Genomic DNA, 71615 nt, shown 5'->3' on the forward strand with positions numbered 1-71615 from the left:
GCAAACCCATTATCAACGGTGGGGCCCCTTTGGAATAACATGGGTGGTCCTCAATTTATGACCACAATTGAACCCATCGCTTCTGTCCCTAAGCAAGACAGTTTTTAAGTGGGTTTTGCCTGATTTTATGACCGTTCTTGCCACAGTTCTTAAGTGAATAACATGGAAATCACACTGGACACAGTCCGCAATGCTTTTACGTAATTAACTTGGTGTGGGTGTGGCTATTGTTTTGGAGAGCAGTTAAAACCAAGGAACCATGCAGCTAGTCCTCATGCATGCACCTTTTCAGCGATCACTTGTCTTGTTCGGTAGGTTTTTTCCCCCCCTTTTCCAGTTTTAAAAAAATCACTTCGCTGTCTGTTTTCCAACGACAAGATAGTTCTCAATTTACGACCACAACTGAGCCCAAAGTTTCCATTGTTAAACAAAACACTTGTTCAGTGAGTTTCTCCCCATTTTATGACCTTTCCTGCCACAGTTGTTAAGTGAATCCCTGAGTCTTTTAAATTAGCCATTCTGTTGTTAAGTGAATCTGCCTTCTCCCTTTGACTTTGCTTGTTAGAAGGTCGCAAAAGAGGACGCTGCGACTGTCATAAACACGAATCAGTTTTGCCAAGTATCTGGATTTTGATCACGTGACCCATGGGGGAGGCTGCAACGGTCCTAAGTGTGAAAAACGGTCCTAAGTCCCTTTTTTTTCAGTGCTGTTGTACATTCAAACGGTCACTAAGCAAACTGCTGTAAGTCAAGGACTAGCTGTATTATGTAGGCAAAACATAATGGCTGAAACTGAGGATCTGGGTTCACATTTCCAATCCTGATGTAGGTGGCTTAAGCTCTGAATTCAGGTTTCATGCGTAGCACATGTAAGACTCCTCCCAACAAATATAGGTATATTGACTTACGACAATTCATTTAGTGACCACTCAGTGTTACAACGGCACTAAAAAAATAACTTATGACCATTTTTCACACTTACGACTGTTGCAAGACAGTCACAGCGTCAAAATTCAGACGCTCAGCCACAGGCTCATATTTCCGACCTTGTAATAATGGGGAAGCCAGACTCACTTCACAACTGTATTGCTCACTTAACAACCTCCAGTGATCCACCTAATGACGCTGGCAAAAAAGGTCGTAAAATGGGGCGAAAGCCCTCGACAACTGTCTTGCTTAGCGACAGAAACTTTGGGCTCCATTGTAGTTATAAGTCGGAGACTACCTGTATTATATCAAAGACACTCAGCTGTCACTCGTAGATTCATGCACAAAGCTTGAAAAGCAAAAAAAACTGAATTGCAAAACGTGGGGGACGCTAAGCAGCATCTTTTTTGGGGGGGTGTTTGTGTGCCCCTAAAATAGCAGCCACGCTGCTTTTTCCCAGGAAAATCCAGTTGCAAAGTTGTTTAAAAGGCGAAGGGAAAATAATAAAGATCAGATGAAGGGAATTCGTCTCGCTTGTCCATCCGTGGTAGCAACGTTTGCACAAAAACCGGACGGTGCATACCTCAGACAAAGTCAAGTTGCAAATTCTTTAGCAACCCTAGCCCGGCTCCTGAGTTTATTCATAAGAGACCAAAATATTTGGGCATATTTTATACACATCATGAAAAGAAAAAAAAAAAAAAAAGAAGCTTGCCGAGAATAAAATTTCCTTCTAATGGACATCAGTTCCTGCTGACACAGGGGTTTATACAGAAAGTCCTCAATTTACCACTACAACAGTTCTTGGTGGTAAGTCAGATGTTGAGTGAGTTTTGCCCCATTTTACAATCTTACTTGCCCCGGTTGTTAAGTGAATCACTGCAGTTGTTAAGTCAGTAACACAGTTATTAAATGAATCTGACTCCCCCATTCTCGGAAGGTTGCAGAAAAGGATCGCGTGACCTCAGGACACTGCAACCGTCGTAAATATGAATTGGTTCCCTGGTGTCTGAATTTTAAGCACGTGGAGATACAGGTAGTCCTTGAGTTATAACCACAACTGAGCTCAACATTTCTGTTGCTAAGAGAGTCATTTTTTTAAGTGAGTTGTGCCCCATTTTAGGAGTTTTCTGGCCAGAGTTGTTAAGCAAATCACTGCACTTGTTAAATTAGTAACAGGGTTATTAAGTGAATCTCGCTTCCCCATCGACTTTCTTTGTCAAAAGGTTGCAAACAAGGGATCACATGATCGCAGGGCACTGTGACCGTCGTAACTATGAGTCAGATGCCAAGCCTCCGAATTCGGATCACGTGACCATGTGTGGGTGGGGAATGCTGAAATGTTTGGAAGCGCATTTTTCAAAATTTTGCAAAAAAAAAAAAAAAAAAAGTCCCCTTTTCACCGCTGTTGTAACGATGAACAGTCACTAAACGAATGGAAAGTCGAGAACTTTTGTTTTATTTTTTTATAAAAATAAAATCGGCTGTCCAATGGCATTTTTGCAGAAAAGGCCGTTCGCCAGTCCGAGCACCCCAAAAATGAACAACTGTCCTTGCTAGAGGCTTGAGAGAAAGAAAAAACACACACACGATTTTCATCCGTGTAGAAGACGGAAATGATTGGCGCTGTTTTATTGGCAGTGGGGCTGACGATGTTATTCCGGATTGCTTTTTGTTATTGTTATTCCCGTTTTATTTTGGTTTTGCTTTTTTTTTTTAGGAACAAACTCCGTCTCTTTCCAAACTTCTGGCTGCTTAAAGCCCGATTTTTTTTTTTTTTTTTTTTTTGCTGCCAAGCTCCTGTCTTCAAGCCATTTCAACCCAGCCAACTATTAAATTATCAACGATGTTCATTTGCAAAAGGACATCGCAGCGATGAAAGCCGGAGAAATATTATCCGGCTTGAATTTCACCCATTAAAAAAAAAAAAAATGGCTTGCCGGATCTATGTTGAGCTACAGAAAAGCTCTTTACTGATCATTTGACTGTAGGTGTTTTGTTTTTTTTTAAAATTATATCTTATCAGACAGTGTGTCTTCTTTGTTTACAAAAATTAGATTCAACCTTTTTGAAAGTCTCCGGAGATCTTGTAAATGGCAAAAAAAGCCAACAACGCGTGACTCCATTTTCTTTGCTGTTGGAGCCAAACTGGATCTGAAAATAAGTAAACCCGAGAATAGCTCGGTAGATAAAATATTTCTTTTTATTTATTTATTATTCCATTTGAAGGAAGTCCTCAACTTACAACCACAACTGAAAGCAAAATTTATTTTGCTAAGTGAGACATTCCCTAAGTGAGTTTTTTACGACCTCCCTTGCCACAGTTGTTAAGTGAATCACGGCGGATATTAAGTTAGTAAAAATGGTTTTTAAGGGAATCTAGCTTCCCCCATTGACTCTGCTTGTCGGAAGGTCGCAAAAATGGGATTGTGTGAACCCGGGACACTGCAACTGTCATAAGTACGAGTCAGTTGCCAAGCGTCTCTAACCTGAACTCCTGGAGGTTTCTGAGAAGAGACTGGACAAACATTTGTTTGAAATGGTATAGAGTTCCTGTCTGAGCAGGGGGTTGGACTAGATGACCTCCAAAGTCCCTTCCATCTCTGTTTTTCCATGATTCTGTAAGGGCCTTCTGCTTGAGCAGATGGTTGGACTAGATGACCTCCATCATCATCATCATCATCATCATCATCATTAGTATTGTTGTTGTTGTTGTGCATTGTTGTAACCTTGAACAGTCACTAAATGTACTGTTGTAAGTAGAGGACAATTCATTAGAACAGAGAAAGGAGAATAGAACAGAACAGAACAGAACAGAATAGAATAGAGCTGGAAGGGACCTTGGAGGTCTTCTAGTCCAGCCCCCTGCTCAAGCAGGAGAACCTACACCAGCGGTTCTCAACCTGTGGGTCGGGACCCCATTTGGGGTCGAACGACCATTTCACGGGGGTCGCCAAACAACGCAGTCCGCCATTTTTTTCCCCTATTCCTTAGCTGTGTTCCTCCCTTTTATTCGACTGGCTTTTGAAACCCAATAGAAGAGACTCTCTTGAATAGAGTCTAATTCTATTGGCTTTCCAAAGCCGATAGGAATTGTCCAGGCTGTCTCTGCCCTGCTGAGCCCACCAAAAGTCCCATTCTGCAAACGGTGCTGCAAGTTGTCCGCAGCGCAGGCGAGCTGTCTGGAAGCTTCCACCCCTCCCTGCTGAGCAACTACTAAAAATGTAAGGAAAAGAGGGCCAGGGGTGGGAGGTGGGAGGCCGGTGGGCGCAGGGAGGGTTGCTGGTGCGCGTGGGGCCCGGCTGGTGCCTCACCTCCCTTGGGCTGGGCCAGCTGGTGACCCAGCCGGTGGTCGCCCTGCGCCGTCTCTGCTGCTTGCCAGCTACGCCTCGGCTGGCGCAGGGGGCGGTACCACGCATGTGTGGTGCTCCCGGGCAGGGAAAGTCCTTGACTTACAACCAGTTGGGTAGTCCTCGACTTACGACCGGTTGGATAGTCCTCGACTTATGACCAGTTGGGGGTCGCGGCATTAAAAAGGTTGAGAACCACTGACCTACACCATCTCAGACAAGTGACTGCCCAGCCTCTTCTTAAAAACCTCCAAGTGATGGAGCGCCCATGATTTCTGGAGGCAACTTCTGTTCCACTGGTTAATTGTCCTCACTGTGTAGAAGTTTCTCCTTAATTCCAGGTTGCTTCTCTCTTTTTGGTCAGTTTCCAACTATTGATTCTTGTCCTGCCTTCGGGGGCTTTGGAGAATAGCTTGACTCCCTCTTCTTTGGGGCAGCCCCTGAGATACTGGAACATTGCTATCATGTCTCCTCTATTTCTTCTTTTCTTTAAATGAGCCAAACACAAGTCCCACAGCCGTTCTTCCTATGTTTTGGTCTCCAGGCCTTGGATCATCTTAGTTGCTCTTCTCTGGATTTTTCCTAAACTATCAACGTCTTTCTTGTGGTATGGTGACCATTCCTTCCCTGAATTTAGCAGCTGCCCTCCAAACCTCAAGGGTCTCCTGAGCTTAGGTTGACGGAGGAGAAGAGAAATTGAGGACTAGAACCTCAGCTTCTCCAGCTCTGTGGCCACCTTGGCCCCTTCTCAGCCTGCTCCCCCCCAAAAGACCTCTCCCTTTGGCACAAGAAGCAATGTCCTGCCGGCTGGCACTGAGCTCCTTACGGGCATGGTGGACGTGCCATTTGAGAGTCCAACACGGCAGGTTTATCCGGGAGGGGCCAAGGGCTGTTTGCAAAAACTGATCAGGGCTGCCAGTTCACAGCGGCATGTCCTGTACTTTTTGGCCCAAAAGATGCCCGACACTTGGCGGAAACCCAAAGGATGGCACCCACCGTGTCTTAAGATGGTGTGGCCATTTTTAGTAGAAAAAAACACCTCGCTTCTCCCAGGGAGAGACAATAATGACAGATAAATAAAAAAAAACAATCTTTTTTTTAAAATAGTATTTGAATGTTCTTTTCTTCATATTGATTTCCTTTACTTCAGATAGTGGCTGACCACATTTTCCACTGTCATTAAACCTCCCCGGTGGGGGGGGGGGAAATAGATCCAGGAAAACATATTTCACAAACAGAATAAAAGCCCTAAGCCACTGTGTTCCTTTTTCTTTTTTTTTGAAATCAATATCTCGTATTTCTCTTTTGCTTATATAAAACAGAGATCTGTTTTCGCAAAAAAAGAAAAAAGAAAAAAAAAGGTCATATCCACAAGTGGACAAAGAAGGACGGAAGCTGCACAATGTATGCTCAGTGTAATATTAATAAAAGATAAACCAGATCAGCCCAGGAAAAATGACTCATTTCCATGGTTTAAAAAAGGTATAAATTCTGTAGCTTAATAAGAAAGTCTCTGCTATGTTATTATAATTATTGATGGAGCAGGCGGGGCAGGGGGAGAGGAAGGAAGGAAAGAAGGGATGAGGAAAGGAGGGAAGAAGGAAGGGAGAAAGAAAGAAAAAAGAAAAGGTGGGAGGGAGGAAGGGAGGGAGGGAGAAAAAAAGGAGAGGGAGGGAGGGAGGAAAGAAAAGGAAAGAAAGAAAGAAAGAAAGAAAGAAAGAAAGAGAAAAAGGAAGGCAGGAAGGAGGAAGGGAAGGAAGGAAGGGGAAAGAAAGAGAAAGGAAGGAAGGAAAGAGAAAGAAAGAGAAAGGAAGGAAGGGGAAAGAAAGGAAGGAAAGAAAGAAGGAAGGAGGGAGGAAGGGAGGAAGAAAAAGAAAAGGAGAGGGAGGGAGGGCGGAAAGGAAAGAAAGAAAGAGAAAAAGGAACAAAGGAAGAAAGGAAGGAAGAAAAGAAGGAAGGAAGGAAGGAGGAAGGGAAGGAACGAGAAAGAAAGAGAAAGGAAGGAAGGGGAAGGAAAGAAGGAAGGAGGGAGGAAGGGAGGAAGAAAAAGAAAAGGAGAGGAAGGGAGGGAGGAAAAAAGGAAAGAAAGAAAGAAAGAGAAAAAGGAACAAAAGAAGAAAGGAAGGAAGGAAGGAAGGAGGAAGGGAAGGAAGGAGAAAGAAAGAGAAAGGGAAAGAAAGGAAGGAAAGAAAGAAGGAAGGAGGGAGGAAGGGAGGAAGAAAAAGAAAAGGAAGGAAGGGTGGGAGGAAAGAAACGGAAAGAAAAGGAAAGGAGGGAGGGAGGAAGGAAAGATGCAGAACGAAAGAAAGAGAAAAAGAAAGAGAAAAAAGAAAAAGAAATGGAACAAGTTTAGTTTTCTTTGCAGAAAATATAAGTTCATTTACAAAATGATCTCTTATTCTATATTCTATAAAGACAGAAAAAAGCTCTTTTCTATTATCCATTTTTTTTCTAATCCTCAAACTCCCGAATTGCAAATAAATTTTGTTCCATCGCTGTCAAAGGTTCCCTGCCAATCATTAATATAAGCATTGTTTTTTTTCTTTAATAAAAAAGTCAATTTAGCCATCTCCACATGTTCCATCATCTTCACCAGCCGTCCCTCCATTCTGGGTCGTGTCTGACCTTTTAAGCAAATAATAAACTCACGACATGTTTGCAATTGTTTTCCAGGAGAAGTAGAATACTTTATTTCCCTGATTTACCCAGGGTGGGACATGTGGGGGAAGGAAAGAAGGAAGGGGAAAGAAAGAGGAAGAAAGGAAGGAGAAAGAAAAAGAAAGGAAGGAAGGGGAAAGAAAGGAAGAAAAGGAAGGAAGGAGGGAGGGTGGAAGGCAAGGAAGGAAGAGTGTGAGGGAGGGAGGAAAGAAGGAAGGAAGGAGAAAGAAAGAAGAAGTAAGGAAAGAAGGAGGAAGGAAGGGTGTGAGGAAAGGAGGGAGGGAACCAAGGAATGAGGGAAGAAAGGAAGAAGAAAGAAAAAAAGGAAGGAAGGAAGAAATGAAAGAAGGAAGGTGGGTAGGTAGGAGGCAAGGAAGGGAGAGAGGGAGGGAGGAAGGAAGGAAAAGAGGGAAGGAGGGAGGGAGGGAGGGAGGGAGGGAAGGAAGGAAGGAAGGAAGGAAGGAAGGAAGGAAGGAAGGAAGGAAGGAAGGAAGGAGGAATTGCAATTTGTTCCTTGAGGACTACTTCAAACCTCACAAAGATGGCAGGATATAATTTCTAGATCAGTGGTTCTCAACCTTTCTAATGCCGCAACCCATAATACAGTTCCCCATGTTGTGGTGACCCCCAACCACTTATACATCACCGAGTGCCAGGGGCCTGGCCAAAGAAAAGGGGAAAAAAATGGCGGACAGCCTTGTTTGGCGACCCCCGTGAAATGGTCGTTCAACCCCAAATGGGGTCCCGACCCAAAGGGTGGGAACCACTGTTCTAGATAGAAGAGAAGATTTAAAGTTTATCTCATTTTTTATGGTTATTTTAACCCGGCGGAAGAATGTACAATCACAATTTCTGAGCAAGAAATTGCGACAGTGAGAAAAATGTGCTGATTGTGCAAATTCTAAGCGGATTGCAAAAAATTAAGCTCCACCTGCCATCTGGATTCTGGAGTGTCCCAATTAACTGCTTGTACTTAATTACTTTCCAGTAATTTCTTGAAATGGTATCCTGGCTCCTTGTTAATTTAATAGTGAGACACTTTACTTAACAATAGCGGAGTCTTTTTATTTCAATATTTTTTATCATCAGCCTGTCAAGATTTCCAACAACATTTAAAGCAGCATTTCTCAAATATGGCCCCTTTAACATGTGTGGACTTCAACTCCCAGAATCCCCCAGTCAGTATGGGGGTTTGCTGGGGGATTCTGGGAGCTGAAGTCCACACATCTTAATGTGGCCACATTTGAAAAAAAAAGGCAAAAGTTTTTAGGATATTGTTACTGAATTTGGTCTATCAAAGAATCATAGAACATCTGACCTGAAGGAATGGCTGAGATCATCTAGTCTAACCCCCTGATCAGTGCCATCACCCATTTACCCAATCTACAGTGGCTTAGCCAAACTGAAAACAAGGCCTAAATTAGATTGGTGTCTCCTAGCAGGAATTTATGTAGCTGGAGTTTCCAGGAATCAGCTTCGCAACGCAGGGATATCAGTTACGATTTTGATTGTGACTTCAGAATGATACATAGATTATAGATAACTGGATGGATAGATAGATAGATATAGGTAGGTAGATAGGTAGGTAGATAGATAGAGGCAGAAAAGCCTCTTTAAAATGCCCAGTTTCTCTTAATAGCCCCAAGTCTCCCTCCCCCAAGCAGAAAACAGCTCTGTAGAAATGCAGATGTAAATAATCCATTCAGGAAGGTTGGAGGCCTCCAGCTAGAAGGAAGACAAAGATACCCAAAATCTACATACCCCACTCAAACTCTAAGACAGGACATAATAGGATTAACCCACAGATGCCAAAGGGGCACACCCAGACTCAGGTCAGAATACATGACACAGGAAATACAAAGCCTCAAACAGGAACAGGAAACAACTCCAAACAAAAGCCCAAGAGGGTATAAAAACCCACTCCCTGCATGTGCTGTCTCTCTCTTTTCTTCCAGAGCCATCTTTCTGTCTGGCTCTCCTCTTCAATAAACGGTGATCTTCTTTCTAAAGCAGTCGCCATGTTGTTTATTCCCGGCTTGGACTGAACCAGGATGAAGACTTTTCCTTCAACGATAGATAGATAGATAGATAGGTAGGTAGGTAGGTAGGTAGGTAGGTAGGTAGGTAGGTAGATAGATTATAGATAGATAGATAGATAGTTTATAGAGAGATGGATAGATGATAGAAATTAGATGGATAGATAGATAGATTGTAGAGAGATGGATAGATAGATAGATAGATAGATAGATAGATAGATAGACAGACAGACAGACATGGATGGATGGATGGATAGATAGATTATAGAGAGATGGATAGACAGATGGATGGATAGAGATAGATAGATGATTGATAGATATAGATAGTTTATAGAGAGATGGATAGATGATAGATATTAGATGGATAGATAGATTGTAGAGAGATGGATAGATGGATGGATAGATAGATAGATAGACAGACAGACATGGATAGATAGATTATAGATGTTAGTTAGATAGATAGATAGATAGATAGATTAGAGAGAGATCACAGAGAGATGGATAGATTACAAACAGATAGAAAGGTACATTACAGAAAGATGAATTATTCATTCTCACAATTATTCAGTTAATGCATTTAAATTCAGTTGAATATCTTTGCAAAGCTGAGGCTGCTCCTTTGAGAGCAACTCCTTCTAACCTCAAAGCCATTAAATCAAACTAAACCTTCCTAGTTTACAGTTTGAGAATACACGCACATACCAAACAAATATTTCCTAATTTAATGATCCACGTTCCCCCAGGAAACCCAACTATTTCCTAATCTACTATGCCTGTTTGGTAATTGTTTAAAGCTTAATCCAATCAAAGCGAATAAAAATTAATCTCTCGGCTAGCCTTCTTTATTACTAAATAAAGTATTCCTACGATCCTCAGGGTCATTTTTCATTTCTTATTTAAAAAAAAAAATAAAATGTCTTGGTTGCATAGAGAATTCAGGTCTCTAAATTCCTGGTGCTGCTCCTGCTTTGAGGGATGCTTTTGTGGGCTCTGAGCAAAAAGGGTTACCTGTCTGGTCACATTTTCACGAGGGAAGCCAGATGGACATCCGTTTAAAACAAAAAAACAAAGCAAAAAAAGATAATGTAATCACAGCCCATTTTAGTATATTCTATTTCAGTTGATTTCACTCCAGCCGTAGAAAAGCAGAACATCTATTTTCCATTACTGTTTTTGCTGTCTTCACTCAGCTGGGTTGAGATAAAGATAAAGGCTGCAATTAAGTTTTCCTTGGAGGAAAAAAAGCTACGAATTTCCACCGGAGGCAAATGTGAGGACCCCTCCCTTCCTCTTCCTTCCTTCCTTCCTTCCTTCCTTCCTTCCTTCCTTCCTTCCTTCCTTCCTTCCTTCCTTCCTCCCTTCCCTTTCTTTTCCTCCCTCCCTCCCTTCCTTCCCTCCTTCCCTTCCCCTTCCTTCCTTCCTTCCTTCCTTCCTTCCTCCATCCCATCTTTCCTTCCTTCCTTTTCTTTTTCCTTCTTTCCTCCGTCCCTCCCTTTCTCCCTCCCTTCCTTTTCTCTTCCTCCGTCCCTCCCTCCATCCCTTCCTTTTCCTTCCTTTCTTCCTCCAACCCATCTTTCCTTCCCTCCTTTTCTTTTTCCTTCCTTCTTTCCTCCGTCCCTCCCTCCCTTCCTCCTTCCATTCATTCCTCCTTTCCTCCTTCTCTCCCTCCCTTTTCTTTTTCCTTCCTTCTTTCCTCCGTCCCTCCCTTCCTTTTCTCTTCCTCCCTCCCTCCCTCTTCTTTCCTCCCTCCTTCCCTCCCTTCCTTTTCTCTTCCTCCATCCCTTCCTTTTCCTTCCTTCCTTCCTCCGTCCCATCTTTCCTTCCCTCCTTTTCTTTTTCCTTCCTCCCTCCTTCCCTCCCTCCCTCCTTCCATTCATTCCTCCTTTCCTCCTTCTCTCCCTCCCTTTTCTTTTTCCTCCCTTCTTTCTTCCCTCCCTTCCTTCTCTTTTCCTTCCTTCCTTCCTTCCTTCCTTCCTTCCTTCCTTCCTTCCTTCTTTCCTTCCTTTATATTTCCTTCCTCCCTCCCTTCCCCTTTCCCCTTTCCTCTTTCCCCTTTTCTTTTTGCTTCCTCCCCCTCCCTGTATTCTTTCCTCCCTCCCTTCCTCCCCCTTTCTCCTTTTTTTTCTTTCTTCCTCCTCCCTCCCCCTCTCCTTCTTCCAGATTATCTTTCATTTCCTCATTCAGCCTTATACCCTTCTGGTTCTTGATGGTTGCCCAACCAATTATTAACCCGTTCTAATCTTTTTTTGAAGTTCACCCAAAACTGGCTCAATGCTGCCAGTTGAGGACACCCATGGTTTATTACTGTTTACTTCTCAATTTTTTTAAAAAAGAAAGTTTCTTCTTCTGTACAACCATGGGCTTCTCCTGGTGGTCTCTTTTCCAAACCATTCTCCCTTCAGTCGTTGGGAGCCAGTTCAGTTAGCTGCTCCTGTGGTCTGGGTGGTTCCTAACTTGTCCATCCTTTTTAAACCCTGATGCCTACCTAGGGCAGCCTCAACCATGACTGAAGAACAAACTTACACAAGACTTATGAGGATTAAGCTCGGGGAACTGGCTGGCAGTATCAAAAACCTATTAATAAGAATAACCATGTTGAGAGACGCTGTAGAAACAGTTGGATCACTCTGGGATCTTTTTATCTTGCAAACAATTCTTGTGCATTCGTTCAACCCTTCCCAGCTCTTTTTTTTTTTTTAATTGCGAATAGTGAACCGTAAAATTGGGGAAAAAAATTCTTTTCTTTCATTCTCTTGTTTTGGCTTCACAGTCGTCCACACAAGTTTTACAGCAACAACAACAACAGTAATAAAAATAATTTAAAAAACGCCCTTTTTCCTCGATGGAATGTTGTGGTGACTTTACCATCATGTGTTCTTCATTTTCCTGGCTAAGATGGAATGCATAGAATGATTACAAGACGCGATTTATTTTCCTAGATTATTTTATCCTGCAAGAAAGGAAGAAAGAAAGACAGAGAAAGAAAGAAAGAAAGAAAGAAAGAAAGAAAGAAAGAAAGAGAAAGAAAGAAAGAATTTCTACAAATACCGCAGTGAAGCTTTAGAAAAGCAGACAATGATTAAGGGACACCAAACCTGGTCATTTCATGATTCTCTGGATTTTGACAGCTTCAAATATCTTAGTTTTATTTTTTTAATGATTGATGTGATTAATAGCTTGCCTTGATCACCCATTGGTAGATCATCTGTGCAGATTCCATCATGATATATGCGTTGGACATTTTTTTTCTTTTTCTTTTCTTTTGTCAGAATTTGTAACATTTTATTAGATTATAGAATAAAATGCAAAAGCAAATAGTAGCAAATAGAAATATCCACTGGACATTTGAGGGAAATAAAGAGAGATGGGAAAGGCCACACCAATAGGAGTTGGCCTAGAAACTAGGAGAAGGTGAATTCTAGTCCCACTTTAGGTGTGGAAAGACGGCTGGGTGACTTTGGGCCAATCACCAGGAGAAGGTGAATTCTAGTCCCACTTTAGGTGTGGAAAGACGGCTGGGTGACTTTGAGCCAATCACCAGGAGAAGGTGAATTCTAGTCCCACTTTAGGTGTGGAAAGACGGCTGGATGACTTTGGGCCAATCACCAGGAGAAGGTGAATTCTAGTCCCACTTTAGGTGTGGAAAGACGGCTGGATGACTTTGGGCCAATCATCAGGAGAAGGTGAATTCTAGTCCCACTTTAGGTGTGGAAAGACGGCTGGGTGACTTTGGGCCAATCACCAGGAGAAGGTGAATTCTAGTCCCACTTTAGGTGTGGAAAGACGGCTGGGTGACTTTGGGCCAATCACCAGGAGAAGGTGAATTCTAGTCCCACTTTAGGTGTGGAAAGACGGCTGGGTGACTTTGAGCCAATCACCAGGAGAAGGTGAATTCTAGTCCCACTTTAGGTGTGGAAAGGCGGCTGGATGACTTTGGGCCAATCACCAGGAGAAGGTGAATTCTAGTCCCACTTTAGGTGTGGAAAGACGGCTGGGTGACTTTGGGCCAATCACCAGGAGACGGGGAGTTCTAGTCCTGCCTTAGCCATAAAAGCCAGCTGGGTGACCTGAGGCCAGTCCCTCTCTCTGGTCCCAACGCACCTCACAGAGTTTTTGTTGTGGGGAAAATAAGAAGAGGGAAGAGTTGTATACATGTTCGCTGTCTTGAATTACTTATGAAGCAATAAAGTATTTTATTACTTTATAAGTAACTCAAGGCAGCAAACATATGTATAAATATGGTACATGTATAAACATGTATAAGTAATTTACTACATTACACAAAATTAAAATTAATGCATAAAAGAAACAAATCAATAAATAAAACTGGGAGCTATTTTTTTTTTTGACCCGTAAATAAGCGTTGCCTGGAAAGTGGCCAGAATGGGCCGTGATTGAGCAACGAGATAATTGTGATCAGAGCCTCACATTCCACATGCTGAGTTTTGAACGTCATTTTACAACTTGGGAAAGAAATTCTGGGCATCTGGCTTTTCAAAATGACAATTCAATTAAACGTTGGTGGGGCGCTGGCAGCGGCCTGCCAAGCAGTGCTTGTTGTGTTTGTGCGTGTTTTTTTTTTTTTGTGTGTGTGTGTGTATGTGCACAGTGCGGTGCAAGCTGAAGCCAACATTTTCTTGCTTGGAAAAATCTGGAATAAAATCTCTGGTGAGGATTCCCAGCCTTGGCAATCTGGATTCGTGGCCCAAATTGCTGTTGATTCCAGCTTTTGCTCTTTGGGAGATCTGAGCTATCAAAAATCAAGCTATGCAGCTAATCCTGGACTTATGATGGCTTTCTGCAAGAAATTGATTAGGCTCAGCACCAAGGACCCTCACAGTCTTTTCCTCCCCCCCCTCCTCCTCCTCCTCTCTACAGCCCCCTAGCCCTGGTGATGTTGCCTTGTTGGGTCATGAAACGTCTGCAAGGAAACCCCCGAGCTCAGAGAGCATCAAGGACCCCATAGTTCTCCTCCTCCTCTTCCTCCTCCTCCTCCTCTTCCTCCTCTTCCTCCCTTCCAGCACTGATGATGTTCCCAAGTTGGGTCATGAAATGTCTGCAAGGAAACCACCCAGTTCAGACAGCACCAAGGACTCCACCTTCCTTCCTTCCTTCCTTCCTTCCTTCCTTCCTTCCTTCCTTCCTTCCTTCCTTCCTTCCTTCCTTCCTTCCTTCCTTCCTTCCTTCCTCCTCCTCCTCCTCCTCTTCCTCCTCCTCCTCTCTTCTAGCACTGATGAGGTTCCCTAGTTGGGTCATGAAATGTCTGCAAGGAGACCATCTAGCTCAGAAAGCACCAAGGACCCCACAATCCTCCTTCTCCTTTCTCAATATTTACAATATAACTTTGGGGGAACGAGAGAGAATGCTACAGGTCATCCTCGCTTTATAACTGTTTGTTTAGTGACCAGAATTACCACAGCGGTGAAAAAAATGACTTATTACACACTGAAAAAAAGTGTGACTTTTTCACACTTACGACCATTTTAGCATTTCATGTGATCACAATTTGGACACTCGGCCCTTGACCCCCTATTTGCTTCGGTCACAGCCTCCCGGAGTCACGTGATCCTTTTTTTGCCACCTTCTGACAAGCCAAATCAAATAGGGGAGCCAGATTCACTTAGCGACCATGTGACTAAATTAACAACCATAGTGATTCACTTAACAACTCTGGCAAGACAGGTAATAAGATAAAGGTAAAATGTAACAACCTTCTCACTTAGCAGGTCGTAAGTCAAGGGCCGCCTGTATTTGTGTCCCATGGAAACACACAAGTAAAAAACACATATCACAGAATGCTGGCATTAGCTAGAGAGTTCAGCTTTTATTTGGTTTTAAATGGGGAAGTTCCTAGTCCTCATGGCTGCAACCATAGAGGAGGTTTCAGAAAGGCGGGGGGTTGAGTAAGAATCTGAGCGATTTGGGGGTCCATGTGCTCGGGGTGTGTAGGAGTCCGGAGAAAGCATCCATTGCTTCCCTTCGCAGCTCCCCCACCCTTTTCACAAAATTTCACCGAAGCAGCATAAATTAAACAAAACACGGTGGAATAAATTATTAGACAATATAACATCCATTGTGCAAATTCGAAGGGCAGAAACCAGCTTATTTTTTAAAAAAACAAAATCATATTTTTTTATCGCAACCTTAATTTTCAGAGCGATTTTGTTTCCCTCCAATTGTTTGCTATTGCAAGCGGTGTATATGACCAGACGGGCAGGCAGGAGGGGGAGAAGGGGGGGAGAAGAGGGTCAAAAAAGTCAAAATGGCTTCTGTGATTGTGCAGCCAAACCCTGGATGACTTTTTCTGAACACCCCCCTGGAGACACCCAAAGATGGGAACGCATTCAATCCAAGTGAGTGAGTCCTTTATCAAAGCAGCGATGATGATCTGTCATGGCTTCCTTGCAAGGGATTCTGGGTGCTGCACTTTCTTTCATTTATTAAAAAGCCAAACCCAGTGCTCCTATTTGCAGGAGGAGACGTTTTCTAGCAATTTTATGCCTTAATAATATTTAAAAATCAGGGTAGAAAATGAAATTCCTGCCTGAGCAGGGGGTTGGACTAGATGACCTCCAAAGTCCCTTCCAACTTTATTATTATTATTATTATTATTATTATTATAAATTATGTCATCGGTCCCAGCTCAGTTAAGAAGGATACCTTATCCTGGAGTTGGGATGAACTGATTCCTTAATCTGCAACAGTCCTTGGTTTACAACCATTCATTTAGTGACCGTTCAAAGTTACAACACCATTGAAAAAAGTGAGTTATGAACACTCCTCGCAGTTACAAGCGTGGTAGCGGACCCTGCGGTCATGTGATAAAAATTCAGGCACTTTCCAGGTAGTCCTCAACCTACGATCGTGACTGACCTCCAAAATATCTGTTGCTAAGTGAGACATTTGTTCAGTGAGTTTTAGCCTGATTTTATGACCTCTTTGCCGCAGTTGTTAAGTGAGTCACTGCATTTGTTAAGTTACTAACACAATTCTGAAGTGAATCTGGCTTCCACCATTTGCCAGAAAGTCACAAAATAGAGGATCACGTGACCCTGAGAGACATCGTCATAAATATGAGTCGGTTGCCAAGCGCCTGAATTTTGATCATGTGACCATGGGCATGCTCCTACAGTCGTTAAGTGGGAAAAACAGTCCTTTTTCCAGTGCCGTTGTAACCATGAATGGTCATTAAATGAACGCTTAAGTCGAGGACTAATTGTATTTACAATGGTTGCAAGCAAACCAACCATTTGCAACTTTCCCAACTTGCTTCTGAAGCCGCATTCACTTAACCACTGTGTGATTCATTTAATGATTATGTGATTCGTTTAACAACTGCAACGCTTCTCTTAACAACTGTGGCAAAAAGGTTATAAAACCGCTTGCCCTTCACTTAACTACCACAGTGGGAATTCTGGTCCCAATTATAGTTGTAAGTTGTACAATGCTAGGAAAATGGCTTAGAGTCCCTTCTTCCTAAAGTCTGGAATTTTTGTAAAGAATAAAAATTCCCTTTTAGCTGATTCTCAGTCTGTTTAATGAATGGCAGAATAAGACTTGATCCATTTATGAGAGAGAGGGACCAGCTTGAAAACTGTCACCTTAATGCAACAGTGCCTTCGTGCACAACCTTAAAAGCAAAATTGTCCACTTAAAATTTTTTGGGTTCCTCGTAGCCGGATCTTTGGAAAACAGAACCGTCTTCTGTTTCTCGGGCGCTGATGGGGGGGAGGCGGTTTGTTCCGGCCCACTGTCAAAGAGGCTGGGGATAACACCATGTACTTTTCTTCGACATGAGTCGCTCATGAGCAAACCAACGTATTGGCTGCCCCAGAACCCCACCCTCTATCACTCTGGGATGGGCCCAAGTTCACAAACACCCCCCAAATTTTTTTACCACAAATGGCGCTGAATAGGAGAGGTAGAAAAACACAATGTTTGGGAGGTGAGAAAAACAGCCCCCGTTGGACAGGGGTCAATCCCCATTTCTCTATCCAATCTCTCTCATTCCTTCTTTCCATTGGATAGTGCAAACAGCGCTCATTTCTTCACGACCTTTTTAACCTGCTCATCTGATCCTCAGAGGGTTGCCCTTGGTCCCAGGTGGGTTCCCAAGCTCATAATCCTGATGCAGGGATGAAGGACCCAAACCCAGAGTTCCGTTGCCTGCATCCAGCCTCCTTCCCACTTCGTTCTCTATCCAGCGCTGGTTTTCCCTGTTATTGTGAATCAATGATCTGTCTCCGGACAGAGAGACAATATTATCGTCTGTTTTGCTTTTGAACTGACTCACTGTTTTATGCACAGCAGACTCTAGATTATTGATCGAATCATAATGTATCCTTCCACAATAAATGCTGGACAATCTCTTGATGCCTTTGCTCGGGGGAAGGGTGGAGGAGGGGGGGCTGAGTGACCAGGAATAAGAGCCCGGGACAATATTATTTTCTCATGCGGTAAGACGGAAGCAAAAAGATAACAGGATAAAGGACAAGCAGGAAAATAATTTCAATTTTCTTTCGATTGCGAAACCCTTGTTTTCACTTGGTCGCTTAAAACATACAGCGCTGGAGGGGGGGAAAGTCCTCTCTGGATACAACATGCATTGTGGTTTTTTCCCCCCCCCCTGCTAAATCAAATCTTAAAAGCAAATCAGCCACGAAGGTGCAAGAAAGTTTTGCTCTGAAATGTTCCTGGATGGATCGGATCAATCTATTGGCAGAGTCCTTTTCGTTCCCCCTAAGGAGAAAAACTCTGAATGCCCTGGGAGCACTGGCCCCTTTCCCCTGTGCTCCCCAAAGATAATGGGGATCACCCTTGCCTTCTAGGGCAGGAGAATGCAGGGACTCTGCCGGGTTGCCAAAATTGTTGCTGTCCTTCATTCCGGCAAAATGGTGTTTCTCGTTGCAAAGAATCGAGTGGAGAGTCAAACCCCCCTCCCCAAAACCGCAATGGGGATCAATTTTACTGGAAGTTGCTTGCCACCCTCAGTGTTTTCAGGGAGCCCTAAGTGGGGCTGTCTAGCCCTCATCTCATTTTGTCCACTTTACATCACAGATTCTTCTTCTTTTTCCAACAGGGCAGCTGGCTTGTAGCCGTTGTAAAGTCCGGAGCTGTTCAGATATTCCTCCTCTTTGCTGTAATGCTCGGGCCCTGAAGACGCCATTGAGTTTTCTGAAATGGACCCGTTCCTGATGTACCCAGGCAAATTCCGGTGTCCGTTGAGGGCTCCCGGGGCTGGTTTGCCGTTCAGAGGGAGCGGCATGCCCCCTTTGGCGGTGACATTCGTGACACTGGTGTGGGACACCATGGGTCCGTAGCTGTAGGTGGTGCTCCCACTCCGCGCCTTTCTTCGGAAGTCCAGTGCTAATGTCCATCGGCTCCACGACTTCTTAATCTCGGCTTGGACCTGGGGAGGGTGAGGAAAGGGGTAGGGGTGGGGGAGAGAAGGATGGTTATTATGGGATGGGACTGGTGGAAAGTTCTGACCCACAGCCGCTAATGGAAGACACTCTGGGGAGGCGTAAATTGGAGTTTGCAAAACGATTTGGAGAAACCTGAAGGGATCTTAGATGGTTGTGTGAGTCCTTTGGGGGGATCGATGGGAAGGGACTTTTGAAGTCATTGGGGCGGTTCGTGAACCTCCCCCCCCCACATACACATCTCGAAAACACAATCAAAATGGTTTGTGAGACACACACACCCCCACTCAGCAGTTGGAATCTGATGAACCGATCCATTAATCAGCTGATTTCGTTGGCAAGTCCGTGCAGGGGACTCAAGTTAGCAAGTTTGAAGGAAAAAATGTTTCATTGGGGGATCAGTTTTATGTGGTGGGCAGCTTTTTAGTACAGCTATTCCCACTTCTGAAGAAAAGATGCCCTCTCCCCCTCTCACTTTCCTTCCCTTCCCTCCCTCCCTCCCTCCCTCCCTCCCTTCCTTCCTTCCCTCCTTCCTTCTTTCCTTCCTTGTGCTTCTGTTTCTGCAGACTGGGATACTCACCTCCCCATTACAAAAGCAGTAGATAATTGCGACGAAAAATCCCTAGGAAGAAAAAGAAGGAATAAAATTGGACTGGGATTGACTTCAAGAATAGCTTTTAGGCCTCACATGGCTGACCCCCAACTCTGACCTAATCCACAATGGGGTGGGTAACATACAGGTAGTCCTTGACTTATAACAATTCACTTAGTGACTGTTCAGAGTTGCAACGCCACTAAAAAAAGGGACTTATAAGTTTTTCACACTTACAACCATCGCAGTATCCCTGTGATCAAAACTCAGAAGCTTAGCAACTGACTTGTATTTATGACAATCGCAGTGTCTCCTGGAGGTCACGTGATCCTCTTTTGCGACCGTCTGATAAGCAAAGTCAATGGAGGAGCCAGATTCATTTAACGACCATATGACTAACTTAACAATGCAGTGATGCACTTAACAACTGTGGCAAGAAAGGTTGTAAAATGGGGCAAAACTCACTTAACAAATGTTTCACTTAATAGCATAGATGTTGCCTCAAGGTTGGTCGTAACTTGAGGACTACCTGTATAGTGGAGAATCCCTCATACGTCTTCCTAAGTCAGGGGTAGGCCACCTTGGCTCTTTGATGACTGGTGGACTTCAACTTCCAGAATTCCTGAGCCAGCCATGCTGAGGGGAAAGGGAGAGGTTTCCAAGCTGAGCCATGCTGGCTCAGGAATTCTGGGAGTTGAAGTCCACCAGTCATCAAAGAGCCAAGGTGGCCTATTCCTGATATAGGGTGCCATGCTGGCAGAGGGATTCTGGGAGTTGAAGTCCCCTCATCTTCCTAGTAACTCAGGGGTAGGCAGTCTTGGCTCTTTTATGACTCGTGGACTTCAACTCCCAGAATTCCTGAGCCAGCCATGCTGAGGGGAAAGGGAGAGGCTTCCGTGCTTAGCCATACAGGCTCAGGAATTCTGGGAGTTGAAGTCCACGAGTCATAAAGCAGCCTAGGCCTAGTCCAGAGCTAGGCCATCTTGGCTCTTTTATGACTTGTGGACTTCAACTCCCAGAATTCCTGAGCCAGCATAGCTCAGTTTGGAAACCTCTCCTTTTCCCCTCAGCGTGGCTGGCTCAGGAATTCTGGGAGTTGAAGTCCACCAGTCATAAAAGAGCCAAGGTTGCCTATACCCCTGACCTAAGTCATCTGGTTTATTGGCTTTCACCCAGTGTGTTGCGTTCACTTGTTTTGCTTTGTCAAGGAGTGTTTAGCTTGACATGATTTATTTTCCATCATGCCCCATGTAATCTTTTCTGGAGGGGGGATTATGGGACACTAAAATGGAGGAAGATCGAGAGAATGGATGGCAGCAATGAAATTACAATCGACTCATAAAAATCTGATTTGACTTCAGAGAGAGATAATAACTAATAACATATATTAAAATTTAAGAATTAATTTAAGAAGTACTAGTATTAATAACTGCTTTTTAATTCAATATTATTAAGAATGAATTCTTCATAAATCTCATGAGGAGTCTATTCTAGTTTGCAAGCTTGAACCCACAAGGCTCAAACCGGAAGCCCCTGGCTGGGTTGTGTGGGGATTAGGGGAGTTGAAATGCAAGGCATGGATGGAAAAAAAAAAAACACTTTATTGCATTTTCACCACCCTTCCTAAATCCTAAACTGGTGATTTTGAAGAAGGGGTAGAAGTGATGCGAACCTGGAAGGAGTTAAACAGCATTTCATAGTGCATCTGAATTTGCCAGAGGATTCCGGAAACCTCAGTGTAGGGCATGGCCATAAAAACAATATAGTGGACTCCAAATAATGGCATGAGGACCAGGGTGGATTTCAACAGTTTCCTGCAGAGAAAGAGAGAAGGAGGAAAGGTGATAATTACAGATAGAAGAGAACCTTTGTAGCTCAGGGATGAATGGAGGGGTCCCTGATGCTCTCTGAGCTGGGTGTTTTTTCTTGAAGATGCTCCATGACCCAGGTAGGGAACATCATCAGTGTTAGAAGGGAGGAAGAGGAGGAGGAGGAGGAGGAGGAGGAGGAGGAGAAGAAGAAGAAGAAGAGGAGGAGGAGGAGGAGAAGAAGAAGAAGAGAAGAAGAAGAAGAAGAAGAGGAGGAGGAGGAGGAGGAGAAAGAGGAGGAGGAGGAGGAGGAAGGACTGACTGTGGGGTCCTTGGTGCTCTCTGAGCTGGGTGGTCTCCTTGCAGACGTTTCTTGACCCAACTAGGGAACATCATCAGTGCTAGAAGGAAGGAGGGAGGAGGAGGAGGAGAGGAGGGAGGGATAAAAGAGAAAAGGAAGGAAGGAAGGAAGAAGGAGGGAGAGAGGGATAAGAGAGAAAAGGAAGGAAGGAAGAAAGGAAAGAAGGAAAGAGGGAGGGATGAGAGAAAAGGAAGGAAGGAAGGAGGGAGGGATAGGAGAGAAAAGGAAGGAAGGAAGGAAGAAGGAAGGAGAGAGTTTAAGAGAAAATAGGAAGGAAGGATGGAGGGAGGGATTAGAGAGAAAAGGAAAGAAGGAAGAAAGGAAGGAACCTTGCAACCTTCCCAGCCTGTGTTCGGGCAAGCAAGATCAATATACGAAGTCGGATTTATTTAACACCACATGATTCACTTAACGACTGCAGCGATTCAGGCTTTTCACAAGTGCAAAATCAGGCACGGCTGGTTTAACAAGCGCCTTGCTTAGCGAGGGAAATCCTGCCCCCCCCCCCCAATTGCGTTTGGGGTATGTTGGGGACTATCTCATAAGCCCCTTTTTCGCTCTTCTCCCCTTGCCAGGAAACGCCTTGAGACCCCCAAATGGTGCAGAACGGGGCCCGCTGGCCACATGGGGGTGGGGGGGGAGGAGAGGCTGGCAGAGGAAAAGAAAACCTCCGTCCGTCCGTCAGGCTGGCACGGCTCGCTTGGAAGCTCCGGGTGGGGAGAAGAAAGAGGGGGGGGGGTGAAATGTGAATTTAGAAAGAAAATATTTTAATTCAAAGCAGGCCGAGGCCAGCGGGATTGTTTGGCCCGGCTTTGCAAAACCCCAAAGTTTCGTTCTCAGCCTATCATTTTCTCCGAGATTTATTTCACCCTCTTGGAGGGTTGCTACGAATGTCGGTTTGGACGCAGCTGGGAGGGTGTTTTTCCAGCAGGGACACCGCGAGGGCCGATGCCAGGGGATGGGGGGACCCGCCTCCCCCCCACTCACCCACCCGCCCGCCCGCCACAGGCCTTGGTGCCCCCTCGCTAATTGCCTCCAGATTTGAATCCGTCTCTTCCGCCTCCGTGTCCGCCTCATTTGCAGCCAGTGGAGGCTCCCTCTGGGGCCCAGTTAGTGACGGGGTCAGATGCGGTTGTCCGTCACTCCTTTGGGGTCGTGGGGCTGATTGGCAGCTGTTGCATGGATCTCCTTCACCTTTCCTTTGCTCTCTCCTTCCTTTTCCTTCCTCTTCTCCCTTCCTCCGTTTTCCTTTCTCTTCCTCTTCACTTTCCTTCTTGATATCCCTCCCTTCTTCATTTTTCTTCTTCCCCTTCCTTCTTCCTATTCTCCTTCCTTCCTTCCTCCTTCCTTTCCCCTATTCCATGTTCCGTTTCCTTCCCCTTCTTCCCACTTCCTTTTTTCTTCATTCCTCCCTCCTATTCCCCTTCCTTCCACCTCCCTCCTTTATTTGCTTTTCTTCATTTTCTTTCTCTATCTTCTTTCTTTCCTTTCCCATCCCTCCCTTTTTTCTTTTTCTTCCTCTTCCCCTTCCCCTTCCTTCTTCCAATTCCCCTTTCCTCCCTCCCTTTCTTCTTCATCCTTTTCTTTCTCTTCCCTTCACCTTCCTTCCTCCCTCCCTTCCCTTTCCTGTTTTCTTTCATTTCTTCCTCACCCTCTCTTCTTTCTTCTCTTCTTTCTTCTCTTCTTTCTTCTCTCCTTCTTCCTTTCTTTCTTCCTTCCTTCTTTCCTCCCTCCCTCCCCCTTTCCTTTCCCTTTCCTGTTTTTTCTTTCCTTCCTTCCTCACCCTCTTCTTTCTTCTCTCCTTCTTCCTTTCCTTCTTCCTTCCTTCCTTCCTTCCTCCCTCCCTCCCTCCCTCCCTCCCTCCCCCTTTCCTTTCCTTTCCTTTCCTTTCCTTTCCTTTCCTTTCCTTTCCTTTCCTGGGACCAAATTCTCCCCTCTTTTCCTTCTGTTTTGTCACTCCATCCAGGCCGAGAGGAATCCCTGGGAAGAGGGGGACACAGTCAACTCACCGATACTGTTGTCTGGTATCACATCTGCCTGCATTTGTTTCCCGCAGCTTGGTTGCAAGTACTCTGATGATTTTGATAAACAGGATAAAGTTTGCCTGTAAGAGAAAAGGAAGGAAGGGAGGAGGGGGAAGGGAAGGGAAGGAAGAAGAAAAGGAAGGAAGGAAAAGGAAAAGAAGGAGGAAAGAAAGGAAAGGGAGAAAGGAGAAGATAAACAAGAAAGAGGAAGGGAAGAGGAGGAGGGGAGGAAGGAGAAAAGGAAAGAAAAGGAGAAAGTGAAAGAAGAAAGAGAAGGAGGAGAAGAGGAAAAAAGAGAGAAAGAAGAAAGAGAAGGAGAAAGAGAAGAAAAAAGGAAAGAAGGAAGGAGAAGATAGGGAGGAAAGAAGAAAAGGAAAGGGAAGGAGAAGAGAAGGAGGAGAAAAAAGAGAAGAAAGAGGAGGAGAAGAGAAGAAGAAAAAAGGAGAAAGAAAGAAGAGAAAAGGAAGAAAAAGGGAGGAAGTAAGAAAAAAAGAAGGAAGCAGTGGGAGAGCGTGGGAAAGGGAGGCAGGAAGGGAGCAATTGTTTAATACCAATAAAAGTGCCCCTTTGGGCAATTAGTCTTTCCAAAACCTATACCACATTTTAAAATATATATATTTATAATTACACACCTACTTCCTTTCCCTCCGCCCCCACCCTCCCATTGCAGCTAGGATCTAGAAAAAAAAAATACAAATTGCAAATCAAATCAAACCCACCCAGAGGGATGGTTTTGGGGGCCGGGTGGGGGGTGAAGGTGAGATGGGGACAAGACAGACCTCCAGGGCCAGGATGTAAAACAACAACAACAACAACAACCCTTTGGGGATGCATGGTTGCAAAAACCGAGGGCATCGCTCGCTGGCTAACCTGGTTTGAGATCTAACTAACGGCAGGCTATTCCAGCTATCCTGCACCCCTCCCGCCCCCACCCACTTTCTGGACCACCCAGACATTTTGGAGGGGTGAGAATGGAGGAGGCTGGCGGGAGATGACGGGTCAAATGCCAGCCTTAAAAATCTTTCCATTTATGGTCCACTGACCACAGAACAATGGTTTGCTCAGAGTGGACGTTGGTTTGTTTTGCAAAAAAAACCCCCAAAACAATTCTCAGGCTGGGGAGTCCGCCTCAGTTTCCCGCAAATGTTGTCTTCCCCATGTCTGAAGGAAGCTGAGATGAGTTGAGGTCTGCAGACCCCTCCCCCAAGGGACGGTGGCGGCTTTGTTCCTGCCACTGGGTTGTGTGTGTATCTTTGTGTGTGCGGTTATTTGTGCCTTGCAGTCTGGGGAAGAGATTTTTGCTCAAGTTTTGAGATTCTCGCCCGTCGTGGCAGTTTCGCTGGAGGTTTCAAAAACTGGACAACCCAGTTTGATGGTGTACATGTAGTCCTTGACATACAGACATTCGTTTAGTGACTGTTCGAAGTTACAACAGCACTGCAAAAAGTGACTTAAGACCACTTTTCACACTTACGACCACTGCAGCATCCCCCCGGTCACGTGATCAAAATTAAAAATTCAGACACTTGCAAATTGACTCATACTTATGACGTTCACCATGTCCCCGGGGTCATGTGATCCCCCTTTTGCGACCTTCTGACAAGCAAAGTCAATGGGGGAAGCCAGATTCGCTTAACACCCCTGTGATTATCTTAACAATTGCAGTGATTCACTTAACGACTGTGGCAACTGTCTTGCTTAGCAACAGAAATTTTGGGCTCGGTTGCGGTCGTAGGCTGAGGATTACCTGTAAGGTCTCCTGCCTTCAGTTTGGGGTTGGACTAGATGGCCTCTGAGGTCCCTTCCAGCCCTGGGACTTTATGTTCTATGAAGGGGAGTGGAAGCCCTCCCCTCTTAAAGCATGCCGGCTAGGGAATTCTGGGGGTTGAAGTCCAGCCAACTTAAACTTGCTGAGGTTGAGTAACTCTGATTTAAATAACAGGAAAGGCCTGTAAAAAAAGGGGAACAGCTTTGCAACCCCATCCTCCATCTTGACTTTTTTGACCCCTGCCTGTTAATTTCTCCTCTTTCTCCCTTCCCAGACTTCTCCAACTCACCAACACAGCCGTGAGGATGGGCACCTGGATAAACCACTTGAAATAGCCGGCGCTTAAATCCCAGCATCTGCCAAGAAAACAGGACATCCTGACAAAGCTGCTTCATAAATCTGATTTATTTATTTACTTTTTGTTATAAAATAGCTTTCAGTTCTAGGGACTGTTTTCAGGAACTTCTATAATCTTCATTTATCAAAAGACCTGTTGAAGTCATCCCCAACCTGCCTGGGAAAGCAAATTTATGAGAGGTTGAGCCTCCAAGTAAAGGAGTAGTCTACCCTTTAAAAAAAGGGAGTAGGGATAAACAAAAGTAGGTTTGTCTATTTCAGGAACCACAGATTCAAACAGGTTGGCTTTTAGGAGTGTTTTTCAAATCTGGCAACTTTAAGATGTATGGACTTCAGCTCCCAGAATTCCGCAGCTTCCCTTGATGGCTGGGGAATTCTGGGAGTTGAAATTCATACATCTTAAAATTACCAGGTTTGAAAAACACTAGCTTTTACTCATACTATGGGTTTTACAAAATTCCCTTGACTGGTTTTTTTTTTTTAAAAAATAACCCAGTCATTGAATTTGAGTGAATATTTTAATATACATATCTTTTTTAAAAAATAGAAAGTAATGTTGAGGTAATAAATGATCCAGCCAGCTTCGTGAGGAATAAAAATGTCATGGCTACACAAATTATGACTATTAGCAAAACAAATCATATGGCACTCTGGGATTAAAAAATATCCTCAAGTGCCAATTATTTTTTTTTTCAATCAGACAGGCAGTGTGTACATATTACATACATTCACACTTATTTGAGCAAAGGAAAAAATATTTAAAGCAAGATCAGAGAAAAACCAAGTTTACAGCTCTTTAGAGAGGCAAGTCTATTAGTTATTCATATATATATATATATATGAATGAAATAAGTAACTATATCTATCTACATCTTGTATTTATCATCATCCTTCCATTCATCCATTCATCTCTATTATCTCTTTCTCTCTCTTATTATATCTATCTGTCTGTCTGCCTGCCTGCCTATCTATCTATAATCTACAATCTATTTATTCCTTCTATGTATTTGTATCTATGTATATCTCTATGTATGCATGTAAATATGTATCCATCCATCATCCATATCTATCTATCTATCTATCTATCTATCTATCTATCTATCTATCTATCTATCTATCTATCTATCTATCTCTTCTATGTATTTGTATCTATGTATATCTCTATATATGTATGTATATATCCATCCATCCATCATCCATATCTATCATCTGTCTATCTGTCTGTGTCTGTCTGTCTGTCTGTCTGTCTGTCTGTCTGTCTGTCTGTCTGTCTATCTATCTCTTCTCTCTCTCTATCAATCTCTGTCTCTCTCTATTCTATCTCATCTGTCTCCTCTCTCTCTCTATCTATATCTATCTATCATCTATCTATTCCTTCTATATATTTGTATTTATGTATATTTCTATGTATGTATATATATATATGTGTGTGTGTGTGTATCCATCCATCCATCCATCCATCCATCCATCCATCCATCCATCCATCCATCCATCATCTCTCTTTCTCTGTCTGTCTGTCTGTCTGTCTGTCTGTCTGTCTGTCTGTCTGTCTATCTAACTCTATTTTTGCCAAATTATTTCTATTCCATGTTTAAAGTGTCACAAAGCTCATAGGTATTTTTTTTCCTGAGTTCTGAATTTGTGCAGAAATAAAAAATAAAACTTGTACCGCAGGATTCAAAGTTAGATAAAATATTTTTTTTTTAATGAAAGGAAATTCAGGTAGAGCAAAATCAGACACTTACTCGGTGTCTGCTAACGTCGCTCGAAGAGTTGCCCATATTGTGACAAACACCGCCGGAAGGCCTGAGAGATGGAAATCAAATTGCAGGAATGAGTCTCAGAACCGGATCAATATTTCATATTTGTCACCAGCAACCTTCCTAGTGTGTATGTGTGTGAAGTGGGGAGAGTTGTGGTGCTGTCTTGTTAGCACTTTGCGGCAAACATCTATGTTTCATTTAGAATAAAGGTGACAGCTGGATTGGATATCCTTATTGGAGGCACAATAGTCCTCGGTTCAAATTATCCTATTTCGTACACATGATGTGAAGACCCAGCTCTCTGGTCTTTCAGCCCTTCTAACAGTGGCTCCATCACCACCATAGCTGAGTCCCTCCACCTTCTGCTGGTCTTCCTCTTTTTCGCTTTCCAAAGCAGGACAATTTGAACTGGTAGTCTCCTTCTCTCCTTCTATCTTTCCTAGCTTCATGGGACCTCTCCAGAGAAGACATCAAGTATATCCAGAGTAAGGCCATCTGAACCTGGTGCTCATCTTCTCTTTCCTTCCACCTTAGGTCTATGGTGGTGATGGAGCCATTGTTAGAAGAGCTGAAGGACCAGGACAAGGTCAGAACATCCAGGAGAAGATGGATATTCCTTTCCTTTCCTTTCCTTCCTTCCTTCCTTCCTTCCTTCCTTCCTTCCTTCCTTCCTTCCTTCCTTCCTTCCTATTTCCTTCCTCCCTCCCTCCCTTTCCTCTTTTCCTTTTCCCTCCCTGTGTATTCCTTCCTTACTCCCTCCCTCCTGCCCTTCCTTTCCCTTTCTCCTTTTCTTTTTTCTTTCTTTCTTTCTTCCTTCCTTCTCCTTTTCTTTTTCCTTCCTTCCTTCCTTCCTTCCTTCCTTCCTTCCTTCCTTCCTTCCTTCCTTCCTTCCTTCCTTCCTTCCTTCTTTCTTTCTTTCTTTCCTTCTTTCCTTCTTTCTTTCCTGCCTTTATCATTGGAAAATTCCCATGGATCATTTCCAATTTAGGCTGCCTCCAGAATCACAGCCAATTTCCTTCAAATCAGAGCAAGCACAGCCACCTCTCAGCTGTAAAAAAAAAGCCATTCAAAAAAGATATATTTAATAAATAAACATTGGCAAAATCATGTAACTGGCTAAGCCGAGGTGGCGCAGCAGTTAGAGTGCAGTACTGCAGGCCACTTTAGCTGACGGTGTTCAGCAGGTCAGCGGTTCAAATCTCACCGGCTCAAGGTTGACTCAGCCTTCCGGGGTAGGTAAAATGAGGACCCAGATTGTTGGGGGCAATGTAAATATATACATATATACATTGCTTACTGGTGTACACCGCTTAGAGAGTGCTTGCACTTAAAGCAGTATGTAAGTCTCATAAATAAATAAATAAATAAAAGGGAGAAAGACAGCAAAAAAGCAGAAAGTTTGGTATTTTAAAAAAAAATCTGGATTTTTCTAAGTATTTGCAGCTCTATTTAAAAAAAGGACAGAATTTTATAGAGGCCATTTGGAAATTATTTGCCAGTTATTAGCAATAGACAGTCCCCAAATAAGTGCCTTTTGGTTTAACCCTTTTAGGTACATAGCAACAGAAGAATAGATGTGGAAAGTAGGCCATCAGGTGATCATGGTTTGGTGAGTAGGGACAATATAGCAAATTTTCTTCCAGAAGACCAGAGAGCAAAGCATTTAATTTGCAAATCTATTCGATGGCTGGATTTAATCCAGTTTAAAGAAGTTAATTCTTCTTTTCTCACATTTTTTCCGGCAATTCTGCCTTCTAATTTGGCTGTCGAAGCTAGACAATATGGCACCCATTTCTGAGGTAAACCGTTATCTGTACGAATGGAGGGATTTTTTTTTCCCAGCCCACATGACCAACTTCCCAATCCTTTGGCAGAGAGAAATAAATAAAATAAAAACCTCCACAACCCTATTTTATTTTATTATCGCATAAAGTAATGTAATTTACAGCCTGCTTCCACTTTGAGAGTCATGTTCCAAGCTGGACTGTAACACGCAGTAGCTTATGAGATAATAAAAGAAAATTGGTTAAATTTTGAGAGAGACAATGGTTTTTTTTTTGTTTGTGTGTGTGTGTATGTGTTTTTTACGGTAGATGAGTCTGTTAATGCACATCAGACGTTCCAGGTTCCGAGCCAATATTTCAAGGAATATTTCCTTTCCAAGGTGGATTTTGGCATATAATGCATTAAAAAACAACCTGCATTTTCTTCGCCAAAGTTTCTCTTTACATTTAGCCCTTTGCAAAGGTGCGGTATAATCTGAATTTTGATTTTATGACACTCATGACAGGGATGGGGATGTGGTGGTCTGTGGGGGCTAGGGGTGCCCGTTTTCAGTTTTTGGAGGAAGAACAAACCGTCAATCGAAGGAAATAACAGAAGGATAATAGCTAAGGCTGTATTCTGGGTGGGCCTGTTGTACCGTGTAAAATTTCTGAACTTTGACGCTGAGGTTGCGTGTGTTTCTTAACTCTGCTCGGCCTACATCACAACAACAACATGCCTGCAATTCCAACACTAAAATTCTACAGCAAAGCAAGCAATAACTGCAACCACACAACCCCACATTATTGCCTGGAGATTTACAGCTTTGATTTACAGGCCGTTCTTGCCTTATGACAACAATAGAGACCGGAATTTCTTTTGTAAATTGTTGTGATTGTGAGTTGAGACAGACCTAAGGATCTTGGTTTGCACCTGAATCACAAGTTATCAACACCCAGACTGAGATATTCATTTGGGACAATTATATAGGTAGTCCTAGACTTAGACTCGCAACAGTTCATTTAATGACCAAGTTACAATGGCACTGAAAAAGTGACTTAGCACCGTTTTTCACACTTAATGACCGTTCCATCATCTCCACAGTCACGTGATCAAAATTCAGACGCTTGGCAATTGACTCATATTTACGATGGTCGCAGTGCCCGGGGTCACGTGATCTCCTTTTGCGAACTTTTGATAAGCAGGAATCCAGATTCACTTAAAAAACATGTTATTAACTGAACAATTCACTTAACAACTGTGTCAAGAAAGGTTAAAAAATGGGGCAAAACTCACTTAACAACACAAATTTTGAGCTCAACTGTGGTCATAAGTTGAGGACACCTGTACCTGGAGGCAGCAGAAGAGAAGAGAAAGAACTGTAAAAGTTCACAAAATGACCTGGAAATAGAAGTTGAACAAATGTGGCAAAAGAAAGCAAAATTAGGATCAATAGTGATAGCATCTTGGGTGCAATCCCAAAACATCTGGAGCATCCCTTGAACACTACCGGCATTGACAAATTCCCTATCGGTCAGTTGCAAGAGGCAGCTTGACTTGGAACAGCTGATATCCCATGCCAATATTTTTAATCCATCAAACAACATCTGGCTATCCCAGGTCCTTGGCAAGGACTAGAGAGGTGAACCTAAAGGTCAAATCCAGTCTAAACATCTGGCTGGCTGTGCAAGCAACCCTAATAATAACAACAACTGGAGCATCCCTTGAACACTGCTGTCATTGACACCATTCCCACCAGTCAATTGCAAAAAGCAGCTTTGCTTGGAACAGCTTGCCAATGTGATCTTGAACGCTATCAAACAACCACACCTAGCTATTCTAGGTCGTTGAGAAGGACTCGGGAGTGGACCTAAAGGCCAAATCTAGTTTGAACATCTGGTTGATTCTGTGACCAATCCTATCATCTATTATGATGTTTCTAAGGGAATGGTGGAATGGTGGAGAATAAGGTGAACTGAAGTTCTCTAGGAGCAAAAGTTCATGAGAACTTATGGCCTCCCAGAAGCAAGCTGGTGGTCAACCTGGTGGCCCACTCAAGAAGGTCCCAATTCCCAAACTCAGTCAATGAGGCTGACCTTCCCAGATTAGGAGGGTCTGCGGTTCTTCTCTTCCAAAACTTTTCATGGATTTGAGAATGACTGTGACTGTCTCTCTAAAATGTCTCTCACACGCATACACCCATGCTTCTACAAAATGTCCACCTTCCTCTTGGTCAGCCCAAGCTATTTTGGAGATCTTAATGTTTCTTTCCTTGACGCCTGCAAGGAAAACAGACCTTGGCTAATGATCTGCCCACCACTACATCCCACATCCTGTTTTCGGCTAAAATTGCAGCTTTCCGTTCTCGTGTCCAGACAAATGTGCTCAGGATAAACTCGGAGACCTGACCTCAAAGACGGGGTGGAAGAAGAGAGAAAAAAAAGTTGATGGAGGCATTTCTCCAATCTAGAGGGTTGAGGGGTTCCATCCCACCTCATAAACACGTTCAGGAGGATTCGGAGACTTTGGTAGCCTTCAAAAAGTCCTCCTGACCTTCTCCTGTAGGACATGTCGTTGAAAGATTTAAGATGGAGGAACTCAAGGCCAGACACTCAAGTCTGGCAGCTCCAAAGCCACGTGAAATGCAAAGCCAGATGTTTCTAGGTCAAATAAACTGAGATCATTTCCACCCAAGTGACTTTTGGAGTCTTCTGAGCCACATTGGAGGGATGTAAACTTCATTGACGTTGTTTTGGGACATCAGTAGCTGAAGAACTAGAGGACCTCATTTATCACTATTGCAGACGTGAAAAGTCTTAAGAGAAGAGGTGATTGATTTCTCTGGATGCAGAGAAGAAGTGGAGAAGAACAGGAGCAGGTAGATCTTTAGAGAAAGTTGACTTTTGACATGTGGTCTAATGTTCCCCAAGAAATAGGAGAGCTCTAGAGAAGAAGCCAACATCTGACTTGGTATAGTTCAACTCTTTCCCACCTTAATAGCTGAGGGTCCTTTATTTGCCACTAGTCCTCAAAACAGTTGAAGAAACATCTAAAAATCTAACTAGCCATGCCCCTCTAGACACTGAACACTAAACACTAAACTAGAAGAGAATATTGATAGCTCAGGGTTGAGTCTTCACTGCTCTCTGAGTTTGATGGTTTTCTTGCAGACATTTCATGACCCAACTAAGTAACATCTTCAGTGTAGAAGGGAGTGGAGTTTGCAGAGAGGAGGAGGAGGAGGAGGAGGAGGAGGAGGAGGAGGAGGAGGAGGAGGAGATCTGGGAAGTTATTGGTGTTTTCTGAGTTGGGTGGTTTTGTTGAAGACATTTCATGACCAAAGTAAGCAATATCAGTACGAGAAGGGAATGGGGTTTACAGAGAGGAGGAGGAGGAGGAGGAGGAGGAGGAGGGGGGAGAGGAGGAGGAAGAGGAGGAGGAGGAGAAGGAGGAAGAGGAGGAGGAGGACTATGGGGTTCTTGGTGCTCTTTGAGTTTGGTGGTTTTGTTGAAGGCATTTCATGACCAAACTATGGAATATCATCAATGCTAGGAGTGGGTTTACAGAGAGGAGGAGGAAGAAAAAAGAGAGGAGGAGGATGACTGTGGGGTCCTTGGTGCTCTCTGAGCTTGATTATTTTCTTGCAGACATTTCATGACCCAACTAGGTAACATCATCAGAATCCCCACTCACTAGCAGTGACAGAATTACCTAGCTGAGTCATAAAATGTCTGCAAGAGAACAACCAAGCTCAGAGAGTGCCCAGGACCCCATAATTCCACCATCATCTAATACCAAAAATGTGGAAGGTGATGAAAGAGAGATCCTCCATTATTCCACCGGTGCATTGCTTTGAACACCTTTGGGAATTCAGATCTCAAGACATAAAGATGGCTCAAGTCACCAGGAGCATATTCTTCATCCTCTAAATTTCACCAAAATGTTCAGGAGAAATTCAGGAACTCTTTCACTCAATCTCAAGGTCAGTTTTGCGCAATAACATCTAAAGATCTTTAATGAGTCGATTTAGGGTCCATCTAGACAGTGTGAGCTTTTATCAACCACATAGGTGGATGTTGTCCAGAAGGAAGGATCTTATTTAAATCACGGTTTAATCTACATCATGATTTCCATAAATCTCGCCTTTCCACCAACATCTAGAGGGACTCCCAAGTGAAGGTTCGGATTGTCCCATTTTGGGACATCTTTGTATCTCAGTTTGATCTTCCCTTCTTTATTTTTACCCAAGAACCACCAAAGATGAGTTGCAAGAGGTGTTTATGGACCTCTCACGGCCAGGAGACCAACTTCTGGAAGCTCCTGAGATCCTCCTTGGCAGAAAGACCAACTCACCCCAGCCAAACAACGTGAATCCACAGAGGTATTTCTTCTCCGAGAAGAAGGCCATGAAGATGAGGCTGTGAAGGTAGAGTCCTTCCACCAAAATCCAGTAGTAACTGGTGGCCAGGAAGTAGAGGAAGAGAGTCACGACTAATTTGCAGCCCACCTGGGGCGAGTACTGAGACAGATACTGAGAGACAGAGAGAAAGAGAGAGAGAGAGAGAGAGAGAGAGAGAGAAAACGAGAGAGAGAGAGAGAGAGAGAGAGAGAGAGAGAGAGAGAGAGAGAGAGAGAGAGAGAGAGAGAAGTTAATTGGACAATATTGATAAGTCCTGCTGTGGACATTGGACAGGCTGTTTAAACTGGGCGATGGTAAGTTCTAGTCCTCTCTTAGCCATGAAAGCTGGCTGGATGACTTTGGGCCGATCATCAGGAGAGGGTAAGTTCTAGTTCTGCCTTAGGCGTGAAATCCAGTTTGGTGACTTTGGGCCAATCACTAGAAGACGGTGAGCTGTAGTCCCGCCTTAGATAGGAAAGCTGGCTGGCTGACTTTGGACCAATCACCAAGAGATGGTGAGTTCTAGTCCCGCCTTAGCTGAGTGATTTTGGGTCAGACACCAGGAGACGGTGAATTCTAGTCCCACCTCAGGCATGAAAGCCAGCTGGGTGACTTTGCACAAGTCACCAGGAGACAGTGAGTTCTAGTCCCGCTTTAGGCATAAATGCCAATTGGGTGACTTTGGACCAATCACCAAGAGATGGTGAGTTCTAGTCCCACCTCAGCTGAGTGACTTTGGGCCAATCACCAGGAGACAGTGAGTTCTAGTCCCGCCTTAGACACAAAAGCCAATTAGGTGATTTTGGGCCAATCAGCAGGAGACGGTGAGTTCTAGTCCCGCCTTAGGCACAAAAGCCAATTAGATGACTTTGGGCCAATCACCAGGAGACGGTGAGTTCTAGTCCCACCAGAGGCTTTCATGCCTAAAGCCGAGTGACTTTAGGCCAGTCGCTCTCTCTCAGCCTAAACTTGCAGGGTTGTTGTTGCGGGAAAAATTGGAGGAGGGAGGCACGTACACCGAGTTATTTATAAAGTAATAAAAGCAGAATAAAATGATCAAATAAAGGAAATCCTTGACCATTTCTTTACTTGGAAAGGTCTTTGCAAGCAGGAGGAACTAACCAGGGTTGAGTTATCCATTGGGGTAGCTTCGGTCATGGATCGGAACTCGTCCTCCGGGATTATTTCCATCTCCTCCAGGGCTGAACCGGAATACAGCACGGCGTCCTTCACAAAGATGCTGATTGCCCGGAGCATGAAGGAGACAAATAGATGCATGTGGATATAGTTCCGGGTGCAGTGCAAACGTCTGGAACAAGAAAAAAATACAAAATTTCAGCCCTTGGCTAATCCTTGGCAAGGGATTCGTTCGCAGGCTGACCTCGGGAATGGCATTTGAACTGGTGACTTGAATTTGGCTGGAAAGGACTCAGACACGAACCCACCTAGTTGATTAATGGCAAGACGGGCGGCGTCTGAATTTAATCAGTCAATAAAACAAGAATAAGTGCACCATAAAAATTGAGTCAGGGTAGTCCTCGGCATACGGCCATTCATTTAGTGACTGTTTGAAGTTGCAACGGCAACTGAAAAAAGGGACTTATGGCTGTTTTTCAGACTTAGGACTGCTGCAGCATCCTCACGGTCACCTGATCGCAATTGAGACGCTTGGCAACTGATTTGTATTTATGACAGCTCCACTGTCCCGGGGTCACGTGATCCCCTTTTGCGACCATCTGATTAACAAAGTCAATGGGGGAAGCTGGATTCACTTAAGATCTGTGTTGCTAACTTATCACCTGTGATGATTCACTTAACAACAGAGATGAGAAAGGTCATAAAGTGGGGCAAAACTCACTCAACATATATCTCACTTAACAACAGGAATTTTTGCCTCCGGTGTGAGTGTAAGTCAAGGACTACCTATACAGAAGGTAGGCAGGGGTGTTAGATTGTGAAAAAAAATGATATAAAATAATAAAATGAAAATACAAGGTAGTAAAATAATAAAATGAAAATACAATGGAAATTAATAAGAATAGAATAGAATAGAATAGAATAGAATAGAATAGAATAGAATATAGAATAAATTAATAAATTAATAGAATAGAATAAAATAGAATAATGAATAGTATAGAATAGAATTATGAATAGAATAGAATAAAGAAGAGATGAGAACAGAGAACAGAACAGAATAGAATATATTGAATAGAGAATAGAATAGAATAGAGAACATACAGAATAGAATAAAGAATAGAGAACAGAGAACAGAATACAACAGAATATACTGAATAGAGAATATAATATAACAGAGAACAGAACATAATAGAATAAAGAGAACAGAGAACAGAACGAAACAGAACAGAGCAGAATAGAATAGAATAGAACACGAACAGAAAAAAAGAAAAGAAAAGCCAAAACAATAGGACAAAAGTCGCTTGTTTTATAAAATAGCAGCTTTTATAAATTTAGAAACATAACAAAATAAGATATAGAACACAGTGCATGGATAGATTGAAAACACGCAAAAACTACAAAAGCAATAAGGATTTTCTGTGCTGCTTTTTCTTTTTGTGAAATATAAAATAATGGCTTAAGGACCCCATAAACCAATTTAAAACCAGTTAAGGTGGCTAAAAGCCAAAGTTGGCCTTTATGTGGGTCAAATAAGTCAAGATGGCAGAGAGCTTTCAAGAAAAGATTGGACTTGAGTTTGATTGGGATGGTATAAGATCTCCTATCTTGGGCAGGGGGTTGGACTAGATGACCTCGGAAGTCCCTTCCAGTCTTTATGATTCTAGGATTCTATGATTATAAATACAGTGTGATGGAAGCCCCACCCCTTTGTTTGGACATGTGAAGGGGCGGACCTTCACAAGGGGTGGGGATTGGCATTGACGTAGCTGCCATTTTGACTTTTTTGACCTTATTTGCAAACCTCGCAGGAAAAAGGGGATCTATGGAAGGAAGGCTTTTTATCAGGCATGGCCCCAACTTACCGGAAATAAGCTAAGATCATAACCGCAATTGTCAGCGATCCCAGCGAGATGGAATAACCAACGGTATAAATCACATAAAGCCGATGAAAAACTTCCTGCAACACACATATACAAAAGGATGCAGAGATGTGTTTGTCAATCTAAGATGGGTGGACGTCAGTTCTAAGCCAGCACTGAATGAAACTGGCTGGGTGACTCTGGGCCAATCATCAGGAGACGGTGAGTTCTAGTACCAATTTAGGAATGGAACCCGCTGGGGGACTTTGGGCTAATCACCAGGAGACTGGGAGTTCTAGTCCCTCCTTAGGCGTCAAAGCCGGTTGGGAGATTTTGGGCCAATCACCAGGAGACTGGGAGTTCTAGTCCCTCCTTAGGCGTCAAAGCCGGTTGGGAGATTTTGGGCCAATCACCAGGAGACTGGGAGTTCTAGTCCCTCCTTAGGCGTCAAAGCCGGTTGGGAGATTTTGGGCCAATCACCAGGAGATGGTGAGTTCTAGTCTCTCCTTAGGCATGAAAGTTGGCTGGGTGACTATGGGCCAATCACCAGGAAATGGTGAGTTCTAGTCCCACTTTAGGCGTGGAAAGCCGGCTGGGTGACTTTGAACCAATCACCAGGAGACCGGGAGTTCTAGTCCCTCCTTAGGTATCAAAGCCAGTTGGGAGATTTTGGGCCAATCACCAGGAGATGGTGAGTTCTAGTTCCACTTTAGGCATGGAAAGCCGGCTGGGTGACTCCGTGCCAATCACCAGAAGAGGGTGAGTTCTAGTCCCACTTTAGGCATCAAGGCCAGCTGGGTGACTGGATGTCACATTATCAACGTCTGCAACCTTCCCAGCCAGCAAGTGAAGGGATTATCTTAACAACGGAGGCAAAAAAGCTTACAAGGTCAAGTTTGACTTACTTAACGGCCACCTCACTTAGCAGTTCACATTCCAGCCCCAATTCTACTCGTAAATTGGGGACTAACTGTAAATGAATGCATTATGCATAGCTGCCACTACGACAGGCCAGGATGGCTTACAAAATGTAACTGAGGAAGTATTTTTATTAACTGGCATGCTAAACCCAGGGGGGGGGGCTTAGTAAGCCAATTATGGAAGTTAATGAGTTGCACAGAAGCCACAATCAGCGGTTAATCACGGAAAGCAGGAGACAACATTGAGTGTTTCATTATTGCTCACACTTTCAATTGTGTGAAAGTTTGCAGCTATTTTGGAACACCGCTGGATCTGCACCTAGAGATGATTCTGAGTCAGTTTGGTGTAGTGGTCTAGAAACCAGGAGGCAGTGAGTTCTAGTTCCGCCTTAGGCACGAAAGCCAGTTGGTGACTCCAGGCCAATCACCAGGAGGCGGTGAGTTCTAGTCCCATTTCAGGCATGAAAGCCGACTGGGTGACTGTGGGTCAATCACCAGGAGACAGTGAGTTCTAATCCCGCCTTAGAAATGAAAGCCAGTTGGTGACTCTGGGCCAATCATGGTGAGTTCTAGTCCCACCTCAGGCATGAAAGCTGACTGGGTGACTCTGGGCCAATCACCAGGAGACAGTGAGTTCTAGTCCCGCCTTAGAAATGAAAGCCAGTTGGTGACTCTGGGCCAATCATGGTGAGTTCTAGTCCCACCTCAGGCATGAAAGCTGACTGGATGACTCTGGGCCAATCACCAGGAGGCAGTGAGTTCTAGTCCCGCCTTAGAAATGAAAGCCAGTTGGTGACTCTGGGCCAATCATGGTGAGTTCTAGTCCCGCCTCAGTGAAAGCTGACTGGATGACTCTGGGCCAATCACCAGGAGGCAGTGAGTTCTAGTCCCGCCTTAGAAATGAAAGCCAGTTGGTGACTCTGGGCCAATCATGGTGAGTTCTAGTCCCGCCTCAGTGAAAGCTGATTGGGTGACTCTGGGCCAGTCTTTCTCTCTCAGCCCCACCCACCTCACAAGGTTGTTGTTGTGCAGAGAATAAGAGGTAGAAGGAGTATCATGTGTGTTCGCTCTCGAGTTGTTTATGAAAATAATAAAGGTGGGATAGAAATTCAATAAATATAATCAATTAATTATATTTAATTATGTTTAATTAATCAATATAGATTATAAATAACAGAATAACAGAGTTGGAGGGGACCTTGGAGGTCATCTAGTCCAACCCCCTTGCTCAAGCAGGAGACCCTTACAGAATCAGAGAAGAGCAGCGTTGGAAGGGACCCTGGAGGTCATCTAGTCCAACCCCCTGCTCAAGCAGGAGACCCTATGCTATTCCAACAAAGGGTTGTCCAATCTCTTCTTAAAAACCTCCAGTGACGGAGCAAGTACAACTTCTGGTTGTAAGTTAATAATGTATGATTAAATAAATAAAGATTATGAATGAATGAATGAATGAATGATTGGATGAATCAATCAATCAATCAATCAATCCAATTCAAACCCCTGGGTGTCCCACTTCCTTCTCATCACCCAGGTCGCCACTCACCTTTTCCGTGCTGTCGATAACAAGAAACTTGGCACATTCGGTATAGTTTGCCCAGGTACGGTTCTCGTTGGGCACCAACGCCCAGCTGCCGTTCAGGTCACACTGCCGATGGGCATAACCTGGCAGAAGGGCAGAGATGACGTGAAACAGGGAATAAATTGTCTTTGGTCACCTAGTGGTACCCCCAAAGTTGTGCCTCAGTTGGACCCACACAAAGGGGGCAGGAATAAGGTCAGAGGGCCAAGAGGTGTGTGGGGTGGTTGGAGAGCCTGGGCTGTTTCAGCTAGTGGGCCTACAAACCACGATTCTCAGTTTATGGAAGGTTTGGTTGAGACTGAAAAAAGAGGCTTCTGTTTTTCTGCTTTATTCTTGGAAGGTTTAGAATTTCTTTCAAGTTTCTCTTGGAATTATTTCAGCTGATTTTAAGGGGTTTGGAGGTGGGGCTCCCCAGGAATTCTGGGAGTTGAATCCACACATCTTAAAGTGGCTGAGACTGAGAAACATTGGCACCAGCGGTGATCCTGTGGAACAGCCTGCCACATGAAATTTAAAAAGCAGGAATTTTGGATCAGGGGATCTGTGTTATTCCTCCAAATCCGGGGACTGAATTTAATTGAATTTAAAGCAAATTATCCTTCTTCACATTGAAAGAGGATTTTTGAGACATTTCCTGCAAAGGAATGAAAGATAGCTGGGATCAGCATGAAAATATTAACAATATGAATTGCTCTCAGCAGCTTCTACATTGCGCACCTCCCAATGTTCAGCCCTGGTAGATTATAACTTTATTTTATCAACACCTTTTACTGAAGTGGGTGTGAGGCATGTGCCATTTAGATAGATAGATAGATAGATAGATAGATAGATAGATAGATAGATAGATAGATAGATAGATAGATAGAGATAGATAGATAAATGATAGACAGATAGACAGATAGGTAGATAGATGATACATATAGATGATAGATAGATAGATAGATAGACAGACAGACACTGACTGAGAGAGAAAAGAGATGATAGATGATAGATAAAAAGAATAAATAGATTGATAGATAGATAAGGAGAGATAGATAAATGATTGACAGTTAGACAGATAAGTTTATAGATGATAGATGATAGATAGATGATGGATGGATAGATAGACAGACAGACAGATAGATAATGGATAGGTGGATGGAGGGATAGATGGAGAGATGGAGGCATAAATAAAAAGATGGATAGATATGTTTGCTATGATTAATTGATATAGTAGAGAGATGGATGGAATAATAGGAAGAGATACACAGGAAAAGAGAGAGAGATATGGTGAGATAGACAGATATGATAGACAGATAGATGACAGATAGATAGAGATATATAGATATAGATGATAGATCTATATCTCTATATAGAGATAGATGATAGCTAGATGATAGCAAGCTCGCTAGCTAGGTGGAGGGATGGATGGATAGATAGATAGATAGATATAGATAGACAGACAGACAGACAGACAGACAGGTAGGTAGATAGAGATAGATAGATAGATAGAGATAGAGAGATATAGATAGATAGAGAAATAGAGATAGATAGATAGATAGAGATACTGTAGATAGATAGATAGATAGAGAGATAGAGATACTGTAGATAGATAGAGAGATAGATAGATAGATATAGATAGAGAGAGAAATAGATAGATAGGGATAGATAGAGATAGAGACAGAGATAGAGAGATAAAAAGATAGAGAGATAGATATAGATAGATAGATAAATAGACAGATATAGAGAGATAGAGATAGATAGATAGAATAGATAGAGAGAGATAGAGAGAGAGATAGAGAGATATAGATAGAGAGATATAGATAGAGAGATAGAGATAGGTAGAGATAGAGATATAGATAGATAGATAGAGAGAGAGATAGAGAGAGATAGATAGACATAGATAGAGAGACAGAGAGATAGAGAGATAGATATAGATAGAGAGATAGAGATAGAGAGATAGATAGAGAGAGAGAGAGAGAGAGAGAGAGAGAGAGAGAGAGAGAGAGAGAGAGAGAGAGAGAGAGAGAGAGAGATAAAGACGGATGGGCAGGTCCATATTTACCCTCATGGTTGAAGTCGTAGATGTAATCTGGGCAGGGCATGGAGACCACTTTCCCGGGGGGGCCCTGGGGCCAGCAAATGAGGTTGTCCCACTCGGGGGCACAAAATCCATCTGCAAGACAGAAACAGGGAAGTTGTACAGCGATGGGTGATCACAGACACAAATCACAAATCACAAAGGTGGGACTTGTGACCTCTCATTCTGCAGATGCAGCCAATCCTGGATTTATGTTTAGCGACTGATCAAAGTTATAGCAGCACTGAAAAAAAGGGACTTATGATCGTTTTTTTGGACTCACAACCATTGCAGCATCCCCCTGGTCATGTGATCAAAATTCGCACACTTGGCAATTGACTCGTAGTTATGACGGTCGCAGCATCCTGGGTCCTGTGATTGCCATTTGCGACCTTCCCAGCTGGGTTCCAACAATCACAGCAATGGGGGAAGTCGGATTTGCTTAATGGCACATGACTCAGTTAACAACGGAAGTGATTCCCTTAACAACACTCAGCATTACTGGTACATATACAGAAACATTCAACACAACTGCGTAACTTAACAACACTTCCTTTCTCTTTCTGGGAAATATTTCTCCCCTTGCCACATTAGAAGAGATAACTGTGGTTTGTTTGTCTGACTTTATCAAAGCTGTAATTATGGAATAAATTCTGGCAGTCGTCCCTCTCTCCCTTCCCATTTGACCCTTCTTTCCTTCCTTCCTCCTTCTTTTTTTTCTGTCCTTCCCCTCCCCTTCCTTTCTTTTTCTTCTGTAACTTCCTCCCCTCTTTCCTTTCCTTCCTTCCTTCCATCTCTCCTCTCCCTTTTTCTCCCTCCCTCCCTTCTTTCCATCCCTTTCCTTTCTTTTTCTTCTGTACTTCCTTCCCTTTTCCTTTCTTCCTCCTTTCTGCCCCCTTCCTTCCTTCCTTCCTTCCCACATCCCTTCCTTCCTCTTTTTTCTGTCCTTCCTTTCTCCTTCCCTCCCTTCTTTCTTTTTTTCTGTACTTCCTTCCCTCTCTCCTTCCTTCCTTCCTCCCACTCACTCACTCACTCACTCCCTTCCTTTCCTTTTTCCTTTCTTTTCCTTTTTCTCCTTCCTTTCTTTCTTTCTTTCTTTCTTTCTTTCTTTCTTTCTTTCTTTCTTTCTTTCTTTCTTTCTTTCTTTCTTTCGTGCTTGACTCAACATCTGCTCCATGTGGGAAGCCCACATAAACCTTCTGCATCTTTGCATGGAAAGAGACGCCAAGCCAGCTCCCAAGGTGTTGGTCTGGCAGAACAGAATATAAATCACCCCAAGGTTAGGCTGGCACTCTGAGCGGGGCAGGGCCAACCGCAGCTGGCAGGCAGGCAGGCGGGGTGGGGGTGGGGTGGCTGGTGGGCCCTTGTGGAGGGTCTGTTATGGGAAGGATGAGCCCTGCTTGGAAAGAAGCTGGAGACAGAAGCCTCAAGAGTATTAGAAAAAGACAGAGGGGAAGGGGAGGGGAAAGGAGAATAATGGAGGAAGGAAGGAAGGAAGGATAGGAGGAAGGAAGGAAGGAGAAACTGAGGGAAGGAAGGAAACGAGGGAAGGAGGGAGGGAGGATATGGAGAAGGAGGGAGGAAGGAAGAAAGGAAGAGAAAGGAGGGCAAGAAAGGAAGAGGAAGAAAGAGGAAGAGGGAGAGAGAAAGGAAAGAGAAAAAAGGAAAGAGAAAAAAGGAAAGAAAGAAACAAGTAAATACGGGAGAGAGAAAGAAAAAAGGAAGAAGAAAAAGGAAGGAAGGAGAAACTAAGGAAAGAAACGAGGGAGGAAGGGAGGAAATGGAGGAGGAGGGAGGGAGGGAGGAAGGAAGAGGAAGGAGGGCAAGAAAGGAAGAGGAAGAAAGAGGAAGGGAGAGAGAAAAGCAAGAGAAAAGGAAAGGAAAGAAAGAAACAAGTAAATACGGGAGAGAGAGAAAGAAAAAAAGGAAGAAAAAGGAAGGAAGGAAGTAAAGAAGGAAGAAAGGCAAAGAAGCAAAAGAGGGAGAGAGGAAGTGCAGAAAGAAAAAAAGAATGAATGGAAGGAAGGAATGGTGGGTGGGAGAGAGGGAGGGTATAAAATGTAAAAAAAAAAAGAATAAAGGAGAAAGGAAACAGAAAGAAGGAAAGGAAGGAAGGAAGGAAGGAAGGAAGGAAGGAAGGAAGGAAGGAAGGAAGGAAGGAAGGAAGGAAGGGCAAACCCACGGCTTTGGCCACCAAGATTGACCCACATGAGGCATTGGCATGCCACCCTGAGCTCTGCCAAAGACCCCAAAAGCCCCGGGTGGGCCTGTCCTTCAGGACCCTTCCCTAGTCACAACTCAGGGACCTTCCTGACTCTAACATCAGATCGTCCCTTATGAAGATCCCACCGATTCCAGGTAGGACTTGCCTGCCTAAAGGTTTTGCTCCAAAGGTCAAGATGGGACCAAGGAGTCACCATGCCTGAGATCTGGAAGTTCTCATGGTTGCAAGGCTGAGATGTTTCTCCCAAGCCTACAGGTCCAGAAGTCACCAACGTGGAAGGACAGCCCTCAGGCAGCAAAGGGGAGCCAACAGACAAATGAGTAAACCAGCCGCCATCTTACGCCCTCCAGACTGACGTCCACATGTTGTTCCTCAAAACAGAAACATCTGGAGTCCCTGGCACGGTCGGCATGGCACTGCCCGTCTCTTACTGGTCCAAAGATCACATCTGGAGAAGGCATCAGAGCTTCTCCTTCCAACCTCCAGGCGATGCCAGGCCCGAGAAATGGGTGGACCTCAGCCCCCCAACTAAATATGATTCAACTAGGAAGGTCAATAAATTAAACCCAGCTAATACGATTAAGGGAAAGACTCCCTTGTGAAGGCAAGTTGGTCTTCACAAATACGTCTCTGTCATTTTCTTGGCCGGAATGACCAACGTGGTTTAAGATGGCCTCCTTCCAGGATGTGTGATTTCAACTCAAAATTTCCAGGTGACACAGACTGGAATTCTCTTTCCAGAGCACATTGACCCCCTTCAAGTTGGCCGAATCTGCCAGTTGGAAGAATGTCCACCCTTGAGAAGAAGAAATCAGGAGGAACTGGGAGAGATTTAGGATAATAATAATAATAATAATAATAATAATAATAATAATAATAATAATTATGGATCATCGCACAGTCAGCCAGATGTTCAGATTGGATTTGGCATTTTGTCTACCTATCGAGTCCTTACCCAGGACTACTACTACTACTACTACTACTACTACTACTACTACTACTACTACTATTATTATTATTATTATTATTATTATTATTATTATTGATGGATCATCGCACAGTCAGCCAGATGTTCAGACTGGATTTGGCATTTTGTCTACCTATCGAGTCCTTACCCAGGACCTGGGATAGGCAGATGTGGATGTTTGATGGTATTACAGATATCGTCGCAGGATGGAAGCAGTTCCTGATAAGGCCGCCTTTTGCAATTGACTAAAGCGAATTTGTCAGTGCCGATGATGGTGTTCAAGTGGTGCTCCAGTTGTTTTGGGATTGCACCCAAGGAGCCTATGACTATTGGTACTACCCTTGCTTGCTTTTGCCACAGTCTTTCTATTTCTATTTGTAGGTCTTTGTATTTTGTTATCTTATTATTATTATTCAGGAAAAGAAGATCCTTTTTCATGCTGCAGATTTTCTATTAAGTCAAAGAGGACAACGGTGGAGAAGAGATGTGGATGAGTGTCTCTCAACCTTGACCACTTTAAGATTTTTGGACCTCAACTCCCAGAATTCCCCAGCTAACTCTCATCTCAACATCCACCATTCCAGACCGATTGGATAGAAGCTGGCCTGGCATCTCTGGGGGATTCTGGGAGTTGAGGTCCATACGTCTTAAAGATGCCACTCTTCTAGATATTCCTTCTACAGCTTAGAACTATGTGCTGGACCTAGATTGTCCACCATTCCAGCGTATCTGGAGAGATGCTGGACCTTCATCTCAGCATGTTTGTCTGGGGGATTCTGGAAGTTGAGCTTGGAAGTATATGTTGGACCGAAAACATCCACAATTCAAGCCAATCTGGAGAAAACCTTCATATCAACATGGCTAGCTAGGGGATTTTGGGAGTTGAAGTCCATACTCTTAAAGTTGCCATGATTGAGAACCACTGTTCTAGATATTCCTTCTACAGTTTGGAATCATTGATAGACCTAGAATGTCCACCATCCCCTGCATCTTAGCATGGCTGGCTACCTGCGGAATTCTGGGAGTTGAATTCTGAGTTAAAGTGTCCAAGAACGAGTAACACCATTCTATCACTGTTCTAGATATTCCTTCTATGGATTGGAACCTAGAACGTCAACCATTCCAGCCTTTCTGGAGCAAAGCTGGCCTTGCATCTTAGCATGACTTGCTGGGAATTCTGGGAGTTGAGACCCACACATCATAAAGTTACCAAGATTGAGAACCACCGTTCTAGATATTCCTTCTACAGCTTAGACCTATTGTTAGACCTAGAACGTCAACCATTCCAGCCTTTCTGGAGCAAAGCTGGCCTTGCATCTTTCAAGTCAGGGAAACACCAACCAGCTCAGCAGTCCTGAGCTTTGGAGACAGGAAAATACTTTCAGCCACGTCAAAGTGTGAATTGTGTGTGTGTGTTTTGGACACCCTCCACACCGTGAGGTTTTGCAAATACACTCCCATGTGTTTCGATTGAACCTATCCGATTTTGACAGGGCGGTTTGCTTCAACAAATAAAAGCTTTATTTATTAGGAGGCTGAAGAGCGAAAAGAAAGAGACGAACAACATCTGGAATTAAACAGGGAGAAGATCAACGTTGCAACAATCAGCTTACACATGGGCGAGAACCTCATGCAAGCAATTTTCCCACAATAGAAGAATGGATGGTGAAGTGATGGGGTTGGCAGAGATCCTAAAACTGATTGTGCTAATTAAAGAAAAGAATTTATCTAGTTTTTGTTTCCATTTGGAAACCACTTCTGGATTTTATACTTGAACCTAAAAAGAAAAAAGAAAGTCTAATTTTAGGTGTTGGTGATGAGAGTGAGGTCATTGTTATAGAAATGGCTGGAAACGTTTAGAAATAGTAATGTGGGGTCCTTGGTGGTCTCCAAGACTGGTGGTTTTCTTGCAGACGTTTCATGACCCAGCTAGGGAACATCATCGATGCTAGAAGGGAGGGGGATTCTAGGGTCTAGCATTGATGATGTTCCCTAGTTGGGTCATGAAATGTCTGCAAGGAAACAAGTATGCTCAGAAAGCAGCAAAGACCCTGAAATCATCATCATCATCTTCTTCTTCTTCTTCTTCTTCTTCTTCTTCTTCTTCTTCTTCTTCTTCTTCTTCTTCTTCTTCTTCTTCTTCTTCTTCTTCTTCTTCTTCTTCTTCTTCTTCTTCTTCTTCTTCTTCTTCTTCTTCTTCGTCTTCTTCTTCTTCTTCTTCTTCTTCTTCTTCTTCCTCCTCCTCCTCCTCCTCCTCCTCCTCCTCCTCCTCCTCCACAACCCATCTCCTTCTAGCTCTAATGACGTTCACTAGTTGGGTCATGAAATGTCTGCAAGAAAATCACTCAGCTCAGAGAGCATCAAGGACTCCCCACCCCAAGTTCAATCCCTAAGCTATAAATATTCTGCCCCCCCTCCCAAAATAGAAATGGCTGCAGCTGTACAGGGGTGCATGTGTGTTGTGTGTATGTTGGGTGTGTTTACAAGCAGAGAATAAGTTTGAGCCTCAATGTTTCCCATTCTTAGTGCAATTGTTGCCCTACTTTAATGCATCGTGCAAAAACTGCCCCAAAGTGTTCACTCCGGGATGCTTGTTTTGCCTTCAGAATTCTTAGGCAAACGTTATTTGTGTTTTGTTGTTGTTGTTGTTTTAAAAAAAGCCATCATAAACATGCCAAAATGGACTGGAACAAATTTAAGCGCAGGAAGACTGACAAATTGAGAAGAACACAACCGGTTCCAGATGGGAGATGCGTAGTGCGACTCATTAAAAGGCATTCTGAAACAATTATGCATTTCTTTTCGTGGGTTCGAGCTGGGAAGAAAAAGTGGGAAGAGATAGGATGCTTTTCCAGATGGGAATCGGCTCTCTCTCGGGACCTAAGAGGTCATCCAATCCAACCCCCTGCATGCTGCAGGATTTGTGACCTCAGAATGAGGTGGTTGGTTGCTGTTATTAGTAGTTCTTGATATACCACCAGTAGCTTATCGGCCATTTGAAGTCACAATGGACCAACCTGTGGGCCCAAATAGTCCTTGACTTACAACAACTCATTTAGTGACCGTTTACAATTTACAACGGCACCATTTTTGGAACATACAACCATTACAGCATCCTCATGTGATCAAAATTCAGATGCTTGGCAACTGACTCATAGTTATGACGGTCGCAGCATCCTGGGATCACGTGATCCCCTTTTGCAACTTTTTGACAAGCAAAGTCAATGGGGGGGGGGAGCCAGATTCACTTAACAACCATGTTGCTAACTTAAAAACTGAAGTGGTTCACTTAACAACTGTGGCAGGAAAGGTCGTAAAATGGGGCAAAAGTCACTTAACAACTGTCTCACTTAGTAACAGAAATTTCGGGGTCCATTGTGGTCGTAAGTCGAGGACTGCCTGTATCTACAACCCAGATTCGAATTCATGACAGTCGGTGCCCCGCACAGACATTTGCAGTTTCCTGCAGTCACAGATCGCATTTTATGACATTTTTTGCCAAAATCCCACCTTTATTTCTGATTTTCAGCAAAGCCAGCTTAGAGCAAACCATGGGTTCACTTAACGACTGCTGTGTTAACTTAACGACTGTCGCAAAAAAGGTTGCAGAATCAGGTCAGCCGCATGACCAACCCACTTTACGAGTTACGACCGTGATGGGCAGGCTCCATTATAGTCGTAATTTGAGAATGACCTGCACTACCGTTTCCACCCCTGGAGACGGGAACCGGGAGAAGAATCTCGGGAGGTGAGAATTCACCGGGGTAGCGAACAAGTCCAGCATTGAATGACTGAACCTCTCCGATATCTCCCTGAAGAGATCCGGGTGCAGGTGCCACTCGGAATGGTCCACTGTGGCTCTGCTCAAGAACTCCGCTCGCCAATTCGTCTCTCCCGAGATGTATTCGGCCTTGAAACCTCCGCTTTCTTATCCTCTGAATTCAAGGCCTCCGCCATAACTCCAGACACCGTGAAAGAAGAAAACAAGGGTGCTAAGGGCTCATCTACAGTGGGGACTGCTAGCACCTCTGATAATGCTGGGGCCACATTAAAGAACTTTTTATCAGTACCCCCCACCCAGGGATGGAAAGGTACCAGGCGTACCCCATTGTCTTTGGACTGTATTGAGGAAAAGGAGGGGGGGGAGACAGTCCTTACTCCTGGCCTTGTGGAGTAAGGACTTGAAGAGGGCCAGATTAAACAGGCCTACGAAAGGCGGACGATCAGGAGATAAGTCCTCATCTTCTGACATCCTCTGCTCTGTCTGTTCGTCGTCCCCTGTGAACGACTTTCTGCTCCTGGAGGAATGGAGGGGTAAACCGACCCCTGGTATGCGACTGCTTCTGACTGGGAGAGATAAGACCGGATCCCTGATGCTTATTGATTCAGGTCGAGATCTCTGGTGTAGGGTCAAAGCTACGCCTTGGGCAATACCAGGGGTTCTCCACCTGTGGGTCGGGACCCCATTTGGGGTCGAACGACCATTTTACAGGGGTCCCCAAACAACGCAGTCCGCCATTTTTTCCCTCCTTTTCCTTAGCTGTGCTACTCCCTTTTATTCTATTGGCTTTTGAAAGCCACTAGAATAGATTCTCTTGAATAGAGTCTAATTCTATTGGCTTTCCAAAGCCAATAGGAATTGTCCAGGCTGTCTCTGCCCTGCTGAGCCCGCCAAAAGTCCCATTCTGCAAACGGTGCTGCACCAGTTGAGTAGTCCTCGACTTACGCCTGGTTGAGTAGTCCTCGACTTACGACCGGTTGGGCGGCATTAAAAAGGTTGAGAACCATTGCAATAGCCTGAGGAATCAGAACCTGCGGTTGCTGTGATAACACTGTCTCCGGAGCCTCTGAGGGGAGAAACCCTGCCGCTGTAGGGGTGAATGTGGCCTCTGGGCCCAGAGGCCTAGCTGTACTCGGAGGAGCAGGGATCTGAAGGCCAAGCCCGTCACTGGAAAGGGGAACCATCGCCACCTGCTCTGCCATGGGAAAAATGAACTGGCCTGTTCCCCCTTCTGGAGACCAGGCACTTGGAGCAGCAGAGGTTGAAGGAGCGTGTTGAGGGCCAAAAACCGATGCCTCCATGGGAACAGGAGTAACCTGACCAACTCTCGCCTCGTTCTGTTGCTTTGCAGCTTTGGAGAACTGTTTTTCCAAGGCCTGGTGCCTTCTGTTTGCTTCTTTCTCAGCAGCTTTAGACGACCTTTTGCCAGAGATCGCTCTGGATCTGAGTTTCCCAACAGCCTCTTGTTTGGCTGATCGGGACTTCTTCTGCCTGGAAGAATTGCTGGAGGCACCTTGAGACATCTGAGCTGCAGTGTCGTCTGCCATTGCAAATAAGAGATATCACAGCAATCTAACAGAGAGTTGATCCCAGCAATAAGGAGCCAGGTTGTGGCTAGCGATGGTGGCGGCAATAGCCAGCACACATACAATCCTGATAGTGGCGGCGGACCAACAATGGAATAGCCAGCGCACTTATAAAGCTGTTAGTGGCGGCAAGACCAACTTAATGGTGTAGCCAGCACACTTGTAATCCTCTTAGTGGCGGCAAGACCAACTTAATGGTACGGCCAGCACACTTGTGATCTGGTTGGTGGCGGCAAGACCAACTTAATGGTACGGCCAGCACACTTGTGATCCGGTCGGTGGGGGCAAGACCAACTTAATGGTACGGCCAGCACACTTGTGATCCGGTCGGTGGGGGCAAGACCAACTTAATGGTACGGCCAGCACACTTGTGATCCGATTGCTGGCGGCAAGACCAACAATGGTACGGCCGGCACATTTGTGATCCGGTTGGTGGGGGCAAGACCAACTTAATGGTACGGCCAGCACACCTATAAGCAGCCAAATCGGTGGTATGTAGGAGCGCTGAAATGGCGGCAGTTGAAGCGGGCACTGAGCCATGCCCTGAAGTGTTTGGGAGGCTGGAGGCTGTTTCTGTTGCCTGATTGCAACAACCTTAGTATGCAGCAAGTGTTAAGGGAGAATTGGCAGTCGCGAAATGCCACTCCTTAATCCTGGCCTTCTGTGTGATTTACGGGAGTTCAAAATGGCGGCTGCCAGAACGACCTCCTGCTCCGTTGTTTGGGCCAAATTAGCAGAAGCGGCAGCTGCTTCTATGGCCGGGCTAACGAAATCGCTAGCTGAAATTTTGCCGAAATGACTCTGTTTGAGTCAAAATAGGCCCGCTAAAGACCAAGACAAATAGATGGGGAAGAAATGGAGGTAGTGATAGATTTTATTTTTCTGGGCTCCAAGATCACCTCAGATGGGGACTGCAGCCAAGAAATTAGAAGACGCTTGCTCCTGGGGAGGAAAGCTATGGCAAATCTAGACAGCATACTAAAAAGCAGAGACATCACCCTGCCAACAAAAGTGCGTATAGTCCAGGCCATGGTTTTCCCAGTTGCAATGTATGGCTGTGAAAGTTGGACCATAAGAAAGGCTGAGCGCCAAAGAATTGAGGCCTTTGAACTATGGTGCTGGAGAAGACTCCTGCGAGTCCCTTGGACTGCAAGGCGTTCAAACCGGTCAGTCCTAGAAGAGATCAACCCCGACTGCTCTTTAGAAGGCCAGATCCTGAAGTTGAAACTCAAATACTTTGGCCACCTAATGAGAAGGAAGGACTCACTGGAGAAGGGCCTAATGCTGGGAAAGATGGAGGGCAAGAGAAGAAGGGGACGACAGAGAATGAGATGGCTGGATGGAGTCACTGAAGCAGTAGGTGTGAACTTAAATGGACTCCAGAAGATGGTAGAGGACAGGAAGACCTGGAGGAACGTTGTCCATAGGGTCGCAATGGGTCAGACACGACTTTGCAATTAACAACAACAACAAAAGACCAAGAGCCAATCTTCACCACGTCTCTCTTGGGCTAAGACTAAGTTGTTCCCCAAGGAAAGGCAAGATGGATTCCATGTGTGAAAACGGTTGCTAAATGAATGGTTGTAAATTGAGGACTACCTGGATCTTTGGCTTACAACCTTTCATTTAGCGACTGTCATAATACTACTGAAAAAAGTGACATGACTGGTCCTCATAGTTATGACCGTCGCAGCATCCCCTCCATCATGTAATCTAAATTTCGGCACTTACAAAGGTTGCAGCATCCCAGAGTCACGTGACCCTCATTGGTGACCTTCCCAGCCACCTTCTGGGAAGTTGGATTCACTTAACGACCATGTGATTCAATAACTGCAGTGATTCCCTTAGTAATCATGGCAAAAAGGTCATAAAATCGGGTGTTTCTCACTTAAAAACAGCAAGGGCATAAAATCGGATGGAGCTTGCTGAACAGTTGCCCTGCTTAGCGACAGCAATTGTACTGCCTACTGTGGTCGTAAGATGAGGACTCCTGAATTACAGAAAATTTAGATCTCTTTGACTTCTCTCCCTTAGAATCCGCTTCCTTCCTGTTGATTGATCTTTTCCCAAGACGCTGCCAGCCTCCATCCAATAAATGCAATAAATTCTCCAGGCTTTTAATTACCGTTAAGCTGCATTTCTGGCCAATTTTTTATGATAAAACATAACAGATGCATCGCTTGCCCAGGCTTTATAATTTTTGCATCTCTTTTCTCCCGATCGGCTTTTTATACAAAAGGATATTGTTATACACAACGGATTACAGGATAGTCTTCCACACACAGCAGTTCATTTAGTGACCGTTCAAAGTTGCAATGACACAGAAAAAAGTGACTTAGGACCATTTTTCACACTTATGACCGTTGCAGCCTTCCCATGGGTCACGTGATCGAAATTCAGAGGCTTGGCAAATGACTCGTATTTATGACGGTCGCAGCATCCCGGGGTCATGTGATCCCCTTTTTGCAACTCCTGATAAGCAAAGTCAATGGGGGAAGCCGGATTCATTTAACGACCGTGCTACTAATTTAACAGCTGCAGTGATTCACTTAACAACTGTGGCTAGAAATTCACTTAACAAATGGCTCATTTAGCAACAGAAATTTGGGGCTCAATTGTGGTCATAACTCAAGGACTATATATCTATATCTATCTGTCTGTCTGTCTATCATCTTATTTATCTATTATCTGTCTATGTCCATCCATCCATCCATCCATCCATCCATCTATCTATCTATCTATCTATCTATCTATCTATCTATCTATCTATCTATCTATCAAAAAACCCCTCTAATGGGTGTCACACAATCTGCATTTGATCTGCAAAGGACGCGTTCACCCCTTGTAGTGAGCAGGATAAATCCCTGGATGGGGCACCACCGGGAGATCCCAGGATGTCAGTCGCTACTGTGGCAAATCCAAAAAATATGATTGGAGAAGTTCATTTCTCCACCTCTGAGAAAAAAGAAGAAGAGGGTGGTTGCCAATTGTCCAAAGCTGTGATGGAGTTTCCCGTGTGTAAATTGCACCCAAAGAGGGCATCTAGTGAGTTTCCATGGTTGAGGATGGATTTGAACCCAGGTGAAGAATTAAAAAAAGAGCTTTGAAAGAAGGACAGTGAAGAAGATGCACCAAGGTTTACTGAGTACTATTGGCTTTGGACCAAACACCAGGCGACAGTGAGTTCTAGTCCCAGCTTAACCATGAAACCTAGAATCACAGGCTTGGAAGGGGCTTTAGAGGTCATCTAGTACAACCCGATGCTTGAACGAGAGCTTCTTGCCCAAATGGGCTTGTTAGGCTGCAGAAAAGGATACAGCAGCCTAAAGCCCCCATTGCTGGAATTAGGATCAGATTTAGGAGTTCATTAAAAAAAAAAAAAAGCAAACACGGCCCCCTCCCCTTGAAACCACTTCTGTCGCATTCTTGTGCAGTGTCTTTATTTCCTCCTAATTAATTCTGACTTCATTCCCAGCATCTCGTTAGCTCACACTAATTAATTCCAGACCAAGCAGGCGTGACTGTGCCCGCTCATGGCCAGATTTTTCTCAGACAAACCTTTCGTTGGGCAAAAACTTTCTCTAACTTTTCTTTGCTTGCAGTCAAAACACAGAGAGGACCAGCGACCAACCGGCATCCTCGGTCCTTCCGTGATGGCCCAATCGGAACATCTCCTGCCCTGGGAAGATTTCAAGGAAGCCCCGCCCATGAATTACGATTGGAGAAATAAAAACCTCCTTTTGTCTTTTACACAGGTCGACTTACGACCACAATGGAAAGCAGAATTTCCGTCGCTAAGCAAGGCAGTTGCAAAGTGAGTGGCATTCAATTTTACGTTCTTTTCTGCCACCATTATTAAGCAAATTACTCCAGTTGTTAATTCTGCAAATAGGGATCACGGGATCCTGAGGTGCTGTAACCAGCATCAAAACACGCCAGCTGTCGAGCGCCTGAATTTCGATCCCTTCATGCTGTGATGGTCATAAGTGTGAGGACTAGCTGTAAGTCTCTTTTTCCAATGTTATTATAATTTTGAATGCTTGCATGTCGAGGATACAGCCAAGCATATTTGATATAATACAGACAGTCCTTGACTTACGGCGACAATTGAACCCAAAATTTCTGTTGCTAAGCAAGACATCTCTTAAGTGAGTTTTGCCCCATTTTACGACCTTCCTTGCCGCAGTTGTGAAGTGAATCATTGCAGCTGATAAGTTAGTATCACGGTTGTTAAGTGAATCCAGCTTCCCCCATTGACTTTGCTGGTCCCAAGGTCGCAAAAGGGACCCCGGGACACCGTCATAAATATGAGTCAGTTATCGAAATTTTGATCACAGGGATGCTGCAATGGTCATAAGTGTGAAAAATGATAACAAATCCCTATTTTCAGTGCTGTTCTAACTTCAAATGGTCACTAAATGAACTGTTGTAAGTTGAGGACTGCTTGTATGACTGTATGTGTGTGTGTGTGTGTGTGTGTATGTATGTATGTATGTATGTGTATATATATATATATATATATATATATATATATATATATATATATATATATATTCAAAATTTTGTGGCTGACAAAGAATTAAAGGGAAACTAGTATAGCTATTTCAAGCTCTTTAGCTCTCATCAGCTAATCTTATCCCTCTAGCTGATGAGAGCTAAAGAACTTGAAATAGCTATACTAGTCTCCATTTAACTCTTTGTCAGCCACAAAATTTTGAATTTACAGTTATCACAGTAGTGACGTCTGCCTGCAAAAAATGCTCTTAGACTGGAGCGAAATGCAGAACAGATTGCTTTGTGTGTGTGTGTGTGTGTGTGTGTGTGTGTGTATACACACACACACAGAGGTAAAAAAAAAATCAAGACGGCGTCCTTGATTGCGCAACCCAATCTTGCTTCCTTTTTATCTGCATTACCCCAGTGATATTTATTTAAAATGGATGGGCTTTAGTGGCATGGACCCCATCTTAACTTTTTTAACTCACAACCCACACCCGTACAGACTTTCCGTGCAAGACATTTTTCTGCAAATTTTGCAGGGTGGTGCGTTCTAAACAAACCATGATTGCTAGAGAAAGATAGGCTGATAACATACGTTTAGCCGTCATAAAAGTAGACTTCTGATGTCTTCTTTAAATTTATAGAATAGAACAGAGCTGGAAGGGAACTTGAAGGTCTTCTAGTCCAGCCCCCTGCTCAAGCAGGAGAACCTGTGCCATCTTTGGAACATGGATAACTTTGGAGTCAAAGGAAGACCTTTGAGTCAATACAATTTGTTGAAATCTGTGCCATTTTTTTCACATTGTTTTACTCTGGAATAAGTTTTGGCTTTGTGGTCTGGCCTGCCCTCCTGTGATTTTGTTGTGTGTCTTCGTTCCAAAGTGCACAAGGGCAAGTACTGAGTATTTAGTCATCTGGCAGATCATTTTCTTATCCTTATTATATTCTGTATCTATATATTGTATTGTGTTGTGTTGTGTTGCATTGTACTGTATTGTGTTACATTGTGCTGTGCTGTGTTGTACTGCACTGCACTGTATTGTATTATATTATATTATATTATATTGTGTTGTGTTGTACTGCATTGTACTATACTGCATTGTATTGTGTTGTGTTGTCCTGTCCTGTCCTATCCTATCCTATCCTATATTGTGTTGTATTATATTGTACTGTATTATACTGTATTTTACTATATTGTACTATATTATATTATATTATTTATATTTTATTGTGTTACATTGTACTTTATGTATTGTAATGAATAGTGTTATATTGTGCTGTATTGTACTGTTATATTGTGTTGTAATTGTGTTGCATTGTACTGTACTGTATTATATTATTTTGTGTTGTGCTGTGTTGTACTGTACTGTATTGTTTTATATTATATTGTTGTACTGTGTTGTGTTGTACTGCACTGTACTGTATTGCATTGCATTGTGTTGTCCTATCCTATCCTATCCTATCCTATCCTATCCTATCCTATCCTATCCTATCCTATCCTATCCTATCCTATCCTATCCTATATTGTGTTGTATTATATTGTATTGTATTATACTGTATTTTACTGTATTGTATTATATTATATTATATCAATTATATTTTATTGTGTTGCATTGTACTTTATTATTGCATTGAATAGTGCTGTATTGTACTGTAATGCACTGTATTTTATTATTGTATTGTATTATACTGTACTGTATTGCATTGCATGGCATGGCATTGCATCGCATTGCATTGTATTGTAGAGCAGAAAGAGCTAGAAAAAAGAACCCCTTGCATCTGAAGATTGCAGGCCAATAAAATGATCTAAGGAGAAGTCCCCAAGGATTTTCTTCAGATTGGGGGGGGGGGATTCAGAGCGTGGGAAAATCAGCCGAAAAGCAAAATTTCACGTGGTTTGAACCAACCATGTTTGTTTTTCCAGGGATGTTTGTCTAGCAAGACAGAAACCCCAAACTTCCAAGAGGCATTAAAGGGGGAAATTCTTGCTTAAAATATGTTCTATTGTTTGAAGCAAGAACAGCTGCAGCAGAATCCAGCAGGACTGAGGGGTGTCTTGCACACGCATCCCCCACCCACTCGCACGCTCTGCACACTCACTAATCCGGCCCTGCCTCTCGCTCTTTCTCCACTCGACTCATCTGGCACCAATTAAGAAGCTCCCAAAATAGCAAAGAAAATAAAACTAAAATCAGCAACCTCTTTGCTGGGGGGGGGGTAGGGGGGGAGAGGAGGAAGGGGGGGGGGAGGAACATGTGGCCAACACAACGCCGGATAACGCCATGCCGAATCACCAACTGATGTGGCAGACAAGATTCCTCTGGTGGCTGCGTCATCATGGGTAGTCCTCGACTTACAACAGTTCATTTAGTGACCGTGTGAAGTTGCAACCGCACTGAACGAAAGGACTTAGGACCAATTTCCACACGACAGCTGCAGTTGTTTGGAAACTGACTTGTATTCATGACAGTTGCAGTGTCCCAGGGTCACATGATTCCCCTTTTTGTGACAAGCAAAGTCAAATGGGGGAAGCCCGATTCACTTAACAACCCAGGTGTCTAACTTAACAACCGCAGTGATTCACTTAACAACAAAGTTTTAAAACGGGAATGCAGCTCACCGAACAATTGACTGTTTTGCCACAGTTGTTGTTAAGGGAATCACTGCAGTTGTTAAATTAATCACACAGTTGTTAAGTGAATCTGGGCTTCCCCCATTAATTCTGCCTATCAGACGGTCGCCAAAGGGGATCACATGGCCCTGGGACGCTGCGACCGTCATAAATGTGAGTCAGTTGCCCAGCATCTGGACTTTGATCACGTGATTGTGGGGATGATGGAACGGTCATTAAGTGTGAAAAACGGTCCTAAGCCACTTTTTTCAGTGCTGCTATAACTTCAGTCACTAAACAAGGATTCTGCTAAGTGATAGGAATGGATGAAGAGAAACGAGAAGATGGAAGGCTGAAAAACGGACGGGCCCACTCAAAGGCGGAAGAAGGAAGGGGATTATTTGAGAAGCAATTACCTGGAAGGCTTGTTTTACACACAAACCTTTGGAGTCACAAGGCGAAGGAAGGCTTATAAATCTAAGAATGTGGCTTTTGGTTGGTTGGGTTGTTTGTGGGGAAAGAGGGAGGGAGGGAGGGAGGGAGGGAGGAAGGGAAAGAGGGAGGAAGGAAGGAAGGAAGAAAGAAAGAAAGAAAGAAAGAAAGAAAGAAAGAAAGAAAGAAAGAAAGAAAAAAGGAAGGAAGGAAGGAAGGAAGGAAGAAAAAAGGAAGGAAGGAAGGAAGGACAAGAGGGAGGGAGGAAGGGAGGAAGGGAAAGAGGGAGGAAGGAAGAAAGAAAGAAAGAAAGAAAAGAAGGAAGGAAGAAAGAAAAAAGGAAGGAAGGAAGGAAGAAAGAAAAAAGGAAAGAAGGAAGGAAGGAAGGAAGGACAAGAGGGAGGGAGGGAGGGAGGAAGGAAGGACAAGAGGGAGGGGGAAAGGGATGGAGATAAAGAAAAGAAAAGAAAGGAAAGAAGGAAAAAAGGAAGGAAAAAAAGAAGGCAGGAGGAAGGAAGAAAGGAAGGACAAGAGGGAGGAAGGAATGGAGAGAGAAAGAAGAAAAGAAAGAAAAGGAAGGAAGGAAGGAAAAAAGGAAGGCAGAACAAGAGGGAGGGAAGAAGGAAGGAAGGACAAGAGGGAGGAAGAAAGGATGGAAAGAGAAAGAAGAAAAGAAAGGAAGGAAGGAAAAAAGGAAGGAAAAAAGGAAGGCAGAACAAGAGGGAGGAAGGAAGGAAGGACAAGAGGGAGGGAGAGAGGGAGAGAGAAAGGAAGGAAGGAAAATAGTGCACTGGTGACATTCCCTAGTAGGGTCATGAAACGTCCTCAAAAAAGCCACCAAGCTCCACAGATCTCTCCCTCCTCCTCCTCCTCCTCGTTTCTATCATCCAGGATTTTCCAACGTTGGCAATTTTGGGGTCTACGGACTTCAGCTCCCAGAGTCCCACAGCCAGCACGGCTGTGGCTGAGAATTCTGGGAGTTGAAGTCCACTCACCTTCAATTAGCCAAGGTTGGGCCACATTGCTATAATAATCTATCCTGGCTCCTCATCCAAACCACAGATCACACTCATCTTTTTTTGTGCAAAAAAATGAAAATCCCAGAAAAACTAAAGCATTTGAACTTGCACCCCCACAGGGCGATACAGCAAGGTGCACACTCACCTGGCACCTGGGTCCCCCTCGCTTGCAGGTGTCTTTCACACTTGGCCTTGGCTTTCAGCAGGAGCAGGATCTGCTCCTCCTTCGTTAAGACGTCATCGGGATCCACCTGTGGGGGGGGGGCAGAAAGCGATGAGATCCTGAGGACAGGAGCCATTTCTGGCTGCGTGTTTTATCCAGCTCTCGGGCGCCTTTTCTTAGTGGGTGTTTGGGTATACAAAACATGCCCCTTCCTTCCTTCCTTCCTTCCTTCCTTCCTTCCTTCCTTCCTTCCTTCCTTCCTTCCTTCCTTCCTTCCTTCCTTCCTTCATATTTCTTTTATTCCTTTATATTTCCTTCTTTCCTTCCATCCTTCCTTCTTCCATCCTTCTTTCATCCTTCCTTCCTATTTCTTTCTTTCCACCTTCCTTCCTTTATATTTCCTTTCTTCCCTCCCTCTTCCTTCCTTCCTTCCATCCTTCCTTCCTTCTTCCATCCTCCTTTTCTTCTTCCATCCTTCTTTCCTTCCTTTATATTTCCTTTCTTCCCTTCCTCTTCCTTCCTTCCTTCCTTCCTTCCTTCTTCCATCCATCCTTCCTTCCTTTATATTTCCTTTCTTCCCTCCCTCCCTCCCCCTTCCTTCCTTCCTCCCTTCCTTCTTTCCTTCCATCCTTCCTTCTTCCATCCTTCTTCCATCCTTCCTTCCTATTTCTTTCTTTCCACCTTCTTTCCTTTATATTTCCTTTCTTCCCTCCCTCTTCCTTCCTTCCTTCCTTCCTTCCTTCCTTCCTTCCTTCCTTCCTTCCTTCCTTCCTTCTTCCATCCTCCTTTTCTTCTTCCATCCTTCTTTCCTTCTTCCATCCTTCCTTCCTTTATATTTCCTTTCTTCCCTCCCTCCCTTCCTTCTTCTTTCTTTCTTTCTTTCTTTCTTTCTTTCTTTCTTTCTTTCTTTCTTTCTTTCTTTCTTTCTTTCTTTCCTTGCTTGGCTGCCCAGAAACAGGATAAATTGGATTAAATTAAAAAACAAAACAAAAACAAAAGGACTTTTTAAAAACCTTTTTAAAAGCCTGTCTCTGCTTGACGTTGACTCCTGTTGACCTGCTGCAGTGCCCGAATTGCTTGAATTAAAATCATTATTCATTGTCCCTTAACGTTTTGCCAAAGTATTTTCCATAACTTTTATGTGAAAAGTGTTTGATGTCTACCCAGGGCAATTTTAAAGAGTCTGAAGAGGTGCTGGAAGATAATGGTTTTCACTCTAGCAATGATTTCATAGACATTTATAATCTCATTTTCCAAAATGTTAGCGGGAATCTCTATACCGATTAAAATAATTTAAGCTTCCAATTAAGTGCCTCCATGCACCATTCTCAGTTCTTAACACTGCATGCAAAACTATGACAGACCTACCTATTTAAAGATGATTCTGTTTACCTAATTCACATCTTAGTCATTTTCTTCTCTCTTCTCTCCCTCCCAGTGCATTTCCATTTAAATTCTTTTACTCTCTTGAAGGCATCTTACGCTTCTGTGTGTCCTCTAACCACCCAGGCACGGGTCTTTTTGTCTTGTGATGGAAAGCATGTTGTCTCTTTCCAGGGCTCTTTGTCGTTGAAAATTACGCTAAGCTTGCCAAATGTCTCCAGCCACATTTAACACATATATATCTCCACACACACACACACACACACACACACACACACACCTGTCTTTGTATTTGTCTCTGTCTCTCTATCATTTATCTTTATATCCCCTACCAATATCTTTCCATGCATTATCAATCTATTCAGTCCTTTATTATCTATCCATCCAACATTTATCTGTATCACATCTCTTTCTTTCTCTTTCTCTCTCTCTCTGTCTCATACACACACACACACACACACACACACACACACACTACATACATCTGTCTAGTTATTCGTAGAAAAATCGGCCAGATGGCTTCAAACCCAGATTATAAAATTCCATAAATAAATTATGAAAAGGAAACAGCAAAAATAGACCAGCAAGGAAAAAAAACAAAGATACTCCCTAAAGTTTAAGTCAAATTGTCCATTACATGAACAAGCTGTCTGTTTCATGCTGCTGAATCTCACCGCTGAGAATGCTATAATGAGCTTTTTTTGATAAGTAGATAAAAAGGCAATCTGTTTCTCAGGAAAAGAGGCCAAGAGTTATCCATTTAATGCCGGTTTTCTTCTGTTTTATTAAGAGTCCAGGGCTATTATATCTATCTGTCTCTCTGTCTGTCTGTCTGTCTCTGTCTGTCTATCTGTCTATCTATCTATCTTTATCTCTCTTTAATTCTTTCTTTATCTATCCAATCATCTATCCAACTAATCATTTTATTCTCTCTCTCTCTCTCTCTCCAATCATCTATCTCTATCTAATTCTCGCTTTCTTTATCTATCTATCCAATCTTCTATCCTATTAATCATTTTATCTATCTATCTATCTATCTATCTATCTATCTATCTATCTATCTATCTATCTATCTATCTAATCATCTATCTCTATCTCTTTTTAATTCTCTCTTTCTTTATCTATACAATCATCTATCCAACTATTAATTTTTATCTATCTATCTATCTATCTATCTATCTATCTATCTATCTATCTCTTATTCTCTATCTCTCTATCCAATCATCTATCTCTATCTCTTTTTAATTCTCTCTCTTTCTTTATCTATCTATCCAATCATCTCTCCAACTATTAATCTTTTTCCTATTATCTATCTATGTACCTATGTACCTATGTACCTATCTATCTATCCACCCACTCACCCATCCATCCCATTTATAAGGCTGTCTTTCCGATAAGAAGTGATCCCCCTCATGGCATACAGAAAAAAAAAGAAATAAAAGCATAAAAGCAATAAATGTGTAAAGCATGGTCAATTAAAATTAAAAAACAACCCCCCCCAAAACCAAACAGAGATTTGATCAGCAATGGAACCAGCCAATATATCATCAGTCTCTTTGAGACCCCCATAGGCCTAAGGACAAAGCTGGACCCCTGAAAGAATTCCCAGAATTCCCCAGCCAGCATTGTTGAACCCGTCATTTGTACTTCTCTAAGCTGTCTGGTTTGGCACAGCCATCAAACAGGAGAGGTGCAGATTTCATCAAATAGTTAGGACTGCGGAAAAAAACAATTGCATCCAGCCTTGCCTTCCACTGAGGATCTGTAGACTTCATGGGTCAGAGGGAGAGCTGAGAAAATAGATGCAGACCCCTCCCATCCTGGACACAGACTGTTTCAACTCGTCCTCTCGGGACGCTGATGCAGGGCATGGCATGCCAAAACATTCTAGACAGAAAAACAGCTTTTTGCCTCGTGCCATCAACATTGCTGGACACCCCATTCCAACAACAGCGTCTAATGTCTACATATACTTACCCTTGTAGCAGGGCTGTGCTATTATCATTATCCTTTTTATTATCTTCTTAACTACCTCCCCTTGTTGATATTATTATGATTATGATTATCGTAATTCTGTTGCTTTGCATGGACACTGAGAGCTTCTATGCACCGGAGACAAATTGCTTGTATGTCTAATCACATTTGGCCAAATTCTATTCTATTCTGTTCTGTTCTAATTCTGTTCCATCTTCTCTTCTCTTCTCTTCTCTTCTCTTCTCTTCTCTTCTCTTCTCTTCTCTTCTCTTCTCTCTCCTCTCTTCTCTTCTCTTCTCTTCCATATTCTATTCTATTCTGTTCTGTTCTAATTCTGTTCCATCTTCTCTTCTCTCTTCTCTTCTCTTCTCTCTCCTCTCTTCTCTTCCATATTCTATTCTATTCTGTTCTGTTCTAATTCTGTTCCATCTTCTCTTCTCTTCTCTCCTCTCCTCTCCTCTCCTCTCCTCTCCTCTCCTCCATATTCTATTCTATTCTGTTCTATTCTATTCTGTTCTGTTCTAATTCTGTTCCATCTTCTCTTCTCTTTTCTCTTCTCTTCTCTTTTCTTCTATATTCTATTCTATTCTTTTCTGTACTGTTCTAATTCTGTTCTATCTTTTCTCTTCTCTTCTCTTCTCTTCTCTTCTCTTCTCTTCTCTTCTCTTCTCTTCCATATTCTATTCTATTCTGTTCTAATTCTGTTCCATCTTCTCCTCTCCTCTCTCCTCTTCTCTTCCATTTTCTGTTCTGTTCTATTCTGTTCTGTTCTAATTCTGTTCCATCTTCTCTTCTCTTCTCTTCTCTCTCCTCTCTTCTCTTCCATATTCTATTCTATTCTGTTCTGTTCTAATTCTGTTCCATCTTCTTCTCTTCTCTCCTCTCCTCTCCTCTCTTCCATATTCTATTCTATTCTGTTCTAATTCTGTTCCATCTTCTTCTCTTCTCTTCTCTTCTTTCCATATTCTATTCTGTTCTGTTCTAATTCTGTTCCATCTTCTCTTCTCTCCTCTCCTCTCTTCTCTTCTCTTCTCTTCTCTTCTCTTCTCTTCTCTTCTCTTCTCTTCCATATTCTATTCTATTCTTTTCTGTACTGTTCTAATTCTGTTCTATCTCTTCTCTTCTCTTCTCTTCCATATTCTATTCTGTTCTGTTCTGTTCTAATTCTGTTCCATCTTCTTCTCTTCTCTTCTCTTCTCTTCTCTTCTCTTCTCTTCTCTTCTCTTCTCTTCCATATTCTATTCTATTCTTTTCTGTTCTATTCCTTGTCTAGTCTAGTCTAGTCTAGTCTCCATCTTGTCCATTGGCAAATAATCTTTTCTTGCCGTAAGTCCAGGATTATTACTTGTAGGACTGCTCTGTTTCCACTGGGTTTCTTCAGGATAGCCGCAGAAAGATGAAAGTGGGTTTTACCTTCTGCTCACCAAACTAGAAAAAGCTGTTCTATAAAGCTGCAGGATCATGATACTGGGCTTTCTTCCACGATTCCCAAAGGCTTTTTCTGAACCATTGGGTCAGGAGCCATCGCCTCTCCCTGCACCTAGCTGCATTAATTAGATGAAGGGCAGAGGAGCTGTCACCTCCACCCATTGGCAGCAGCTAATAAAGCAGTCAATTAGGATAATAATGGGGGGGGACTCCCTTTTGTCTTCCTGGGCTCCAGCTTTGAACGTGGGGTCACGACATGCTTTGAAAAAAGAAAACCTTCATTTCTACTCTGACAGCCATTCTTTTACACAATCCTGCGTTGTGCAAGAGCTAGGGGCTTGCCAAGAGCAAGAAGGAGGGAAGATGCTACGAAAGGCAAAATCTAGCGGTGTGGCAGTTAAGGCGCTGGACTAAAAACAAGGAGTGCTAGACCCAACTTAGGTACAAAAGGTGACTTAGGGCCAATTATTAGGAGACGGTGAGTTCTAGCCCGCCTTAGCCATGAAACCCAGCCAGGTCACTGTGTGCCAATCAACAGGAGACTTTGGGCTAATTACCAGGAGACGGTGAGTTCTAGTCCTGCCTTAAGCCAAAAGCCAGCTGCGTGAGTTTGGGCCAATCACTAGGAGATGGTGAGTTCTAGTTCTGCCTTATGTACAAAAGCTGACTAGGCGACCTTGGGCCAATCACGAGGAGATGGTGAGTTCTAGTTCTGCCTTAAGCACGAAAGCCAGCTAGGTGGCCTTGGGCCAATCACCAGGATATGGTGAATTCTGCCTTATGTGCAAAAACTGACCAGGTGACCTCGGGCCAATCACCAAGAGATGGAGAGTTCTAGTTTTGCCTTATGCACAAAAGCTGACCAAGTGATCTTAGGCCAATAACCAGGAGTTGGTAAGTTCTAGTCCTGCCTCAGGCATGAAATCCGGCTAGGTGACTTTGGCCAATCACCAGGAGATGGTGAGTTGTAGTTTGGTCTTAGGTACAAAAGCTCAAGATTCCCATCTTAAATTTGCCAAGGCTGAGAAACACTGAAGCTGCTTCTTCTTCTTCTTCTTCTTCTTCTTCTTCTTCTTCTTCTTCTTCTTCTTCTTCTTCTTCTTCTTCTTCTTCTTCTTCTTCTTCTTCTTCTTCTTCTTCTTCTTCTTCTTCTTCTTCTTCTTCTTCTTCTTCTTCTTTTCTTCTTCTTCTTCTTCTTCTTCTTCTTCTTCTTCTTCTTCTTCTTCTTCTTCTTCTTCTTCTTCTTCTTCTTCTTCTTCTTCTTCTTCTTCTTCTTCTTCTTCTTTCTTCTTCTTCTTCTTCTTCTCTTCTCCTTCTCCTTCTCCTTCTCCTTCTCCTTCTCCTCCCTCTTCTTCTCCTCCTCCCTCCTCCTCCTCCTCCTCTCCTCCTCCTCCTCCTCCTCCTCCTCCTCCTCCTCCTTCTTCCCTGCTCTCCCCAAAAGACTATTAGAAATATAAGAACCCCCCCCCCCGACACCTTAAAATACCCCACAGCTACCTATCACTTTGCCTTTCACATGGCATCATCCTGTCCCAGCAAAATCTGCAAATGAATATCAACCCTTGGGGAATCGCAACCACAGTCTGCATTTCTGACAACAGCGCCTTGCAACCCAGGTGCCTGGATCTCAACATCGCCCGCATCCCTACAGATGAGGCTGCTGACAAAGATTGACAGATCAAGCCTGCAGAAACGGGTGGGGGGGGGAGTGCAATTTTGAATACATCAGGAGCTGAGCTCAGCCATAGAAACTTTGATTGCTGCTTTGGCAATTGTTTTGCAGAAAGAATGTTGGAATTTCTCATTTGGCTCCTCCACAAAATGACATTTGGAGTTTTCCAATTCCCCACCTCTGACCTTGTTCCTCTCCCTTGCTTTAAAGGTGAGTTTAAAGTTTGGATAACAACACAACAAAGTTGGAAGGGAGCTTGGAGGTCATCTAGTCCAACCCCCTGGAAATCCTAAACCATTTCAGACAAATGGCTGTCTAGTCTCTTCTTAAAGACTTCCAGTGTTGGAGCATTCACAACTTCCAGAAACAGGTTGTTCCACTGGTTAATTGTCCTCACTGTCAGGAAATTTCTCCTTAGTTCTAGGTTGCTTTTCTCCTTGGTTAGTTTCCATCTGTTGCTTCTTGTCCTGCCTTCAGGCGCCTTGGGGAATAGCTTGACTCCCTCTTCTTTGGGGCAGCCCCTGAGATATTGGAAGACTGCTATCCTGTCCCCCCTCGTCCTTCTCTTCGTTAAACTAGACAGACCCAATTCCAGCAACTGTTCCTTATATGTTTTAGCCTCCAGTCCCCTAATCATCTTTGTTGCTCTTCTGTGTACTCTTTCTAGAGTCTCAACATCTTTTTTACATCGTGGTGACCAAAATTGGATGCAGTATTCCAAGTGTGGCCCTACCAAGGCATTGTAAAGTGGTATTAATAGTTCACGTGATCTTGATTCTATCCCTCTGTTAATGCAGCCCAGCACTGCATTGGCCTTTTTGGCAGCTGCAGCACACAGTAGGCTCCTATTTAAGTGATGGTCCACTAGGACTCCGAGGTCCCTCTCACAGTTACTACTATTGAGCATGGTGCCACCTATGCTGTACTTGTGCATTTGGTTTTTCTTGCCTAATGTGGAACCTTACTTTTTTCACCATTGAATTTCATTTTGTTAGATAGCGTCCAGTGTTCAAGTCTGTCCAGATCCTCCTGTATCCTAAGCCTGTCTTCTGGAATGTTGGCTATTCCTGCCAGCTTGGTGTCATCTGCAAATTTGATGAGTTCCCCATCTATCCCTTCATCCAAATCGTTGATGAAGATGTTGAAGAGCACTGGGCCTTCTGTGGTTTATATAACAGAAGCACACAAAGAGGAAAAGGGAGAAAACCTGCACTGCAAACCAAGTCTTGTGAATATGAATCATGTTTCTTTTCCCTTCATTCGCCTCTGTCCCGGCAACCCAGAGCAATGGATGAGAAAGTCTGGAGTCTGTTCCTTGGAATTGCAATTTTGCTGACCTCAAGGAAGACCAGCTCTCCAAAGTGATCAGAGAGTTGCCCTCATTTACAAGACGCTTGCATCTGTTTGTCTGTTTGTAACCTTCAGCTGGGCAAAACGCTGCCTCGTAAGGCAACAGCTTTTTTTTTTTTTCAACCAACATATCTCAAATGGAATAACTTACAGAATGCATCCAAAATCTAGGATCTGGATTGAAATTTGCCAAATTTGTGGCCATTATACTCGGCTGCGTGACCATGTTTTCCAAGTTTCCCCACCAGCCTCCTACAGGGAAAGCCATTGGGGAAGCCGGCAGGAAATCGGAAGCACCTTCTGCTTCTGCCAATATGTGTGGATTTCAACTCCCTCACCAGGAGGTATGCAGCTCAACATCTGGATGGAGAATTGTGGGAGTTGAAGTCCACTCATCTAAACATTGACGATCTGAAAAATTCTGTTTTAGATCTTGTTCTAGGTCTTTCTTTTCATCTTCTTCCTAGAAGCTCTCCTGGTGAGACATTCACTGGCCAAGTCACTCTAGTTCCTGGGTAAATCCTGCTACCGTTTTACTATTATAACCCCAGTGTGTCCAGCTGGCTGACAAAGATGTATTTATTTTAACGTCTTTCCAGCCTTAACGTTTACAGGAACTCAGCGGCTGCAAAACCACAGACGATGGCTTTTTTTCTCGTTACAAAAATAATATCTCTTCATTTCTTTTTTTAAATGTTAGAAGAGCGGAGACTTGACTCCTTTCCAAGTTTCCCAGCAAAATGCAATTTAGATCTTTGCAGAAAAATGTCCGTGTTTGCTTAGGGCAAGTGATGCCAAATATTCTTTTAGTCAAACAATTCAATTTCTGGATAAAGTCTTCAGGTTGTTTTTTTTTTTGGGGGGGGGGGTGATTTAACGAAGGAATAATGAATCAACGGATCGTCATGTTTACTCTGTTTACCCCCCCCCCCGCCTGCCTGCTTGACACATACTAGCTACCCTAAACCTAACCTCAGATTCAAAGCCCCAGCCAATAATTGTGGCTAAATTACAGTGGGGAAGTGAAGTCGACCCCGAATTGAGGATGGGGAGATTGCAACACAACGCTTGCTGGAAAAAAGGGATGAGTTTTGTCACTTTGCTGTAAACATGGGTAAGAAACTGGTGAAGTTTTGGTTTGAATTGTAGGAAATTTAGTTATTCTTTCTGCTGTGTGTCTGGCTGAATCATCCCAGCCTTTTACCGTTCTTTCGCCTGTGGAAAACATCTTAGTTTTGTATGTCTTTGTGTAACTCTTGAAAGACGGTTTAGAATTGGTCCAATGGGCTGCTCTCAGTTGGAGTTTTTGCAAGGAAAGAGCCAACCACCTACAGATAGTCCTCAGCTTATGACGAATGGTTTAATAACTATTCGAAGTTTTAAGAGGCTTGAGAAAGGGTGCTCCAGAGCCTGTAATGCACTGCTGGCCACTGTAGTGGACTTAGGACCATTTTTCACACTTATGACCATTGCAGCATCCTCACATGATCAAAATCCAGAAGCTGCGCAACTGACTCGTATTTACGATGGTCGCGGTGTCCTCGGATCACACGGTCCCCTTTTGTGACCTTCTGACAAGCAAAGTCAATGGGAGAAGCCAGATTCGCTTAATGACCGTGTGACTAAATCAACAACGGCAGTGATTCACTTTTAACAACTTTGGCAAGAATGGTTGTTAAATGGGGTCAAACTCACTTAACAAGCTGCTCCTCCTCCTCCTCCTCCTCCTCCTTCCTTCCTTCCTTCCTTCCTTCCTTCCTTCCTTCCTTCCTTCCTTCCTTCCTTCTATCACTAATGATGTTACCTAGTTGGGTCATGAAACATCTGCAAGGAAATCACCAAGCTCAGAGAGCACCAAAGACCCCACAGTCACTGTCCTCTTCCTCCTTTCCTCCTCCTCCTCCTCTTCTTCCTCCTCCTCCTTTCCTTCCTTCCTTCCTTCCTTCCTTCCTTCCTTCCTTCCTTCCTTCCTTCCTTCCTTCCTTCCTTCCTTCCTTCCCTAGTTGGGGTCATGAAACATCTGCAAGGAAACCACCTAGTTCAGAGAGCACCATGGATCCCATAGTCATTTTCCTCCTCCTCCTCCTCCTCCTCCTCCTCCTCCTCCTCCTCCTCCTCCTCCTCCTCCTCTCCTCCTCCTCCTCCTCCTCTCCCTTCAGCCTGATGATGTAGCCTAGTTAGGTCATGAAATGTCTGCAAGAAAACCTCCAAGCTCAGAGGGCACCAAGGACTCCACAGCCTTCCTCCTCCTCCTCCTCCTCCTCCTCCTCCTCCTCCTCCTCCTCCTCCTCCTCCTTCTCCTCCTCCTCCACCACCACCACCACTGCCGCCGCCCTGCACATCCCATATTGTGTGTCAGTCTTAGCTTGTTAGCTACCCAAATCATGATGGAAAAAGAAAGATGCGTATATAAAATAAATAAGAGATAAATGCCAGGAGCATCCAGATCAATTCTGATCTGATTTGGATCCCCTGCTGAATTTGACACATTATCTCAGTCTGATTCACTGGCTCCGAAAGAGCCAGGCATATGCTGGTTTGTGGCTGCCCACAATCGGATTCAAAGGCTTAATTCAGGCTAATTCCGTGCTCAGAAGTCCATTCAACTGTTCTTAAAATAACAGTGTCTTAATAGAAGGTTTCGAATTTTTTATCTTACTTATTTTAATTATTGTTTTACCCTGCTAGCTATTTTGTCATTAACAAGAGATGACAAAATAATCTGCAAATACAATTAGTTATTTAAAAATTGGAAGGACGGCTGTTCCGCAAAGGGTGGGAAGTTAATACCATTGTAATATATTTATCAGAACAAATAGTCCTCCACTTATGACAACAACTGAGCCCAAACTTTCTGTGAGACCTTTGTTAAGTGAGTTTTGCCCCATTTGATTACCTTTCTCGCCAAGGTTGTTAAGCGAATCACTGTAGTTTTTTAAATTAGGAACACGGTTATTAAGTGAATCTAGCTTTCCCCATTGACTTTGCTTGTCAGAAAGTCACAAAAGGGGATCACGTGACCCCGGGACGCTGCAACCGTCATAACTACGAGTCAGTCGCCAAGCGTCTGAATCCTGATCTCATGACTACGGGCATGATTGCAACGGTCATAAGTGTGAAAGATGGTCCTAAGTCCCTTTTTTCAGTGCCGTTGTTTGAACAGTCACTAAATGAAGCGTTGTGAAGTCTACTTGTAGAAATAAATCTGTGTATCTATGTAATATTTAGGTCTGCTGCTGGTTAGGGTGACTGGGCTTGCAGTCGTTCCCAACACAAATCAAAAAAGGAATGCCACACATCACAAATTGACAACAGGCCTCCTTCGGGCAGGGAAGCGACATCACAAAAGGAAAATCTGGGCGCGTGTCCCAAACACGCTCCCTCTCTCAGCCCTGGGAAATTTCGCGAAAAGCAGATCTGGAATCGTTTAGGTAGGGCTCACATCTCCGACAACACATGCACACAGTTGTACACGCGGGCCCTTCGCCGACTTCTAGGAACGAAAGTGTTATTTAAGTTTCAACCTAGGGACCCCCACCCCTCCACCCCCCCACTCCCAGTTTCTCTACAGGTGGCCCTCGACTTATAATAGTTCAAAGTTACAACAGCATGGGGGGGGGGGAAGTGACATTTTTCAAGCTTGCCTCTGTAGCATCCTCCTCCAGGGGTCACGTGATCGAAATTTGGATGCTTGGCAACTGACTTGTATTTATGACGGTTGCAGTGTGCAGAGGTCAGGTGATCTCTTTTTGTGACCTTCTGAGAAGCAGTGATTCACTTAACAATTTAACAACTGCAGTGCAATTTAACAACTGTGGCAAAAAGAGATGACTCCCGTCTCTCTCTCTCTCTCTCTCTCTCTCTCTCTCTCTTCCTCCTTCCTTTCTTCCTTCTCCTTCTTTCTTTCTTTTTTCTCTCTCTTTCTTTATTTCTCCTGCTTTCTTTCTTTCCCTTTCTCTCCTCTCCTTCCTTTTCTTTCTTTCTTCCTTCTTCCTTCCTTCTTTCTCTTTCTTCCTTTCTCTCTTTCTTTCTCCTACTTTTTCTTTTTCTCTCCTTCCTTCCTTCCTTCCTTCCTTCCTTCCTTCCTTCCTTCCTTCCTTCCTTCCTTCCTTCTCTCTCTCTTTCTTTCTTCCTTCTTTCTCTTTCTTCCTTCCTTTCTCTCTCTCTTTCTTTCTTTGTCTCTCCTTCCTTCCTTCTCTCTTCCTTTCTTCCTCCCTCCTTCCTTTCTTCCTTCTTTCTCTTTTTGTGACCTTCTGAGAAGCAGTGATTCACTTAACAATTTAACAACAGCAGTGATTCACTTAACAACTGTGGCAAAAAGAGGTGACTCCCTTCTCTCTCTCTCTCTCTCTCTCTCTCTTTCTTCCCCTCCCTCACTCCCTCCCTTTCTTTCTTTTTCTTTCTCTCTCCCTCTTTCCTTCCTTGTCTTCTCTCTCTCTCTCTCTCTGTCTCTCTCTCATACACACACACACACACACACACACACATACACACACACACTACACAGGTGGTCCTCAACTTATAACCATTCATTCAATGATGGTTCAAAGTTACAACAATACTGAAAAAAGTGACTTACGACCATTTTTCACACCTAAGACCATTGTAGCCTCCCCATGGTCACGTGATCAAAATTTGGACATTTGCCAACTGACTCATATTTATGATGGTCCCGGCATCACATCATCCCCTTTTATGACCTCCTGACAAGCAGAGTCTAATGGGGAAGCCAGATTTACTTAACAACCGTATGACTCACTTAACAACCCCAATGATTCGCTTAACAACGGTGGCATGAAGTCCCTGCAGATTTAACTCCGCTAGTCGTTGCTGACTATGGGGGTGGGGGTCCTCATCTCCATTTCAAGGGCCTTTGAACCAGCAACTGCGGTACGAAAAATTGTAAAATGAGGCAAGGTCTCACTTAGCAATGGAAATTTGGGGCTCAGTTGGCGTCATAAGTTGAGGACTACATGTATTTGGGACTTGAGAAGGGGACGTTTTGTGGGTACTATTAGCTTCATGAACCACTTTTCTCTGAACTTTCTCTTTCCAATTTCCTTGTGTGTTCAGATTGAAACATCTGGAGATGTTCTCCTCAAAGACAGCGGAGGAGCTGGTGGCAAGGAGATGTAAACGCAGGAAAAATGAGGTTTTCCCTCCTATTTTCTTTCTCCTTCATCTCCCTTTGGTCTCATTCGAAGAATTATGGGGTGCAAAATCGGAAGAGGACAAACAATTCCTCCTTATTTCAGAGGAGAAGACTTGACAACCAGGGTGACGAATAGCACTTTTGAAGGGATCTCTAGAGATTGAGACACAAATTGAACAATAAAATGCACATGGCTGGACCAATGAAAGTAGCAACTGCTGCAACTTTAGGACCACAAAAGGGGGGGGGGGCGTTGTGTAATTGTCGAGGATTTAAAAAAACATGCTCATTTTATGACAGCAATAAATGGCCACATTTGGCAACAGAAGTTCTATTTGGGAAGTTTATTTATTTATTTGTATCCTGCCTTTATTATTTTTACAAATAACTCACGAACATGTCTACTATTTCCTTCCTCATCTGCTTTTCCCCACAAAAACAACCCTGTGAGGTTGGCTGAGCTGAGAGAGAGGGACAGGCCCAAAATCACCCAGTCGGCTTTCATGCCTAAGGCGGGACTAGAACTCACTGTCTCCTGGTGATTGGCTCAAACTCATTCAGTCAATTTTCATGGCTAAGACGGGACTAGA

The 71615-nt window shown here is 43.6% G+C and overlaps 1 protein-coding gene across 1 annotated transcript; it reads right to left on the reverse strand.

Annotated features, from left to right (window-relative positions):
• Positions 1-17460: 17460 nt before the first annotated feature.
• On the reverse strand, positions 17461-58262 carry PTH1R (parathyroid hormone 1 receptor). The gene is made up of 12 exons (XM_039368789.1): positions 58049-58262; positions 40769-40879; positions 38689-38807; positions 36229-36323; positions 34352-34538; positions 33184-33361; positions 27049-27109; positions 25236-25302; positions 23164-23258; positions 20658-20799; positions 18974-19015; positions 17461-18380 (listed from the first exon to the last, which is right to left on the reverse strand). Exons 1-12 carry the CDS (start codon positions 58200-58202, stop codon positions 18018-18020), a joined length of 1614 nt encoding a protein of 537 aa, XP_039224723.1. The 5' UTR covers positions 58203-58262; the 3' UTR covers positions 17461-18017.
• Positions 58263-71615: the final 13353 nt, after the last annotated feature.

This window comes from Crotalus tigris, unplaced genomic scaffold, assembly GCF_016545835.1.
Source record: "Crotalus tigris isolate CLP2741 ecotype Arizona unplaced genomic scaffold, ASM1654583v1 scf7180000020932.1150333, whole genome shotgun sequence".
NCBI lineage: Eukaryota > Metazoa > Chordata > Lepidosauria > Squamata > Viperidae > Crotalus > Crotalus tigris.

Excerpts from the sequence above, each read along its gene's own strand:
- PTH1R (XM_039368789.1), bottom strand. The coding sequence starts at position 58,202 with ATGGCTCCTGTCCTCAGGATCTCATCGCTTTCTGCCCCCCCCCCACAG. Across the intron at positions 34,539-36,228 it reads ATGATCTTAGCTTATTTCCG|ACGTTTGCACTGCACCCGGA; the intron begins GTAAGTTGGGGC and ends TTCTTGTTCCAG. Across the intron at positions 20,800-23,163 it reads GATACCAGACAACAGTATCG|GAAACTGTTGAAATCCACCC; the intron begins GTGAGTTGACTG and ends CTTTCTCTGCAG.